The 61,528-nt window shown below is 26.5% G+C and overlaps 3 protein-coding genes across 7 annotated transcripts; all 3 read left to right on the forward strand.

Moving 5' to 3' along the window:
• Window positions 1–15,092: 15,092 nt before the first annotated feature.
• Window positions 15,093–17,854, forward strand: LOC135924042 (piggyBac transposable element-derived protein 3-like). The gene is made up of 4 exons (XM_065459089.1): window positions 15,093–15,270; window positions 15,492–16,277; window positions 16,328–16,982; window positions 17,676–17,854. The coding sequence occupies exons 2-4, from the start codon at window positions 15,504–15,506 to the stop codon at window positions 17,852–17,854; spliced, it is 1,608 nt and encodes a 535-aa protein (XP_065315161.1). The 5' UTR covers window positions 15,093–15,270; window positions 15,492–15,503.
• Window positions 17,855–24,317: 6,463 nt separating this feature from the next.
• Window positions 24,318–33,759, forward strand: LOC135923762 (uncharacterized). 3 transcript variants are annotated; one of them, XM_065458692.1, is made up of 8 exons: window positions 24,318–24,393; window positions 24,637–24,786; window positions 26,397–26,614; window positions 27,126–27,283; window positions 30,358–30,455; window positions 30,715–30,869; window positions 31,823–31,994; window positions 33,195–33,759. In XM_065458692.1, exons 2-8 carry the CDS (start codon window positions 24,649–24,651, stop codon window positions 33,411–33,413), a joined length of 1,158 nt encoding a protein of 385 aa, XP_065314764.1. In that variant the 5' UTR covers window positions 24,318–24,393; window positions 24,637–24,648; the 3' UTR covers window positions 33,414–33,759. The 3 variants fall into 3 exon arrangements, with proteins under 3 accessions (XP_065314764.1, XP_065314762.1, XP_065314763.1); XM_065458690.1 differs by having other exon boundaries at window positions 24,331–24,579; XM_065458691.1 differs by having other exon boundaries at window positions 24,331–24,579; window positions 26,400–26,614.
• Window positions 33,760–44,593: 10,834 nt separating this feature from the next.
• Window positions 44,594–50,840, forward strand: LOC135923988 (uncharacterized). Of its 3 annotated transcripts, none has more exons than XM_065459030.1 (8): window positions 44,594–44,666; window positions 44,904–45,041; window positions 45,907–46,124; window positions 46,824–46,981; window positions 48,352–48,449; window positions 48,716–48,870; window positions 49,401–49,572; window positions 50,412–50,839. In XM_065459030.1, exons 2-8 carry the CDS (start codon window positions 44,907–44,909, stop codon window positions 50,622–50,624), a joined length of 1,149 nt encoding a protein of 382 aa, XP_065315102.1. In that variant the 5' UTR covers window positions 44,594–44,666; window positions 44,904–44,906; the 3' UTR covers window positions 50,625–50,839. The 3 variants fall into 3 exon arrangements, with proteins under 3 accessions (XP_065315102.1, XP_065315101.1, XP_065315103.1); XM_065459029.1 differs by lacking the exon at window positions 44,594–44,666 and adding an exon at window positions 44,716–44,816; XM_065459031.1 differs by lacking the exon at window positions 44,594–44,666 and adding an exon at window positions 45,475–45,552 and having other exon boundaries at window positions 44,922–44,967; window positions 50,412–50,840.
• The last annotated feature ends 10,688 nt before the right edge of the window (window positions 50,841–61,528 follow it).

Raw genomic sequence — 61,528 nt, forward strand, 5'->3', positions numbered from 1 at the left:
AAACCATCCTGCCATTCCACACAACAATATCTTTATCCACCGATAATTAATAACGGCGATGGAAATAATATGACTCAGTATCACTAATTTATTTGCTGACTCTCTCAGATGGGTTTATTTTTTTGTTTTTTATGTTATTTTTTTTATTGTAGAATTCCTCATGGTATTCTAATTGGGATTTAGACAAAACTCATAAGTTGCTTCATCATTTTGAGTATATACACCTACTTTAAAAATATTTATTTTTAAAAAAGCAGAGTTGTTAAAGTAGCGCGCTATAGCGCGCTATCTTTTTTGGTAGCTATAGCTAATAGCCGCTACTTTTTTTAAATTATTTAATTTTTTAGCACGCTACTTTTTTTAAAAGTAGCTAAGTAGCGCGCTACTTCGCTACTTTTAAAAAATATAATGAATATAAGTATAAACATGAAAATTTAAATATAATATCATAATTAATTATAATTTTTATAATTTATTATTTAATTTTGAAATTTAAATATATTTTCAATTTTTAATTTATATTTTCAATCTGTGTTAATAATCTAAAATGGCATCGTCCATGGATATCCAAATCCTTGAAAGTGATTCAGATATGGAAGATTCAAGAAGAAAATGTACTTAATAGCTCTAATAACGTTTTTCCATTCCCTAAATTTGAAAAATTTTTTTAAATAAATATTAAAACAAAATCTGGATTCAAATTCATGTGCTTAAAATGTAAAAAAAATATATCATCAAATCAATCGAGTAGCTATAACCTGAAGAAACACCTAAAGGTAAATTGTTATTTTTACATTATAATATTATTTATTTTATTAGACTGTTCACGCCAATTGCTATAAGGAAATAGAGAAACATATAAAAAATTTTGGTATAGGAGAATCTTCATTCAAAAAGACAAATACTATCCAAATCAAATTAACTGATAATAAAAATGCCAATATTTCACAAAAATTGGCTGATAAAGTTATTGTTGATTTTATTATTGACACAGTTCAGCCAGTGTCTTTGGTTGATAATCCATCATTTACTCTGATGATTAAAACTTTATCCCCTGGCACAACAGTTTTATGTCGCCAGACACTTATGAATAAAATAGCCGACAACTTCAAAGTGATGAAAGATGCTCTAATAGTAGAGTTATCATATATATCTTATGTATGTACCACGGCAGATAGTTGGACACATAACAAAAGGTAAAAACTTATTTATATTTATAAATTGATCTGATTAAATATTTTTAGAGCTTATTTGGGAATCACAGGCCATTGGTTAGACCCTAGGACTTTAAAAAGAAGATCTGTAGCCTTAGCCCTTAAAAGGATTATAGGATGCCAGACATATGACGTACTTGCAAATAAAATTATTGACATCCACAAGTCTTTTAGGATTCATAATAAAGTTTGCAAGATGGTTACTGATAATGGGTCTAACTACCTGAAGGCATTTAGGTTATATCACAAATTTATTTATAATATTTATTTTAAGTTATGATTTTTATCAGAATGGAATGGTTATTATTTAATCTATAAAATATTTAGTATTTTAATATTTCACATTATTTATAGAATTTTTATTAACTAAATACACACATATTTTAGTAATATTATGATTATCATAATTTATATCAAATTATAAATAAGATAGGCTAATGGCGAAGCTGGATAATCTTACTCCAACAAACATAGATTGCTGAGTATCTACCACGAAGACATCCTCAAATAATTTTTTTGAAATTAAAGATGATTTCATAGAAAATCCAATCTTTTTTTTCAATCAAAAAATATTGAGATGAACATTTTTGATAATTTTTCATATATTAAAAATTTATATATAAAATTTTATACCCCCTTGCCCTCAAGTGCTAGTGTCGAGAGATTATTTAGTAAAGCAAAGCTTATACTTTCTGATCGTCGTTCTAGACTTGGGGATGATAATATTGAAATGATATTATTATTAAAATGCAACAAATTAAAATAAATATTTATTTATATTGCTTATTTTTTTATAATCTAAACTAACTATATTTTTATATTTATAAATGTTGATTTTTATATATTATTTATTATACATTTACATTATAAGCAAAAAAAAAATAAAAAAAATTTGTTTCATTTGTTTCTAAATTTTTTTTTTATAAAAAGTAGCTTAAAAGTAGCTAATAGCGCGCTACTTTTTTTGACAAATAGCGAAAGCGGTAGCGCGCTACTTTTTTTGACAAATAGCTATTACGGTAGCGCGCTACTTTTAAAAATAGCGTTTAACAACTCTGTAAAAAAGGAGGAAGTTTGTATGGAAGGAATCAATTATATATGCATCTAATAATAATAGGAACTAAGAATTTTTTTAAGAATCATGTTATATATTTTCATCTAATAATAATAGGAACTAAGAATTATTTTTTAAAAATTATTTTTAAATTTGTAAGCAACTTCTACCCCCCCCCCTTCCTCCTATATATAAACGCTGTATACAGATATTTGAAAAAACTATTTTAAAATATCTTAAATAAAAAGATACATCAATTTAAAAATAAAATAAAAATTAACCAATCAGAAAAAAAACAAATCTAATATTAATATAAAAAATATAAACAGAAAAAAAAAGTAATAATAATAAAATAATAAGCTCCCTGTGTGAGGCAGCAATCACTAATTTTATTAAATGTCAACTTTATTGAACTACAATCTATAGAATCTATATTTATTTCTTTTGATCTCCCCTCTAACAGTTAAATCAATAAGACGAATACGATTAACATGTATAACATCTCGATTTATAGCATTTTCCTTAATAGGCAATCGATGCATCAGCTATAACATTTTCTCTACCAACCTTATAAGTAATGTCGAAATCGTAATGAGACACAGCTATCAAGCTCATCTTGCTAAACGATGAATGGATATTTATGTTTTCCCCATTAATTTTGGGAAAATTTACTGTAGTGGTAGTCCACTGAACTCTAGTTGTAGTCGGATCCCCAGGTTATAGTATACCGGCAGACAATAATCTATTTAATTCACGCGGAAAGTTCTGGGAACAGGAGAATCCTCAAAATAAAATTTCACTGCAAAATCTTGAATTCTAGGTTTATCATCTCTGAATAATCTTATGAATTTTACATATTCTCAGAATTAATCAAAATGGTTCCACGTCAATTCGGAGCGGAAAATTAGGCGCAGCATTAATTCAGCGCGGAGTGGCGCATCAACAATTCAGCGCCTATCTAATACAGTTGCAATTTATTATAAATTTATTAGTATAAAAAAAGGATGATTAAATAGAAGTCATTTTGAATGTTAGTCCTTTTAATTATTTCTTTGTATTTTCTTACAAAAATCTCAATTTTAATTACTATAAGTGTAATATCAATAAAAAAAATAATAATATCAAAAAAATTAACAACCAATATTTATGCCAATTTTTTGTTGGGACAATTTACCACATTATAAGGTATGTTGATTAGTAGCCAATAGTAACCCTGGAGAATTTGCGCATATTAGAATGAAAGAAATAAGGAAAAAGAAAGGTTTGGACCTCTATCTCTAATCTTACATATTATTTTGGCTAAAATCATAATCGACCGTTTTTAAAAATAAGCCCAAATAGGCCCGACGAATTAATGAGCACTTTTTTTATTTATTTATATTATAGGTATTAAAATTATAAATATACTAATTGGAAATAAAATTATAAATTTCCAGTGTCATTAAATATGAGAAATTTGACCTTTCAATTAACATGGATAAATAAGTATAAGTGGTTTATCATGACATTGACTTTAAAAATCAAAAAGAGAAACTAAAAGATTTTGTCCGACTAGATTGATTGATATACGATGTTGTATTTGCAGCACTCGAATTTTATATAGCAAGGAAAAAGATTCAGCAGATGCCGAGAATCTTTTGCAGGCTATTATTAAGCCACAATTTTTAATATCTATTCATTGTGTTAATTTTTTATATCTATTCATTGTGTTAATTTTTTATTTAATTATACTGATTTTGATTTAAGGGAGGTTATGAATAGAGCAAAGGTATTGTTGAAATATTAACAAATATTAGAGAGAATGTGGATAAAAATTTCATGAAATATGAGAAAGTAAAAAAGATTGCTAATATGTTTTGGATATAAATTCATAAACCTAAAGTAGTTTCTAAACAATTCAATTGCTCAAATATTGATGCATCTACTATTGAGGAGGATTTTTATAAAATAAACATTTTCATTCATCTTATTAATACATTTTTATTTAAATTAAAGAAAAGAAAAGATTTATTAGTCATATTTTTATTTTAAAAATCATTTTTTTTCTTTTGCCGGTTGAGTCTAAACTGTTGATTACGCTTGAAATACGAGAGGATATTAGGAAAATCTCAATATAGTAGGCATATGATAAGTTACTTTGTGATGTCTGATTTTCGTAATCATGACAGAATAGAGTATTCTTTGAGACCAAAAAATGCTCTGCAGACCCTTTCCATGTGTAATTGCACTTTAGGTTCCCAATATCAAAACATTATTAATTATTTTAGCTACATTACCAATTAGTACCTGCACTAATGAAGGGTCTTTTTCAACTTTAAAGGTTAAATATATTTAAGAAATACTACCGGTGAAAAATCTTTGAATTAGCCCTATTAAATATTTATAAGGAATTTTTCTAGATAAAATTTGATTCTAGATGAATTAACAAAATCTCAGAGTAAAGTAGACCTCTCTTTATAAATTCAAATTAAAATGTTAGATGACCGATTTGGGTCTTTATTTAAATTTAGCCAAAATAATATGTATACCTTATAATGTGATAAATTGTCCAAATCGGTATAAATATTGGTTGTTAATTTTTTTGATATTATTACATTTTTTATTAATATTACACTTGATAATAGCCATGTTAGGAGGAGGATTTTGGATATAATACAAATGGCATGCATTCTCCCTTAACCTCAAATTTTATAGTTTATAAGTTAAAGACCCTGGGTTTTGACAACAATATTTTAAATAGCCCATTGCAATGGGATGGATATCACCAGGTTTGCCCCCATAATTGATTCGATCGAATCTATGATGCCAGGTCTTTCTTTAAAAGATATTTAGGAAGGTTTTAAAATCATTTAAATGATTCTTTGAGATGAATATAGATTTTATATAAGGTGAGAGGGCAAAAACTATTGCGCCTGTATAAAAATTTGTTAAAAGAATTTATAAATATCCAATTATTTCTTTATTACATAAAATTCATATAAGTCACAAATCATATTTTTTTTATTCCATATTTTCCATAATATATTTGGCCTTTTCTCTAAAAAATTATAGGAAAGGAAGAATGAATACGTATAATATATTCCTTTCATTTGACTGATTAAAGAAAAAATTCTTTCAACGTTGGCTTTATGAGCTGATATAGAAAAAATAAAGCTTGCTATAATAGCAGTTCGCTACATTCATAAAAGATTGGGATATAGAAATTAGACCCATTGTGAAAAGCAGGTTTTGCATATTCAACACATCTAATTTTATTTGTAATAAAGTTGCAAAATTGGTTTAACAACTTTGAATTATTTAAAGAAACATTTTTATTTTTAAAGGTTCTGATTAATGGACAAAATATAAAATTATATGTTTTTATATATTCAATAAATTATCTTTCATTGCATTTGTTTTACTTGTCCATTTTTAACATCGGTTTCAAATATTGCTTTTACTTTTATTGAAAAAATTATCTTTCTGTTATAAATATTTTAATAATTTAAAATGGTTTAACATTTCAATGAGAGATCTTCATGTGGTGGCTTGCCACCCATGGGGTGCCAGGTATAATATATTTTCTAACGTGCCTGGGCCAGGCCATGATTATTGATAATTTAATGGGCTTGGGCCTAAAAATCCTTCATTAAAATTTGAGCTTATTTAAACTATTACTAACTTGAATATATATTGCATTTGTTTTTCTTCTTCAGTATTGCAAACAAATTGATTTCTCAAACACACTGAAATATTATTTATTTTCATTAAAAGCAAAAAATTAAATTTTTGGATTTGGGCTTGGGAAAAATTTTTGAAACTTATGATGGGCCTTGGGCTTGGACTTTTTTATAAACATGAACTGGGCCTGTAAATTATTTTTTAATGCTGATCTTGGCTTACCTTGCTGAATAAATCAAGGCCCATGAAGGTCTCTAATTTCAACTAAATTATTTTACTTCTCAGCTGACTTAATTTGAACCTAATAGAATAGGCAAACCAAGATATGCCTTATTTAAATAATTTGGAAAAAAAAATCGATAATTGATGGATTGTTATTTTAAAATAAAGTACGATTTTAATGCTTCATCCATTTAAAGAAATTGTTGAACACAAGGAAATAAAGAAAACATAGTGAAATGTATTATATGTGGAGGAATAAATCAATGAATAATAATAATAAAAAATGCCTGTTGCGACTATGCCCTAAATTTACATATTTTTTAGGATCTTTTAAGATTACCAAATTAATTTACTGGCTTATATTTGGTCAAGAATGACAGAGAATCATAATTTTCATTTTTTATAAAATATGTTTATGAAGTATATATTTAGTACCATAAAAATATCTGTATTATAAATCATATTTTAAATATATATCTGAATTAAAATAAAAACATGTCACTATATCACTGAATGATAAATAATGTATCACTGATCATAAATAATCATGGTGACAGCGGAGTTCTTCCCTTTTTCTTTGAAGGTGAACATAAACATTAATTATCATAGCAGATTCTTACTTATCAGAGATAAAGAGGATATCTATAAACTTAAATAAAATGTCTTTGTTTCAATATTTTTGTTTGATAAAGATACTAAATAAATAATAATAATAAATTATTTTAAGATTATATAATATAAATATAGTAAAATTTTTTTTATAAAAAGAAAATTAATTAAAAAATTATTTTATAAAATAACTAGTGATATTCACTAATATATTTTAAAAATTAACGATCTTTTCTGAAACTTAAAGGCTAAGCGATCGCAATAAAGCAATACAAGGTTGATAAATAAATAAATATCGTGTTTTTCTTCAATCAAATCTTCAATATGTTGTCATTTGAAGCCCTAGTTTAAAATAAAAGATATATTGTTTGAATATGGAAAAGAAAAAGTTTTCAGGAATATATTAAGTATTACTCGTTTTCTTTTTCAAATAGTATAATAAAAAAATTCTTTTCAAATTATTTGAAGATTGCTATAAAATGTATCCGCTAGATGGCGTCTTACATAACTTTATTGTTTTTTATTGCTAATTTGTATTAATTATCAAAATTATCATTATTATAATATGTATATGATATAGATACCAAAATTCAAGCTTGACTCGATATTTTGATTTTTATAAAACTTTGAAAATATGTAAAATTCAATAGATTTTTCAGAGTTTCACAAACCAAAATCAACAATTTAATATATAAATAAAATAGTGGATTTATTGAAAACTATTCAAACATGTACATGCAAGATTTTTGATTCAATTTTGGTTAAGATTAAAAAATTTTTGAATGGAAAAATTTCGTTACGAAAACATATTTGATTTTTGAATTCAAATCATTTTTAAAGGTTTTTTTTTAACCTAAACTTTGTTTAATAGAAATTTTTTGGTTTTTAAGATATTTCTTGATAAAATCTATTGATTTTTATTTTGATCAAATCTTGATCTTCAAATAAAAAAAATTAATGGTCATCTTAAAAACTGGCTTTAAAAACAATTGGAGAAAATCGTCCAAATAAATTTAAAACACATTTACATTATATTTTTAGTTAAAGTAAACATTGTGAAATGGAAATTGTCATCATCATAGTAAAAATTTATAAAGACTAAAATTCAGAAATTAAAATTACCTAAAGTTAAGAATATTTACTTAATTCCACATATATTTTCGTCAAAATCTAAGACGATTTTGCAAAATAAAGATTTTGATTTTATGATCTGTTTTTGAATTATTAGAAGATATGCGAAATTTTCATTTAGAAATTTAAAATTTATTATGTTTTACATTTTTAGTCGCATTTAGCTGATATTTTGAATAGTATAAAATTAATAATTATTCTTGGTCCTCAGATCTAGATCGGGGGAGGAAGGGGATGGGGCTTAAATTTTGCTAAAAATATGCTTCGACAATGGTATCAAATAAAAGATGAACGAAATTTTTCTTTGAATAGTATAAAAATTAACATCGTTCAGTTTTCCGGAAAGGGAGGTAGGGATTGCCAAAAGAGCTAAAATCTACAAAGTACAACTTGGGATACAAATATTTACAGCAAATTAAGAAACTATTCTTTTATAATTTATTAAAACCAATATTATAAATTTTTATGTTATGCTTTCTGGGAATTATATTCATAATTGAATGACTTGATTTTTACACATTTACTTAATATAAGTTAAAAACCCAATTTCACTATTCTTGGTTTTCACTAAAATTTTAATTTAACATGTTTGCAGTTTATATTTATAAAATAACGATTATGACAATTTTCACGTATCTATGGTCCATATTCACTGAAATCTTGATTCCATGTCAATAATTCAATATATATTATAATTAATTTACTTCAAATTTCAATGAAATTGTAAAAATTTAAATAATAGTTTACAAAATTTGAACTTACTTAATTATTAAGTATAATTTTATATATGTTTGGAATACCTACCATACGAATTTCAGGCAATTTTGCCATGCATCTTTGAAGTCAATATAATTTATATTAGTTTTTGCATAGATTTTTTATATAAATTATATATGAGAGGCTAATAACAAAATTATCTACAATTCCTAAAATTGGTATGCTAAACAAGCTGGAATACATTTTCGATAAGAATATTTTTAAATTTATAAAAAACACGCTCAAAAAATGATTTATAGAAAAATTAACACATTTCTGGGATAAACACATTGCCGCTAACATAATTTTTAGGTTTATGCCTCATGGCATGATTGAAAATATTTTAGTTTTATTTACATTTTATCGTATTACAATTACAATTTTCATTTTTATTTATTTTTGCGTAACTTATAATGATTGATTATTTACTTATTATTTTTATATTGATTTATTTAAACCATATTTAAATTGTTGACAAAAATAGATACACATTTTGAAATGTGATTTATGATACTTATGATTATTTATGATACTAATTAGATGCGATTAATTTTATAGAAAAATATACGATTAAAAATCAAAGAGATTTAATACACAATACTATCATATCGAACCCTCAATTCCATATTAAGTAGCATAAATCCTCAAAAAATGAGATATTATGAATATCGAAAAATGAAGGTTTTTAAGAATATATTAAATTAAGTTATAACATGTAATCTTTTTCAAATAGTATAATAAAGATGTTTTTCAATCTTTTTTGAAGATTGATATAAAAGTATCCGCTAGATGGCGTCTTACATAACTTTATTGTTTTTTTGGATTAATTATTAAAATTATCAAATTCACTTGCCTTGATATTTTGATTTTAAAAAAAACTTTAAGAATATGTAAAAATCAATAGATTTTTTAGAGTTTCGCAAACTTTCCAAAATCCGCAATTTAGGATGTAAATAAAATAGTGGTTGTTGAACAAATATTGTTATTCAATATGCCACATTTCATTGATGTTTGTGTGTAGCTAAGAAGTTATGCCAATTCCAAGACACCAGATTGGGTGATAAGAAAAGAGCACCAACTATCCCGCCAGATTTTTGATGTTATTGGCTAAGAATATTGGCACATATAATCGAAAAAAATCTCATAAAAAGGCTTGATTGTGTGGATAAGCATTTTTAACTTCCCCTTATTTTACGTAAACTTTAAGTATTTTTAATTATTATTTTTAATTTATTTGTTTCACAATCATTTGGGATTAAATTTGAACATGTTTAACATAGTTATGTGTTAAATTTTTGCTGGGTCCATATTGAGATGTGTCGTACACGATATATATTTATCCTCGAATTCGATATGGCAAGTTAATAGAGTTGGAGAGAGGGTGTATCATTAAATTATTTTTCTGGCATCCCATTCCTTTAGGCCCTAGCATAACTTCCTTTTAGGACTTTTCTAAATAAAGGAGAGCTCTATATTGATGCTGTGTGCAATTTTATTTTAAGTCCTCTACCTTATAACACCTCAATGCTTAAATCTACTTCTTCCCCCTAATCCAAATCAAGCCCAAGCACCAAATCTTATAACTACCCTCGCTCCCTTAATGTCCCGTACTATAAATAATCATGTGATCACAAATATAACAAAAGCATTTTTGAATTTAAATTATTTTCAAAGGTTTTTTAATAAAAAATTTATCTAATAGATAATATTTATTTTAATGAAATCTTGATTCTCAAAATAAGTTAAAAAAAATTAATTATGGTCAACTTAATTTAAAATAAAATTGGAGAAAATCATCAAAATAAATATTAATAACATATATTTATATATTTTTAGTTAGAGTGTTGTAAATTTGACAATTGTCATAATCGCAATAATCATTTATGTACCCTAATATTATATCACTGAGAATAGAAATTTGAGCTGCTTAGATCATTTTTTCTTTATTACTCAGAATAGTAATAATATTTACTTAATTTAATTAGAAATCTTGATTTTATCATCATTTTTTTTTATTGAATTATTTGAAGATATACAAAATTATCGTTCAGAAATTTATTATTTTTTATGTTTTTCTTTAAGTGCATTTAGCACACATTTATTATTTTAACTTACTTTATATATGATATTTTGAGCCTTATATAATTAATCTTTCAAGGTTTCTAGATCAGTGGGGAGAGGTTAAAATTTTGCTAAATAATTATCTAGATAATGGTATCAAATGTATAAAAGAAAGATTTTTTTAGCAGTATTAAAATTAATCATGCATCAAGATCTCTGTGTTTAAATCGGGAGGCAGACGGAGGGAGCTAAAAACACTTTTTTAAGTATCTTACTGAAAACAAATAAGTATTTGAATTATATTAACATTAACACTCTAGGCATAAGGTATTCAAATTTGAGATTTTTAGATGGAATAAAAATAATTCATATCCCTGGTCTTTGGTGTTTCAATGAATCTGGATCTAACTAGAAAGGCTCTAATTAAGGTAATCAAAGAAGTTTTTACAAGTGGTATAACCCAATCTATATTTTTACACAAATCGGAAATACCGTTGTAGTTATAACGGATTTTGTCCGTTCTAGCTATATTTAAATAGAGATTGAAGACTGATAAATGTTGGACATTTGTGTTTCTGTAGGTGGCTGGCGATGAATGCACAAATTGATATCGATAGTGAGGATTTAATATTAATATGCATGTTTGGCTTGATGCCAATCTTTTAAACTTTATGTTTTAGTAGTTACTAAGAATAATTTTATTTTGGTCTGGAATATCACTAGTTGCCTTACTCTTAAAATATTAGGCTTGCTGGTAATGAATATTGAATTTGGGGAATCTTAAAAAAAATCCTAATTTAAAAAAAGGCTTGTGAGCCGAGAGACAAATGCATTTTAAAATTTCTATGCTTAGAATCATAAGTGTTACATGGAATTATATTGATTTCACAATAATCAGTTTTACTTTGGTTAAAAGAGGCCAAGACAGTAGAATCTTTTATTTCATAGCCTTTTTTACAGGGGAGACCGGGGTAAAACGATTAAAAGGGCAACAATGTTAATACCAATAAAATTTTAACCCTTGAGTGTAAAGACCTTAAATTTTATCTAATTTATTATTCATGTAACCTTCTTGGTTTGACATATTTAGCTAAAAAACAGCTTTTTACCCAAATATTATTAAAATCTCCCTAAAGTTTATTTTTCTTTTAGCAAAATATATTAAGTCTCCTAATTTAAAATTTTATGTACATATATCTTAAAGTCGTAGCTATAAAATAAAATTTATCGGAAGTATATGGCTTCTAGAAGTCACGTAATAACGATATACACATAGTATATTACCTTGGGGTAAAGTTGTTATGAAGAAAACTGTTAAAATGTTCTGTTTAAATAAAGCTGTAAAAAGATAATTTTTAAATATAAACGTTTACACCTTATAAAAATATACTTCTTAAAATATATCTCGATAATGGTATCAAATGAAAGATAATATGGAAAAAATTTTGAGTGCTATTAAAAATAATCTCTCCCTCCCTTTTATAAAAAGCAGCTCAAATGAAAACCAGCAAAAAAGGCTGGCCTCGGATCTAGGTTATTGTGTGATTGGGGAAAGAACATTTCGCAAAAAGTAAAATTAATTACAAAGCAAAGACATGAAAAATTATTTATAGCTTTTTGATTTCATCAAAAAAATATTAAAAATTTTTGGATCGCAAAATGATAGTTTAAACGTACTAACATAACACAAATGATGGTGTATTTTATTCAAATTTTGTTTAATAAAAAATATATTTAACGGTGGAACATAAAATTTCGATAAAGTAAATTTTATATTTAGAAAGTAAAATACTTTTCGCAAAATATATCAAGGTTTGTATCCGTTAACCCAAAAAATAGAAATATAATAATATTTTATATATAATGTTGTTAAAAAAGAATTTTTATACCTGCAAAACTTATAATCGCTGACATAAAAAAATGTATATTAAATTGCTGGAGGAGTGCTTAATCGTGAGACACTCGATATTAATTGTTATCCAACTCGTCCTTGGTTCAAAATGAATATTTTGTATAATGGTTAGAATGTTGATTTTTATAAATTGAAATTCGAATATTAATAATAACATTTTAATATTCCTATATTTTATTAGCAATGAACAATATCCTTGTGCAACCTGATTGAAGATTTGGTGGGCGCGGGCCGTGATATTACGCATAACAGCCTGGGTCACGGCATGAGTATGAGTAAATTTTAAATTATTAAGCATGATATGGCGTGATGTGCTTCCTCAAGATTTTAATTTTTTTAGAAGTTATTCTATCTAAAAATCTTAAACATGCAATAATAAATATAAACTAAATGCACTTAAAAATGAATAGTAAATTTCTAGACAATAATTTCATATTTAATAATTCAATAAAAGAAATTATGATAAAATCGAAATCTTTATTTTGCAAAATCGCCTTAGATTTTAAGATAAATATTTGTAAAATTAAATAAATATTCTTAGTAATTTTAATTCTGGGTAATTGAGAAAAAAATAATCTAAGCGTTCAATTTACTATTCTAAAAGAAATAATATTAGTCTTTACAAATGATTAATGATGATGACAAATGTTCAGGTTCAAATGTTTACTCTAATAAAAAATATATGGAAATGTGTTTTAAATATTTATTTTATTAACCATTTTCATCAATTTGTTTTTATAAGTAAGTTTTAACATTAATTTTTATAAACTTATTTGAAGATCAAAATTTGATAAAAATAAAATAATAATAGATTTTATCATGAAATATTTTTTGCAAACAAAAAAAAATATTTATAAGACAAAAATTTTTGTTAAAAAACCTTTAAAAATTATTTAAATTAAAAAATTAAAAATGTTTTTATAATGAAATGGGTTTTTTATTCAAAAAAGATTTTCCATTCACTAAGGATACTCATAAAATATTTTTAATCTATATCAAAATTGTATTAAAAATCTTGCATGGTAATGCTTAAATAAGTTTTCAATAAATCCACTATTTTTATAATATCCTAAATTGTTGATTTGAATAGTTTGTAAATTTTGAAAAATCAACTGAATTTAACATATTATTAATTTTTAAAAATTAAAATATCAAGTCAAGCCTGAATTTTGATATCTATATGATATATGTAAAAATAACATAAATAAACTATAAATTTATGTAAGACGCCATCTAGTGAATACATTTTATAACAATCTTTAAACATTTTTGAAAAGCATTTTTAACATACTATTTGAAAAAGATAATGTTGAATACTTAATATATTCATAAAAATTTCTCTTTTTCATATTCATAATAACTCACTTTTGAGGGTAATTAAAAAAAACATTATTGTATTTTAACAAAATTTAGAAAAAACTTATTTTCAAAAACTAATTATAAAAATAAAGTATTTTCAAAATTAATGGAGTCATCACGTAATCTTTGGCTTGATTTCAAATAACGATATTTATCAAGTAATTTTTGGCTTCAATATCATGTTATAGTTTTTGAAATTATACTTGATCACATGTGATTGTGAAGAAATGGTAAATTTGGTACAAAAAGAAAATAAAATTTATTTTATGTTTTCTTTTTATTATAAACAAATTATTAAATTACAATTTTGGGGAATTAAACAAATTATGCCAATAAAAGGGGAAAAAAAATTTATCAATAAAAATAACTACCCCAGTCATGCGAATCACCAGGCTACATTGTTATTCTTTCCATAAAATTAGTTACAATTTAAAGGCAACTTCTATTTTTTTCTTTTTCTTCTGCCGCACAAATCACAATACAATAAATATAAGGGTTAGAAAAATTTTTTTTTTCACCAAATGTTATCGACTAGTAAACTCCCCTCTTTTTTTTGTTATCTCGATCAAAAATATTCACTTTTTTATATATGTTATGATGCACCATGATAAAAAAAATCATTCACCAAATTGATACTGTGTTAGTACCGAGAACAAAAACATACCATAAAAAAAAAACTTTTCTATTCATTAAAAAAAATGACTTTATCGACACTATCATCTGGCAGACAAAAAAAATTTTCCTATTCTTTACATGTTCATACCAAACAATTTTTAACCCTTGTCTGAATTGAACCATAAAAACTTGTCTATATTGAACCATAAAAACTTGTCTATAATAAACCATACTAAACCGATCTATATTGAACCATTAAAAAAACTGACCCATACTAAACTGGTATACACTGAACCCCGAATAGCAACCATTTGCCCTTCATTACTTTGAATATTGTCATATACATATCAGAATTAACGGTCGACTTCTCTTCCTTTACGGTTAAATCAATCCCTTCTATTTCACAAATTTTATTTCGAGCATTATTAGCCATACTTTTGTTTCCAGCCTCCTTTAACCCTTTCGGTCGCGGTAGTGCAAATATAAAACCACCTTTTAACCTTTATATCTTCTAAAGGAGTTGATCATATAAAATGAAACCACCACGAATATATATTAAAAGATATTCTTTTTCATATGTTTGTGGAGGAGTTATTTTTTAATTTTTTTTTTCGCGCCTTTATTTCAAAATACGTTTTTTACGGTGATTTTTCTTAAAATTCCAATTTTAATTATAAGTAAGTATATTTATCAAATATTTTTAAATATATATATTCCTCACTATTTTATCTATCTTTCTAATATTTATTTTTGCTCAAATAAATAATATTTATATATTATTTTGATCTTTTTAATGTGGTATATTAAACTAACCACTGCCACTTAACAACAATATTTTTAATATTTATTTTTTTAAATAATTGATAAATTTTGCCAACTCATTTCGCAATAATTTTAGCTTGTTATATATATGGATGATTATCTGGACATTCCATCTGAAGGTTCTTCGTTAGACAACTCATCCACTGATTCCGAAGATGATTATGAATCGGATACACGTTACCAAATTGATAGTGATGATTATGAATCGGATACACCTTATCAAATTGAAATTGATGACAATTCTGAACAAGATGCGTATGATCAATCTGCTACAAACCATAATAATCCTATCTGGTCCAAGAAATATTCTTCACAACCAGCATTAGAATTTGATAAAATATCAGGTCCAATATCATCTTTAAAAACGGACCCATTGTATCCATCAGATATATATAAGAAATTTATTAATGATTCTCTAATAAATACAATTACATTCAATACCAATTTATATGCCCAACAAAAAAATATTAAATATCAACCAACTAATCCTACAGAAATAAGAAAATTTTTATGTCTTCATATACTCTTTGGAATTAAAACTATGGCAAATTACAAAGATTATTGGAGTTCTAAACCAGAATTCCATGACAATTTTGTTTCATCCATAATGAAAGTAAAACGTTTTATTTGGCTTATGGCCCACATCCATATAAATGACAATATCTTAGAACCATCGAGAAATGATGAAAATTATGATAAATTATACAAAATAAGACCATTCATTGATAATATCCGTTCCTCTTGCTTGAAATATTTTCTTCCCTCGGAATATCAAGCAATTGACGAAGGAATGATTAGGTTCAAAGGCCGTATAGGATTTAGGCAATACATGCCTAAGAAACCCACGAAACGCGGTTTCAAGGTAATGTGTAAATTTTGTCATTATTTATTTCGGCTAAACTATATTTTTAGGTTTGGATGAGATGCGATAATTCAGGATATATGAATGATTTTAATATCTATGTTGGGAAAAATAAAGAGGTTGAAAGTAATCTTGGTTATAATGTTGTAACAAAGTTTTGTGAAGGACTTCAAAATCATAAAATATTTTTCGATAATTATTTTACGAGTTATACTCTAATGGCCGATTTAAAAAAGAAAGGTATATATGCTAGCGGAACACTAAACAAAAATAGGAGATACTTGCCCATAAAGAATATGGAAACAAAATTAAAAAGAGGTGAGTTTGACTGGAGAAGTGACAAAAATAATATAAGTATAATTAAATGGCGAGATAATCGTGACGTATTTATAATGTCCAATTATATTGATCCGAGATCAGTGGATACTGTGAAGAGAAAAAATAAAAAAGGGGAAGTTTTTGACGTAAAATGTCCAATAATGATAAAGATGTATAATAAATATATGGGGTCTGTTGACCATTTCGACCATTTAAAGTCTTTATATGAAATTTCGCGAAAGTGGCGAAAATGGTGGCTACCAATATTCTTTTGGCTGATAGATGCGGCGATTATCAATTCATTCATAATATACAATATTCTTACAGATAATAAACTCTCATCGAAAGAATTCCTAAGACAAATAATTGCTAGCGAATTGGCATACTGTAAAAATGTTAATAGGGATGATAATATTCATAATGATAATAATTATATATCAATGCAAAGAAAAAATAATAAACCTTATATCCTTCCAGAAATTAGACTAAAAAATTCAGCTCATCAACCTCAGGCAGGAACCTCACGAAGGTGTACCTTCTGTAGTACAAAGTTAAATCCCAGAAGAACAAGGTGGTCGTGCAAATCATGCAACGTACCACTCTGTCTAAATAAAAATAGAAATTGTTTTGAAAGTTTCCATAAGGTGTCAATGATATGAATTTAAAACCACCAGGGAGAGCCGCCATTTTGAATTTAAAAAACTTTTTTTGTGTGTTTTATATTATATTATATTAGAATCAATAAAAAAATTAGTAAATATCGTGTTGCATCATATTAATTTTATGAGGGAACCTAAAGGGTTAAGGCCGAACTATTCTGTATTGCAAAAATATTCCAATAATTATTGAAAGGACCCAGCTTGACAATCCAATCCCAGCCCATAAAGGTCTCCAAATCCTTTTTCACTACCCATAAACCTAGGAAAAATGTTGTATAATTATGAATGACTCCCAACTTGGTTTTTCCCCAAACCACTATTTTAGACCTTTCAAATTGCCTGACACACATAGATTCATTTCCAAGTTTACCCCCAGGCCTATAATTATAATATTTTTTTTTAGTCATTATTGAAATGCTAGCACCGGTGTCGAACAACATGTCGACGTCTCACGAGTCAACTCTTACGGTAACTCTCGGACAAGGACAAGGTTCAACTAATCTCACAGTCGATCAATATTTATTTCATTCGAAACATCAGTTTCACGAGAATTTACATTTGAACATAAATTCAACTCGGAATTTAGCGGTTCTTTCATAATATTCCTAATTTTTTTTGCAATATCACTGGGATATTTTTACCATTTGAAAGTATTAACATCCCTTTTATGGGAATATTTAACAATACCCTTAGGATATTTTTCCCATTTAAAATGATTACAACCTTTACTATTTTTAATTTCATCATCATGATTAAAAAAATTTCCATCACGGCTTTCATGAGAATCATCTCTCATTTCAGCATGGTTATACAATTTATTAATATTTCGACCTCTCGGTCTCCTACCCACTATGTGATTACACCTGCATATAGTCAATTTTTGGTACAGTTTAGGCTACATGTCCCGGTTTGTTACATTTAAAACACAAACGGTTATAATAATTTGATTGTAGCCCCTCAAATTCGTGTTAGTACCAGAAATCTTTCAACATTAGAATTTTCTAGTATCGGTTTCCTTAAAGGAGAACCTTAACGAAAATTGTTTTCTTTGACAACACAGGTCTCTAACTTGTGGCCCTTATAACCACAGCGGGTAATTTTTAAATCTTCAATGATTTTCTTATTCCCGGAGAAATCATTTTTTCCTTCGCAAATATTTTTCCCATTTGACCCCGTCTGACCACATATCTGGCCTTTTATTAGCATTACTATTCGAATTAATCAATTTATTTATATCCTGATATATAATCTTAATTACCTATTTTATTTCTTTAAATTCTTGGAGGATAATTACATATCTCTCCCCAATTTCCAAACGATCATCGTTATTACATGTTAACGTTTCTACCATTCCTGGTCTGCCGGTCTTGATTTCATTTAAAACCACATTTAAATTACTTTCCAAGATCTAATTTTTTTTCCAACAATCAGCTGACACCGGAGTGTCTTTTTTCAAATTACCGTATACCTTGGTTACAACCAAGGTACATTTTCCGAATAAAAATCTTACAATAATTGATAACCCATATATTATGACCAATAATAATATTGTCACTAATGAATTATTTAAATCAAATTTATCGATACTTTTATACAACATTTGGTACATAATACTCGGATACTCTTAAAATTTATTAAACAGGCTAGGCTCAACATCAAAATTAAGCATAAAGCCCATCGCTTTATATGAAAATTTATATTACTTTAAATTGCCGTGTTAAAAACAATAATTTCAGAATATTAAAAAAAAATTTGCTTTTACTTTATACAACCTAATCAATCTAAAATTTTATCCTACCAAATTTTAAAACTAATTAATCAAAAATATTTGTGAATTAAAATATTTTAAAAAATTTTGTTTTTTTTTTACCTTTTATTACCAAATAACTCCTGGATCTCGTATCCTAAGACTAACAAAATTTAGAAAAAACTTATAATTATAAAAGTAAAGTACTTTCAAAATTTATAGAAGTACGTCCAAAAACTCAAAATAATCTTTATATCTTTATTAAAATAAAATTTTAGCACTAATATATAAAAACCTTTGAATCACAGAAGAAAAATCTTTTTTTTTGAAAAGTTAAGAGAAAAATAATAATTCAATTCATTTTTGAAAAAAACGAAGAATTAATTCATACAAAAAAAATGTTAAAAATTTATTCACAAAAAAATGATTGACATTTTAATAATTTTATATAAACAAAAAAAATATATTACGAACTAGGACATATTTATTTTTCAACCTTATTATAAATGTCAAAATTTATGAATGACAAAATTAAAAAATTTCATATATTTTTGAGATACAATGTGGAAGCAAAATTTTGAGGAAAAAATCTTTGAAGATTAATTTTTTACGAAAATTTTTTCGCTAAAATAAATTTGAGCTTGCTCAAAGAAGATTTTTGAGCAAATTAAAAAAAAAATTTTGTTAAAAAATCTTCTATGATTATGATAAAAAAATTTTTGTAATTTTTTAATATACTAAAATCTTTAGTAAGAAAATCTTTATTATAATAAAACATTTTTGATCCTAAAATTTTTTGTTCAAATATTTTGTGATTTTTTAAAAATAAAATTTTTGAGATATATGCTTTTATTTTATTTTTTGATCTTGGAAAAATATTATTTTTTATAAGTTGTAAATGTGATAATTTAACGATTACATATTTTTTAATATTTGGTGTTTTGTCATAATTAATGTTTTATATTTAATGTAAATTATATTAGTGGCATGCTCATCTCAAAACCTTTAATAATTTTTTAATTAAAATAAGCTAGTTGGGCATGTTTCAAGATGGTTTCAGTGTTTGTAAAGGATATAAAGGTGACAATTGTCATAATCGTTATTCTTGAACTTTTTTGAGTTTTTTTTAAGTAAATAAGTAAAAATTATGTTAAATTAAAATTTCAGTAGAGGAACCATAGAAAAGTGACAATTGTCATAATCGTTAATTATCAACATTTTTAAATTTTTTTAAAGCAAATAAGTAAAAATATGTTTTGTAAACATGTTAAATTAAAATTTCAGTGAAGATGTACCATAGAGAAGTGACAATTGTCATATTCGTTAATTATCAACATTTTTAAATTTTTTTAAAGCAAATTGTAAACATGTCATAGTGAAACGAGTGTTAAAAATCAACTAACAATAAAAGGGGATAAATATAATAAAATTTTATTTTAATTTAATACATATTGAAATTAAATATGGACAAGCAATTAATTAACAAGATTAATCGTTTTTAAATTAATAAAAAGAAATTATGTTGTAAATATAAATTTGTAATAAAAAATGGAAATTTTTTTTTGATCTTCTTTGAGAATGTTCAAGTAAGATTTTTGTGTAAATTTTATCTAAAATTCTAAATCATTTTTTGTAAAAAGTCTTTTTGATATTTGAAAATATTTTAGAATTTCTTAAATGTAATCTATTTTGAAATTTTGCACCAATTTATTTCGATAAAAATATGATAATAACTATAAATTTTTATAATAACTTCGATAAAATAATTAATACATAAAAAATATAATTATAATTTATCAAAATATTCTTTTGTTCCACGAATTTGATGATGGTACCTATTTAGTAATTAAAAGAGTTAATATTATAATTATTAATACAAATCAATTAAAAGGATTACCAATCAGTTGCCCGCGATAACCCAACTCCAAATAATTTTGCATGTGATTGTAAAAGTTAGTAAAATCATAAGGAATAAATTCATGTAAGAGCTGAATAATATTCCCAATAATTTCATCTCTTGAATTAGGGCGGGGATTTATTGCTCGATATTTATTTTTCAAGACTACAAAAAAATTTTCGATGGGATTTAGCTGAGGTGAATATGGTGGTAGATATTCAATCCTATCTTTATATGCATCAATAAGATGGCTTTTATGGATAGATGCATTATCCATTACAATAATTGCATCTGGTGGTAAGACACTGATAAGCTCTGTCATAAAATCACGGAATAACAACCCATTATAAGCTCCTTCGATTATTTTATAATGGATTACCCCTCCAATTCAAATTGTACAAAGTATGCTTACATTTTTACCCTTAGAGGATGGAATTTTTATTACTGGACGGACATTGTATGGTTCCCAGGCGTAGATTGGTACAACGTGCAAGTTTATTCCAGTTTCATCTAAGAAATATAATTTTTCTCTTGGGGTATTTAAGATCTTTACACAATAGATTTGACGAATATTGATTGCACCAGGAGTATTTCTTCTATCAAGCTCCTTGCCAGCTCTTTTTTTTTGACCAACCTATATTTTTTATATGTTTGCTAATTGTTATTTTCGTTCTTGGACTACCAGGAGGTAAATTTTCTATTATCTGCTGGATAGTAAGAGTATTATTATCCATCAATAAATTTATGATGAGTCTTTCAATTATGGAAGTATTTTTTTTTTACTTCCTCTTTTTTGAATATTATATTCTTTTAAAGGTTCTCCATTTATATCTGGGAATGTGTCCCGTCTAAATTTATGAACTGATACTGTAGACATTTCGAAGTATTTTGCAATGTCTTTAATTTTCATCTGTTCTCTTTCTGGCATTGATAACATTTTACTAACTATATCTATTTTTTCTTTATTCCAATATTTGTGTATTCTTTTTGGTCTTTGAATTCTCGACGAAGATTGGGAGTTTTCATTTAAATTGGAAAAATTAATATTACTATTGGATAATAAAGATTCTATATTAAACATTTTTTTTTATTATTTAAGAAAAATTTAAAAAATTAATAAATATTTTTTTTACTTATTTAAGAAAAATTTAAAAAATTAATAAAAGTCTAACACATTTTTTTATTTTTTATTAAATTTCCAACACAACGATTAATCTTGTTAATTAATTACTTGTCCATTTTAATTTCAATATGTATTAAATTGAAATAAAACTTTATTATATTTATCCCCTTTTATTATTAGTTGATTTTATGGTACATCTTCACTGAAATTTTAATTTAGCATGTTTACAAAACATATTTTTACTTATTTGCTTTAAAAAAATTTAAAAATGTTGATAATTAACGATTATGACAATTGTCACTTTTCTATGGTACATCTTCACTGAAATTTTAATTTAACATGTTTTCAAAACATATTTTTATTTATTTGCTTTAAAAAAATTTAAAAATGTTGATAATTAACAATTATGACAATTGTCACTTTTCTATGGTACATCTTCACTGAAATTTTAATTTAACATATTTACAAAACATATTTTTACTTATTTACTTAAAAAAAACTCAAAAAAGTTCAAAAATAACGATTATGACAATTGTCACCTTTATAGCCTTTACAATCACTGAAACCATCTTGAAACATGCTCAACTAGCTTATTAAAATTAAAAAATTTTTAAAGGTTCTTAAATGAGTATGTCACTTTTATACTTTACATTAAATATAAAACATTAATTATGACAAAACACCAAATATTAAAAAATATGTAACGTTAAATTCTCACATTTATTACAACTTATGAAAAATAATATTTTTCTAAAATCAAAAAATAAATTAAAAGCATATATATCAAAGATTTTATTTTTGAAAAATCACAAAATATTTGAACAAAAAATTTTAGGATCAAAAATGTTTTATTATAAATAATAAAATATCACTAAAGATTTTATTATATTATAAAATTACAAAAATTATTTCTCAAAATCATTGAAGATTTTATTACAAAAAAAACATTTTTTATTTTGCTAAAAAACCTTCTTTGAGCAAGCTCAAAATTTTTTTTAGCGAAAAAATCTTTGCATTTTTTATCTTCAAAAGAGCTATGATCTGTGAAGATTTTTGAATTTTGAGCAAATGTTAAGTTCGCATAATTTCAAACACATTTTAGACTATTTTTATTTGATAACCATGTTGTGATATTTTACTATGCACCCCCCCCCCTCCAAGCCCGCAGGACACTAGAGCGATAAGCAATAGTGTAATCAATTGATCTTTGTATTAACTTTCATTTGATATCCATATTGACATTATATATATAATTAATCCGCCTCTTACCCCCCCCCCCCCAACGATTATCCTGGTGACATTAAACGTTGATTATCAATGTGATCAATTTGTCTTTTTTATTAGCTTTCATTTGCCCATGACAAGTATTATGTTTAAAAAATATACCCCCTCCCTCTTATCACCACCTACTCTGATGACATATATTGTCGTGTTTCCATATAATCAATTTAACTTTTTATTATGACATGATATTCTTACTGTTGTTAAACGACTTGTTTTGAGCCGATTTTTAAAAACGGCTAACTCAATATTTTATCCAGAAAAATATTATTCTAGCCTGAAGATTTTGCTCATAGAGGAGCAAAGATTTAAACATATATTATCAAAATCTCGAGGCTTAAGCAAAATATTTCTAGCTAAAATATTGAGATAGCCCTTTAAAAAATCGGCTCAAAACGAGCCGTTTAACAACACTAGATATTATGTTAATAAATGTACTCCCCCCTATCTACCGCCTATGACTTGAACCAGAGAGCATAGAAATAAAACTAAACAAGCGCATAAATTAATTTAACTCAAAAAATTCACTCGTTAATTTAATTTTAAAAAATAAAATAAATTAATAGCAAAAGTCTTAGCCATATAGTATTTCTTATGAGAAATTCAAAAAATAAATTCCGAGAGAATCAAAATTTTACTTGAAAAATCGTCTTTGATTTAAAAAAAAATATCTGTGAAATTCAGTATAAATTATTTACTCTAAGTAATTTTGTAATTTGTAAAATTGGCTAAAATTTTGACAATAATAAACTACGTATAATAAATAGAAAATATTTAAACATATTTTTCCATAATCGAGATTCCTTCAAAAACGATCAAATGAGGGTTAAGGGAGGCCCCAAATATACTTCTATAGCCCCTTCCCATCCCATTTGCTAAATCCTAGTTTTATAACTATGTGATGGTCACATAATGTGACCATCTGTTATGTCAAAATTTGATTTAAGTATACTGTCACATTATCTACTTATTTGATAGAGAAGGTACATCAATCATATGATTTTATCAAAACTTACTGAATTTAAATCGCATTTTTTTAAAAACTATCATTTTCATAAACTTTCTCATATTCAGACATCATACTAACATAAGTTTTGCACATTTTAGTACAATTATTATGCTTCTATGCCCTTTTTCAAAAATATGCGGATATAATTTATTTATTAATTAAATATTCTTTTAATAATTAAATTAATATTGCATCTTTAACCCTTGTTTCTTATCACGTCATTACTTCGAAACCTTTGCTCACACTTATGAGAAATGTAACTATAAAAGTTTAAATTTTAATATTTTTATACAATAATTAATGTTTTTTGTAATATTTTGAAAAGATATTTACGATCATGGGTGATGTCTTGGATGAAATTGAAAAGCTGTTTACCCATTTTGACTCTGTGGAATCAAACAATAAGATAAATCCATATGAACTTTGCCATAATATAAAATATCTGGAAGATGATGTACAAAAATCAACTAACAAGGTAGATTTTTAAAAGATAAATATTTTGATTTTTATGGATAATATACCAACAAATATTTTCTTTTACCCCCCCCCCCTCACCCCCACCCACCTTCCAGTTTTCATATTAGACCCACAGAATGGTCATGAATTAAAATAGCCAACATCTTTATAATTTTATATATATACTATCAATTTTTAAAATGATATAGCAGTCATTATGATCTATAATTTTGAACAGTCATTTTTTAATAATATAACCTGTTCACCCACCTGTCCATGTTTTTTAATTTACCTACCCCGAGTTTTAAAAAATTTAATTTCATAACTTTGTAAGTTAAAATAAAATAAATAAAGCACAAAATTATTATCAATAAATATAACATAAATGTCTGTGCTCATTTTTCTTAAATAATATTTCAAATTCAATTGCCTGTCCATTGTTTAAAAAATATCTACAACCTATATTCTCATCCATTGCTATTTAAACTAACCCTCTCATAGTATGATTGGGGTAAATCTTTGCTTTTGGTTTTATTTTTATTAAAAAAATGAATTTATATAAACTAAAAGATTGACACAGTTTTCTTATTCCATATCTCCTAGTTTTTTTAATAAAATAATATTTATTATTTATTCCATAGCCATATTATATCATATTTTTTTGTTTATTAAATTGATTATATATAAACCTTTCGAATCTAAATCAAGTTCACCAGTATCTGGGTTTTAGATAACATTAAGTAGAAATGCATGATATTTTGATTCCTTTGTGTATCACTCATATTCCTATAATTTATTTTAAATTATCATTCCATTTTTATATATTTTAAATAGGATGTTAATATTCAGCAGGCTTGTTAATCTTTAAATGGATCAAAATCACAATCTTTTCACAATAGGGATCGAAATCCAAAATAACCTATTTTTTTAAAAAAGGATCTCGATCCTTTTCTTATTTTATAAATTTATAAAGAAAATTTATGTTTGATGCAAAATTAAAATATAAAAATATAAATATAGTGCAAATTTATTGCAATAGAATAATATATTTATTTATAATCAAAATTAATCTTTAAATATTGAAAAATAATTTCATATATCCACATCTTTCTTTAATTAAACTGTAATAAGTCAATGAAGTTGCCCAATTCAATCAAAAACAATTATAAGAATTATCAGATTTTATTTAATCAAGAATAGACTTGCAGATTACAAATTACAAAAAAAGTTAAATTGAAAAAGTATTAATTATCAAACTTTTTTGTATTTCCTAACCCTAACCCTACTTTTTATACTCTGCTTGGATTTTTTTTTAAAATTATCATTTCTAAATAGTTTGATTATAATGTAAATTAGTTCAAAGAGAAATTTAATATGATACACCAATGAATGCTTTAATAATGTATAGGATTTTTTCAACTGGTTAGTTGTTATAATTTATAAAAAAATTTACATGGCCCCCCAGCACAAGTTTCTGCTTTTTTAGAGCCAGTTCAGGAGCTATTTTTTTAAAACTGTTTTTACATTTGATTCCCAAAATAAATAATCAAATGTTTTTTTAAAAAAGTGAAAGGGAAAAAAATCCTGAAATATACTATAAATGCATATTTCCTATTTTTTATTTTAAAGCAGCCAGAATCTCCTACCTCTGACAAAGACTTAGAGGACATAGCAAAACTTTGTTCAAAGTTCGATTCTAAGCTAAATCTCAAGTCCAGCAAGAACGAGCTGAAATATTGGTTTGTTATCATGTCCCATAGTTATAAATTGAAAGGAGCAGCCTTGATTTCTAGACTACAAGATTATGCTCTATCGGAGTCGAAATTCACAATTTTTGACCCAACCATGTAATAATAAATATTTTACTCAATAGATTTGATTAAATTTATAAAAAGATGGAAGATTTTATTGTATAATATTACATTACAAAGTACAGCCCAATATGGACCGATTTGACCGAACTTGTGTTGGTCAGGGACGGAAACCTCAGCCCCGGTAATTGCGTCTTTATTTTAACACTTTAATCCGGGCTGGGCTTGGATCCTGACAAAGGTTAAAATTATATTGTTTTCTTTTGAAGAATAGCACCAAAAATATTTATTTGCCCATTGGTGCTTATAATTTTTTTTGTGTTTTCTGAAATATTCTTCTTCAACAGTTCAATTAATAAAATCCTGAATGACTTGTTTTTAAAATAAGATTTTGGGTAGTGCACTCAGTACCTTGCAAAAAATAATTACTATGGATCATAAATTTAATAAATTTTTTCGCGGATCTGGCACAGGCTGAGTAGCTTTGGAAAGGTTTCTAATAAACACTATGCTTAGCTATTTTTTAAAAAAATGTTTATATAATTAGATCATACCTATCTACTTTTGAAACTTCTATCGTTATCAAAGAAATCGAAAATTACAGTTGTGACATGAACATAAATTATCAGATGTTTCTAATTATCTTACCCGACGACAAGTTATCCATGTTTAGCACTTTAAAAAATACTACGTCTAACACACTAAGTTAATTATTAGTTATTTATATTTTTATGATTAAAAATAGGGATGTACCGATATTTTTTATCGGATCGGGCCGATATTTCACCTATTATAAAATATCGGTTATCGGCCAATATTATAAAATTTGCCGATCCGATCTGATATAAAATGGCGTTCTTAACAAAAATAAAATGTTATAAATTTTTTTTAAAAAGTTGTATCTAAAATCATTTATTTTTATAAATAAAATCGAAATCCATATTTTTTTAATAATAATTAATTAATTAATAAACATTCTGCAATATTGTTATTTTTTTGCGCATTCTGTTTATAAAAGTGTGCCATAATCTCTTCAGAATCTGTTTTTAGTGAAGCTGGTGATATTGACAGTAGTGATCTGCATCGGGCCTAATTTTTCAAGCTCGGCCCGGCCCGAATTTTTTTTAAAAAAGTTTTGCCGGCCCGGCCCGAACCCGAAATTTATTTTTAAAAAATTTACTGGCCCGGCCAGGCCCGAATTTATTTAAATATAGAAATTAATTTTTATAATTACTTAAAATAAAAGACATAGGTTATATAGCGTTTAGTTTCAATAAATTAAATCAAAAATTTTTATTTTACATAAAAATTTTTATATAAAATTGATAAATTTAGATATATTTAATAAAATTTCCAAAGTCCGACCCGGCCCGGCCCGAAATTTTTTAAAAATATTAGGCCCGGCCCGAACCCGATTATTTTAAATAGAATTAGGCCCGAGCCCGTTCGGGCCGGGTACCGGCCGGGCCTAACTTTGCAGATAATTGACAGTTACCATCGCCGCAGCCTGATTTCTGATATTATGGAAATTTTGATATTTCTAAAAAGAAATCTTCAATATATTAATTAAATATTATTTTAAATATTTTATTTAAATTTCATAATATATTTGTTTATTACTTATTATGTATGTAAGATTAATTTTGTTACTTTTTATATAAAAGTGATTTATAATAAAAATATTTTATATACTATTAGGCAATAGAATTTAATATAAACTATAACTGATCATTATAATATATTTAAATGACATAAGTTATGGTATAATTAAATTATAGATGTTATACTAATAAAAAGTAGTATATTACAAATTAAAACCATTGGTATCTTTACAGAATACAAAATTAGATATGATATCGGATCGGTTATCTGCCGATATCAGTTTAATATCTGGAATATCGGATCGGCCTCCAAAAAGTGGTATCGGTACACCCCTAATTAAAAATATATCTTTCTATTTTAAATATTCTCCTTTAATAAAGGGCATAAATAAAAGGTTTCCGCATCATTATCTACCCACCGGAAAGTTAAGGTCTTAAATATGTAAATCTTTAATTTTTTTATTACTGTTTTTGAGTTTGGACGTACTCTTAAGTGTTCCATTCAAGAAACCCTTATAGATATTATAAAAAGTGATTACTACTTTTTCTAAAAGAAAAGAATTACATAATTTTTAATGGTTAAATTGATAATATAATTAGTAGATTTTAAAAATATTTCGGTTTTCACTGGGTTGGGCCTAAAAAATTTTTAAAAATTCGGGCTGGCCGGGTTAGGCTTAAATTTTAAAATACTATATCATTAAATTATGTGAAATAATAGATTGATTGATATTTATTAGTCGGGCTGGGCGGCCAATTAATTTTTATTTCTGGTCGAGTTTTTTTTGGAGACAAACATACAAAAAATTTATGCTAGAGCAGGCTGTTCTGTACAAATTTTTTTTTTAATTTTCAGGCCGGGCTTGAATAAATAGGAATTTGACTTGTGAAGAAGGTAATATATTATTTACTAAATGTTAACATTTAAATATCATAAATGGAGGGATTTATTTTAAGAGGGAATTACTGGAGCTATTTTTTAAAACAATTATATATAGTATATTGCCAATTTTTTCCCCAAGGGAGGAATGCCACTGCATGGGCCTAAAAAATAATTGCAATATTTCCAAAAATAATTGCCAGTATATTTATTTTATCCTTATTTCACGTCAATCAACTTACAACGAGAATAGGTGGGGTAGTTATTGTGCCAGGTTATTATAATTTTCGATTTCCTATGGGACAAATATATTTTTTTCTAAAACCAATCTTATGAGCAATGTTAGCGTTTTAAAAGGCAATAAAGATAGTGAGGAGGGGGGGGGGGGGGGTAGAATGTCCGATATGGGACGTAAAAATATCTTAAAAATTATTTTAACACTTTTTAAATTAGAGCTAAACTATAAATTTTTATATAAAAATTAAAACAAATAATGAAAAATTTCAAAAAATAATATTGGTAAGGCCATTTCTAGAAGTTTTTGATTCATGCAGCCATTTTTTTTTCTTATTTCCAATCTTTTGTATAATAATAATAATTTTTTTTTTAATCTGTTGGTCGGAAATCTTCCTAATGTCATTTAATCGTTATTAAAAAAATCAACATGCCTCAAAAACCGCTTTGAAAAAAAATGTTCTGCCTGGAAAATGGCCTAATATATTTAAGATTTTCCCATAAGGATTGTAGTTATAATTTGAGGGTCGGTTGCGGACCGAACCGGCTCTTGGAGATTTTTTACGGTTCAGTTGGTAAAATATATTTTGTACAAAGTTGTTGTCTAATCATCAAGTTTAAAATCATTTTCGAAACTTGGCCCTGACTTAAGCCCCGTAAAAAAATTTGCACATTTTGTCTGGCCCGGATTAAATACCTCTTGGTCTGCGGGCTTTGGACTGGGCGGTACCTATCCCAAAAATCGGTTTTTTATCCCGAAATGGGTAATATATTTAAAAAATAATGGCACAGCTACCCCAAGTTATAGAGATACCGGATATTAGATCCGTTGAATATCTTGTCTCTTCCAAGAGGAGAACCGGATATTTACCAGTTCTTAGAGAGAAAGAAAGAAATATATGTTTTCTCTACACTTAAAATCAGGGGTCCTGAGCAAAAACATTTTTTGCGTTTCCTGTTCCGTCATGTTGGTTATGTTTTCTAGCTTAAAAATTTATCGATTAGAAATATGAAAAGAATTATATATATACACTTTAAAGAAAATTTTTTTAAACTTTCAACAGTACTCTCTCAAATAGTGTTGGAATCAACAGTGAATACTAATTTCCCACTTCATAATATAGTTCCCGCTCTCATTAATAAATCTAGAATTGAGGCATATGTGAGTAAAAGTATTATCACTATATTCTCTTTTATATGTATAATGACAATATTTATCCTTCATTTTTTTTTGAACTCTATGGCTCGCTTTAATTCGTCGAGTTTAATATTTTATGCTCTATTTTAGCTATTTATTATATTTTTTTTTGCTATTTTTCTTTCTTTTTTAACAAAGAAAAATAAAACATTGGTCAATATATATTATAATTATATGAAATAAATTTTATTTATTTTTTATCCTAAAATTTATTTATTTCAAGAGTAATTGTTTATCGGATCTAAAAATTCTTTACCCGCGCCAACTTTTAAATTTCTGTGATGGCGATTCCAAATCGGGCGTTATAACCACCCCTCATACCCCAAAATATTTATGTCGCAGTGGTACGGGTGAAGTTCGCGGAAATCTACTTTTAAAGTAAGATATATTCATATTTATATAATTATACCCTAAGCATTTTTTTTTCAGATATAGTTTATGCTAATGTGTTAAGTAGGATTCATAGTGGGACCCGATCCTACGCCATTTAACAGCTGATCGATTTTTTAAATCTGTTTAATGAGATAAAAAAATTTTTATTAATATTTTGGTAATAATAATTCTAAATATTATTGATTTTAATAATGGAAAATTGATCTCAAACGATTTTTTTTTGAAATCTCTCTGATGCTAAATCCTATCGTATCGGTACCCATACGAATCCAGCCTTAATTTTAATGATAAATAGAGGATACACGATATGTATTTAAATGCTAGGTATTGTTAGTTGTTACCACATTACTATGCGTGACAAAGATGTTTTTTGATTATACATTTTAAGTTTTGGTTTTAGCTTTACGTTTATACTAGAATGATTATTTATTTATTTTTAAAAAATTACGATTTAAGTAAAATTGATTTTGAAAGATATATATTTTACCAAACTGTAAAAAAATAAGATAAAGAGAATGTTCTTGATAAAAAGTGATTTAAAATTATAATTATACTTTAGTTTTAATAAAAGTTAACATGAAATCCTAAGTTCCAAGGGTTTGTACTGGTTAGAATCATTACTAAATAACCGAAAATAAATACTAAAAATAACAATTCCACCAAATACTTAAAACAAACTAAAGTAGGGTATCCTAGCTTAAAGACTGTTTAGTCTAGGCTAAAAAGCAGTTAAGTATCTAAATTAAATCAAAGGAAACGACCTTAAGGTGAGAAAAGTTAGGAAGTAGGAATTATTTTTATTTATTTTAAATTACAGCAAAATTTAGTAAAATCTCTTTCACTGAGTGTTTTTCTTTTACTACCGATTTTCTAGGGATTTTCGGTCACTTTATTATGGCATAAATATAATTTTTATCTTATGGTTTTTTCAAAAATAGAAATTCTCCCGTTCGCCTAAACTACGAAAAATCTTCTTTCCTCAATTGGCCTACCTATTATGCCGGCGATGAAGTTAAATTTTCTATCAAATTCAACCGTGCCAAAACACAGTTTGCTGTATACAATATCCATTTTTCCGTTGAAAATTTCAAGAACTCTATAAGATATGAAGTTTTTTTTTGTTTAAATTTAATTTGTTTTTTTAAAAAATATTTTATATGAAATATTTTACGTCATATTGATTTATTCTGAAAACTATAAATCCTCATAAAATTTCAAATTATTGACCATGATTTTTAACTAACCCTCCCCCCACCAGTTAGTACGAATTCGCGGTGAAGTAATTATACTTGAATAACATGTCATTTTTCAATTATTATTTTATATAACATTCGTTTACCAAACTATTTTGTTATTATATTTTTGTGTTATTATTACATACTTTATTTTCATCATATTCTATCAGGTGAATTAAAATATATTTATCCAATATCTATTTAATTAAATAGCCTCAAATTTTCAATATTTAAAATCGTTTGCCAAATCTTAAATTGATGGAAGACTTATCAAAACGACTTTCCCAGTTTAAGTATTTTTGGCTCTTAAATTCCTAGATATCCCACTTCCTCGGCTAGCAGTGAAAGCGCGCTTTCAGTAGCTGGTAGAGCCTTTTAAGATAGGAGAACTTGTTTAAAGCCTGTCAACTCCTCATTATTTATATATTACAATTATTCACTATCCGATACTATTGATAATGATATTGATATATATCATTATATCATGCGCATTATTTTTATATAATCGCAGTAATTTTTAAATTTGATTGTATTTCAACTTTTTAAATATTTAAACTGAACTAAAGGTATATGTTTCCAATATGCAACTTAATATAAATATTATTATGGAGATCAAATAAACTTTTATTTAAGGTAACACACTTATTTTTTAATTGTTTTTTGTATAAAATTCACACTCAAATTTTTTTAAATTTAGTCGGTCGGGTTGGAAAAAAATTTTGAGCTGAGGGATATATATATATTTATTAATTAAGAAAAGATAGAGTTGATTTTTTTTTCATAATGCTAATTTAATAAACATTTACTTAATATAAATGAATGTCGGTCTAAGGTCTTGCCATTGTAAACCGGTTTATCCGATTCCACTTTCAAAACCCGGTTGAGTTAGCAGTTAGGTTTTAACATTATTAACATGGTTCTAACCTTAAAGGGGGTTTATTTCTAACAAACGATGAATAAGAAAATAAAATAAGAAAAATGAGGTCAACTTTGATTCTTTTATTTCTGGAAATAAGAATTTTATTTTATTATTTTTCATACTTATTAATATTTAATTTTTTTTTAAAATGTAAAGGGTACCATTCAAAATTACAAACCTCGAAAACACGGTGGAATTTTTACAGTTACCACACCTGGAAGATATTGCTACAAGCCTGTGGCTTTCAAGATGAACGAATTTATTTTACCCGTGGAGGAAAATGATTTTTTTGTCGGTTCTCGCGCTCTATATCAATTTTCTATTATTCCTATGCAACAAAATTATTTGAGAGCTATAAGAATATGCAAAAATTAATAAATATATATGGTATTATACATATCAATAAACGCGCATCATTTTTATGTGAACTTAGCATAATATTCATTTTTAAAAAAATCATTATGTCATTATTTTCCCAATTTGAATAAGCAGGATATGTTATCAAAAAATAAATCACTATTTATTTGAGGAGGGGCGAGGGTGCTATGTGACCAAAACATTTTATATATAATACTATTTTATAAATCATTGATAAATGCAAGTACAAATAGTATAATGTAATATTATATAATTTTTAAAAGAAATATAGTTTATCACAAATCGAACTTTATTTACTTCAAATTTATTGTTATTTTCATTTTCAACATAATAGTTTTTTTTTCCAGCGTAATTTAAATTCTGTATTATATCTTTAAATTTTTTTTAAAATTTAATACATTTTTATACGTCTTTTGTTTAAATTTATTTAAGAAAACTAGTAGATAATCTTATAAGTAAAGTGCACACGTTAAATTTGTTATTATGAAATCTTAAATTATATGAGCAAATTCGTGATTGATGAAGCTAAGACGAGATTTATATAACATCCAAAGGAAAAATTTAATAAGGACATCAATGCAAAGTTTTAAATCATTTTAAATCAATAAATACCCTTAAACCATTCAAAGGAGTGTATAAGAGTTTTAAAAATGTTTAAACCTCGTTTTAAATGCAAACGAAAGTTTTATTCGCATAATCCTGTTTAATGATTAATGGTGACCAGATTTTGTAGGACATTCAATTGGTCAATTAATTTTTTAAAAATTAAATCTGGCCCTTATTATACCAGCATGGTTATCATCTATGAGGTGTATTTAAATATACAAGTTAAAATGAAGGACAAAAACACGAGACACCATCATGCTACTTATTACTTTTAAATTTGTTATAATCTATTACATATGACTACTAATCAGTCACATAGTAAATTTTCTGACATATTTTACCGCGTAAATTATTTTGGCGCGAAAATTTAAATTGTATCTTATAAGTAACATTCTTTTTATATAATCAATTTTTTAAATAGAAATTCTTATATTTATTTAAAGTACGAGTATTTAATGTCAGCTGTTCCCTATATTTCAAAATTGACATTTTTTATAATTTTTAATTACATTTTTTCAATATTAAACTTTGATATTATTTTTCAAAAAAATATGAACCAGATAACTAAAATATTCCTATATTCTTTTCCGTTTTTATATTTAAAAAAAATTAATTAAAAATTTTTTAATCGATAATATATGTACGTTACATATAAGACACTAAAATGATTTATTCATCTGAAATTCTTCTGATGATATCTTTTTAGATGATGACCACGATAATGAGGATGATAATTCAACATTTTCAGATAATTTTACTATTATAAATAGACGAAGAGATATATTATGGAGGGAAAAAATTTTAAATATCCCTAAGTCTACTTTATCCAGCGAGATACTGGCTTTACATACTCCCTATCAATGTTCATCATATTTTTTGAATGATAATTTCCTAGATTTAGTAGTTCTCGAATCAACCAAATATGCAACAATAAAAAATATTAACAAACCTATAAATATTTCTATAATGGAGTTAAGGAAATTCATTGGGATTAATATTCTCATGTCGATTGTCCAATTACCGTCCATAAGAGACTATTGGAAAGATGTAATTGGCAATGATCTTATAAAAAAGACTATGACTATCACTAAATTTGAAAGCATTCGATCCATTCTTCATTTTAATGACAATAATAATTCTATAGCAAAAGGTCAACCAGGCCATAATATGCTTATAAAAGTAGTCTCAATTGTGAAACACTTTCAAGATAGGTTTCATACAATTCCTAAAGAGGAATGCTTATCAATCGATGAGCAAATTTGCTCAACCAAAGCTCGTATACATTTAAAACAATATATGCCAATGAAACCTCACAAATGGGGCTTTTTCATTCTATGCGGTGTATCAGGATTTGCCTATGATTTTGAACTATATTCTGGGCAGGAAAATGATTCTGAAAAAAGACCAACAACAGAACCAGATTTAGGAGCGTCCAGCAATATTGTTGTGCGTCTAAGCCGAACAATACCTAGAAATCAAAATTTTAAGCTATATTTTGATAATTACTACACCTCAATAAACCTTTTGATATATTTGGCAAAAAGAGGCATAATAAATCTATTATATTTAATTTTTCAAGTATATTTATAGGTATATACAGTCTTGGTACTATAAGGAGGAATAGGATCCCAAATTGTAAGCTTCCTACAGAGATCAAAATGAAAAAAGAGATCAGAGGGTCATCCTTTGAATACATGGCATATATTGAAGGGGTAGATATAACATCCTTAGTATGGAAAGATAATAAAACGGTAACCTTTTTGTCAACATTGTACGGGAAATATCCCCAAAGTCATATTGAACGATGTGAGCGCAAAACCAAGAAAAGACTAAACATAGCTTGTCCCATGCTTGTCAAACAATATAACAAACATATGGGAGGGGTTGATTTGTTAGACAGCAATATTGGAAGATACCATAATACAACCAGATCCAAAAAGTGGTATATAAGAGTCTTCCAACACCTTATTGATATGGCAGTTGTAAATTCCTGGTTATTATATCGGCGTATTCAAGGCGAGAAAGCCAAATCAGATGACAATACTGTTTTTTCTCTATCGGAATTTCGCCAAGAAGTAGCCACAACAATGTGTCAAGTTGAAGCTAAAATAGAATTAAAACGCGGACGTCCTTCTTCTATGATCGAAAATCGAATAGAAGGTGATTATTTATTTATTATTGTATTAAATTTTTATTTAGATAAAAAAAGAAGGGGGCCTACATTTTTCGTACCGTCTACAGATATTCGCACGGACCAAATTAGACATTTCCCAGAGTGGACGAATAATCGTCAAAGGTTCAAAAATCCACTATGTAAAGGTGTTACACATGTAAAATGCTCGAAATGTCAATGTGCACTATGTTTCCATGCAAATAAAAACTGTTTTATTTTATTTCATACCAATATATAAAATACAATAAACTGCTTGTTAAATACAATTTGTGACTTATATATAACATACATTATTATGATCAAAATAAAAAAAATTTTTTTGATCAATTATCGATTATTATGTCAAAGGGAAGACATGAGATTTTTTTCTAACTTATTGCAAACATCATGTGGTAAAGTGATAAATATATTTTAAACAGTAATTTCCATAGTCTAAACTAAAAGTGGACACGGGATTGGAAATTACACATGGCATGATAGGTCACAGCGTAAATGTGAATAAATTTCGAATTACTAAGAATGACGTGCTCCTAAGAAATTATTAATAGGCGTGAACATTCCGGTAAATCATGGTAATTTTTAAAATTGATTTTTATCAGGGATCCAAACCAAAACAAATATCGGTTCAGGTTCGGATAAAAATAACGGTTCAGGTTCGGTTCGTAAAAAATATATATCGGTTGCAGTGGCGTAGCTACGGGGGGGGGTTTTCGGGTTTGGACCCCCCCCCCCCCAGAGCAATTAATTTTTTTTTTAGAATATTCGTTTAAAAGACTCAAAAGTGACTTTATATCAAATAAATACCATGAATATTTATATTTTTCTGGTTTTGATGTTTGTGGAAGGATATTATTACTTTTAATTTTAAATATATATATAAATTATTCTGTATATTATTTTAAAGTCATTGATAATAATCTATTAATTTTAATAATATATTATTGATGCATTTTTAAAAAAATATTTATTATAAATTATCCAAGATATGGTTCGATAATAATAATATGAAATAAAAAAGTGCATAATCTACCCCCCCCCCCCCCTCAGAGCAATTTTTTTAGATTATTCGTTCAAAAGACTCAAAAGTGACTTTATATCAAATAAATACCATGAATATTTATATTTTTCTGGTTTTGATGTTTGTGGAAGGATATTATTACTTTTATATATATATAAATTATTCTGTATATTATTTTAAAGTCATTGATAATAATCTAATAAATTATAATAATATATTATTTATGCATATTTAAAAAAATATTTATTATAAATTATCCAAGATATGGTTCGAAAATAATAATATGAAATAAAAAAGTGCATAATCTACCCCCCCCCCCCCCCTCAGAGCAATTTTTTTAGATTATTCGTTCAAAAGACTCAAAAGTGACTTTATATCAAATAAATACCATGAATATTTATATTTTTCTGGTTTTGATGTTTGTGGAAGGATATTATTACTTATATATATATATAAATTATTCTGTATATTATTTTAAAGTCATTGATAATAATCTAATAAAATATAATAATATATTATTTATGCATATTTAAAAAAATATTTATTATAATTTATCGAAGATATGGTTCGAAAATAATAATATGAAAATAGTGCATAATCTACTTTCTCTGCTTTTATTTCTAATAATATATATTTGGTTTATATTTTGTAGCATTTTTATAAATGAAATTATTAAAGAGATTAAATTTATGACTAAAAAGTAAAGATTGTTATTTCCTATTTACGAACTTTAAGATTGAAGGAAATGGACATTAGAAAATATTTACTAAGTAACCAAAAAAATTTACCAGCTAATATCTCATGCAATTTATGCCCTGTTGAAAATGATAAGCATGATATAAATACACGAGGTTAAAAAATATTTAATCCAGTGTACTAATTAATATCTTATGCATTATAGGCTCTATTGAAAATAATAAGGATGATGTAAATACACCAGGTCAAAATAACATTTAATATAAAAGATATTTAAAATTAATAGCTAACTATTTTTATTTTAGAATTTAAAATTAAACACCTAGTCATAGTTTTAACTAAATTAAAATTGCCAGTACAAACCACTTTGGGTAATTTATTATTTTAAATAATTTTGGCTAACCAAAATATTTTGACATTTATAAGATATACCCAAACGTAGGAGGGAAGAAAATGATCTTGATACACTCATTTATATACCCAAAGACCATATAAAATCACTACCTAGTACAAGTAATATAATCTATTAAGATTTAAATATTTTTTATTATAGATTTAGATATATCAAGTATTACATTTAATAAAAATGATGATAGTCAACAAAATGAACATACCAAATCACTAATTAATATAGAAAATCAAAATTTTAATGATGAACTTGATATCATAAGCAACAATTTACCACCCACATCAGGTATTTTATAATGACCTTATTTAAATGAATCACTAATTAATATAGAAAATCAAAATTTTAATGATGAACTTGATACCATAAGCAACAATTTACCACCCACATCAGGTATTTTATAATGACCTTATTTAAATGAATCACCAATTAATATAGAAAATCAGAATTTTAATGATGAACTTGATACCATAAGCAACAATTTACCACTCACCTCAGGTATTTTATGAACTTATATGACCTTATTTAAATGTATTCATTTAAATTTTAGAAATACCTAGATACTCTATAAAAAATTATGATAAAAATAAGCTAAATACACTTGATCACTTCAAATCTCTACCTAGTAAAAGTAATGTTAACTATTACCTTTAAATATTTATATCATAATTTTAGGTATATCAAGTATCACATTGAAGAAGAATGATAGTAGTCAACAAAATATTATAGGCTGTATCAATTTAGAATTTAAAGGTTATCTAATATGTTGTTTTATTTTAATTTATTTTTATAGGAATATCTCAATTAATATTCACACCAAGGGGTAAAAAAAATAGTGATAACAAACAAAAAAATACACTAAGTCACAACAAATCACTATCTAATAAATGTAATGTAATCAATTACTTATTAATATTTACATTAAAATTTTAGATATATAAAAAATCTAGGGAGAATTTAAATGGAAATGAAGTTCCACTCATGTCAGGTATTAGTCTTATTTAAATTATATTTATTTAAAATCTTAGCAATTCCCACATACTCCAGAAAACTAAAGGATAATAGACAACCAATTATACTAGATCATTTAGAACCATCACCTACTACAAGTGATATAGTCTATTACTTTATACTTATAATAATCAAAAGTTGGTTCCAAAGCTAACATGTCATCTATGATTATTAGCCTAGGTTTCTCAATATTAATTTTAAACATCTATCATATATTGGTAAAAAAATATTGCCAACACAATTTTGATTTTTTCACTTTGAAGGATATCGACTTAAATTTACAGTTTAAAAAAAAACATTTATTTTTTAATCTATAGTTTTAATGTGTTTACTAATTATAAAATATATCATTTATAATTAAGGCAATATAATATTTATAATTAAAGCAATTTATATGTGTAATACTAATATTTATAATTAAGGCAATATAATATTTATAATTAAAGCAATATAATATTTATAATTAAAGCAATATAATATTTATAATTAAAGCAATATAATATTTATAATTAAATCAATATAATATTTATATTTTAAATAATCGCTTTTTATTTGTAAATAACTTCTAAAAGTATAATAAAATGAAACGTATATCAATAAAATTGTGTCAATGTGTTATTTTAATTAAAATTAGTGGCTCAATTTTAGCCGATATGGCTAACTCAATATATTAGCCAGAAAATTTTGCTCATGGAGATACAAGTTTTATATTATTCGAGAAATCTCTAGGCTTGAACAATATTTTTTGGCAAAAATATTGAGTTAGCTGTTTATAAAAATCAGCTCAAGTCGAGCCGTTTAACAACACTAATTAAAATAATTAATAATTCTAGGACTTTTATATTATAAGAAAAACCAATATAATTTTTAAGATAAACCCGGCCGAAGGCCGGGCAAAAGGGCCGAAGGCCCGTAAAAGGGGGTCTGGAGGGCGAAGCCCCCCAGGCTTTTATATATGGACCCCCTCTAAGGAAAATTCCTAGCTACGCCACTGATCGGTTGGGTTCGAACCTCTAAAAACCGGTTTGAACATTTTTATATTCAAATCTACATTCGAATTATGTATAAATTAATATTTTTTTTATTCCATCATTAAAATTATACATAAAATCTTCAATCAATTGCAGATTATTAAATAATATAAATAAATATCAATGAATAATTTTAATATGAACAATATTTTACTTTATTTACTAAAAAAAAATTTATTAGGCCGCACAATTAATATATTTTCAAGATTCGCCTCACTCAAATTACATCTATAAAGAGATTATAAATTTAATTGTTGAAAAACATCTTTCCACACTAACTTGTTTAGCAGCCAATATGATATCAAACAATTTACATAATTCTGGGCATCGATTACTATGATTTCTCCAATAGTTTAAAATATTCATACTTTTATTTAACCTAGGTTCTTAGGAAAATTAACTATAATATTTCTTTGATTATATTTTGCCAAATACTTAAGGATTATTCTGCAACATATATTTAAAGAATTAATTTTAATTTTGCCCACATCTACTAATATAGGATCAAAATTTTTTTTAAAACCTTAACTTCGATTAATTTGAATGGTCTGCCATTAAAAGTGACCAACTCAGTGCAAGCATCAATTATTATTATTTTTATTTAGTTTAACTGATATTGAGTGTTCTATTAATACTTCTTCTATCGTCTGTTGCTTTATGACATCTTAAACTTTTTTATTTCATTAGGCTTTTGTTGTGATATTTAGGTTATTTCTTTTTATGTGACGCCCAAAATTTATAATGGCCTTTCATATTTATTTGACAATCAGTAATATTACATTTTGAATGTCATTTATAATACTAAATGTAAATAATTTATATATTGGATTTAATTTCTATAGGATATTTAAAAAATGCTGTAAAATGGCAATATACTAAAGTTTATAAAAATTATGACTGACACTTATCAATCAAATGATTGATAATAATTTTTTAAAACAATTCGAATATAATTAAAATTTTTGCAATATACTAGTAATAACATACATATTATTTTATGCATAAAATCATGAGGCTCGAACCAGTTCAGAGGCATTTTTACGATTCGGTTCAGGTTCGGCTATAAATTTTTACAGCAGTTTAGGTTCGGTTTAGCGATTAAAAATACCGGTATTAGCGGTTTAACGGCTTGGTTCAGGTTCGATTTCGATCCCTGTTTTTTATGAATATAAATTTTATATTTTACAATTATATTATACTAGTAGAAAGCCCGTCAAAAATGACTGGGGAATGAGATTTTTATTCATTTTTTACGATAGATGTCATGCCAGGTTCAAGCTCACAATATTAGGAAGCATCAAAGATCTTATAATTTTAAAACCCTTGATAATTTGTAAAAGATATTCCCAAGTCAGGTGCAAGCTAATATTAATTTTGAGGTTTCAAGCCCAGTCCTACCCATTATAATTTTGAAAATTTTTTCCCGCCTCGAAGATAAAATTTTTAATATCATCTGAACGGGAAATATCTGATTTACCAATTAGTCTAATATGGAAAAAAAACATGTAAATTCCGTATTAAGGGAAACTGGGAAAGCCTGGGCAACCACTTAATAGAGAATCATGACAAATAAAATAAAAATAACCGACTCTTATACTTTTTTGTAATATGATCAATTAAAATTATATCTAAAAAATATGTTGTTTATTATATAGGGTTATTGTTGTTTTTCAGATAATTTGAATGTATGTCTTGCATTTCTTAAATTATTTGTCAAAGAATTTGATAAGGGATATATTTTTTTATGTTAAGTAAAAAAAAATGCTGTCTATTTAAATTACAAAAATGCCATTAAACACTAATGAAACTTATATGCAAATTATTTATATATTTTTTAAGATATTTTTTTTTATTGACATATAAATTTAGGATAATTTTTTTAAAAAATAATGAGGATTATTTATTATTTATTTGATAAAATTAAGAGCAAATCCTTGTTGACATTTTAATTTCTGATGGAAAAAGCGACAAAATAAATCTGGGCGGTCATCTAGAGAAAAAATAATTAATGAATAATTTTATATCATTTAGGGTTGTAGATGAAAGTGATGACGGATTAAAAAAGCAGTGTACCAAACACATTATGTCCTGATAAAAATGATATGCCTATGCCTTGGGATACTGGTAAAAGAAGAACGCAAAACGATATTTCTGTCAATGTCAGCATTGGTATCCTCCTCTAAAATAGAATCATGAAGGAATATGTTAACTCAACCATAAAACGGTCGTAAGTATTGTTATAAAGGCCGCGACAGAACTACTGCAGATATTTCCATTAATAGAGTTGATGAAATTGGCCGTACTGTACATTCAAGTTTGAACACGCAAAACAATATTTCTGTCAATGTCAGCATTGGTATCCCCTTCTAAAATAGAATCATGAACGACAATGTTAACTCAACCATAAAACGGTCGTAAGTATTGTTTTAAAGGCCACGACAGAACTACTGCTTATTTTTCCATTAATAAAGTTGATGAAATTAGCCGTACTGTACATTCAAGTTTGAACATTCCTCTAAATATTCATGAAAGTTTCTCAGAGAATCGGATAAAGTAATATTTATATTAACTCCTAGTGAAGTGAATGATAGTACAAAATTAAATGTTTATATTTGTTAAAAAATAGGCGAAGGAATAGGGATTGAGGTAGTGGTGATAGTATAATTTGGAGAACTGGGTGAAAATAAAATAAACATAGATATAAAACATAAGATAAAAAAAACAAAATAAACCTCCAGATGAGTTCATTTCAAGCGTAGTTCTTTATTATTTTGTCTACCAGTAACTCTAGAACGGGTAAGGCGTTTGTTTAATCGTCATTATTTTCTTTGTTTATCTTTAATAATAGATTCATCATGTTTTGTAGCAATGTGAGGGATTAGGGTTAGCCTAGACAAATAAAGAAATCGAGCAAAAATATAAATAAACTATTGTTGAAATTAAACAAACATTAAAATAATGTAAAACCAGTAGATGGGTCAATATTAGATGCATATTTCTAGTAGTTGGAGGGCTATCATCAAAAAAAAATTTTGGGGGACTTATCAAGCCTATTCTGATGTTCTAAAAGAAATAACATGATGAATGTAATGTTATTAAGATTAAGGTTAATTAATTGTAAGGTAAATAAAAAATAAGATTAAAAAAGGGGGGAAAAAGAAGGTATAAATTATTATATTATAAAAATAATAAAAATTAAATTTAAGGAATTGATAAGGTTTTGAGAAATAGTGGTTAATAGATAATAGATATAGAAAGAAAAGAATGAGATTATAAAATTTAGTGATAAATAAATTCATTAAGGGAGGGGAAAAAAATAAAGAAAGAGTTATTTATAAGGATTGGAGATTATAAATAGGTTAGGATAAGATTATTTAAATATTTGAATATACTTGGTTATCTTCTTAATTATTGGTTATGAAAGAAAAATATGAGTAAAAAAATTTGTAATGTAAGTACTGACAAAAATTGTGAGTATGTTCAAAATAAATATACAAGTTGAGTATCTTTTAGAGATTTCATTAATGTGTATTGATAATATGAGATGAAAAGTGATAAGGTAATCTAAAAAATAAAGTAAGGATTGAATGAAATAAAAAGTTTCATTCATATTTAAAAAGTTGAAGGAATATTGTTTTTATCTATTCAAAGCCGATTTTTCAAATCTCTCAATCCATGTTAGGTATGTGTACACCATCAATTCTCGAAATTCCATTAATCTGTTTGTTAAAATAAATAAATAAAATCAACAAATAAAAAAAATAAAAATAAATACGTACCGATGACATGACGTAGCGATGACATGACTTCACGATGACGTAGTGAGGACATCGGAAAATTATAATATAGATTATTTCTATATTAATTGGAGAATTCTTAAATTCTTCTGATAAAGCGTCAACATCTACCAATGAAGTTGTGAGGATAAACTAAAAATATTTATTTATTATGGATGGAGTGAACCTAATGACCCAGTGGCATCACTAAGAGAGCGGCGCAGGGGTTCGAGCTTCCTGAAAAATTTGAATTTTTTTATACCACTAAAAAAGTTACTTTTAGATAATGTTAGCTAAAAAAGATAATTTTGAAAATTTTTGTTTTGAGCTCCTTAAGATTGAAAAGCTGGACGCCTCTGAATTTACTATCTATTATATCAATTTTTACTAAATATACCTGTCACATTCTTAATTTGATTGGTATGTCAATCTTACTATTTTTTATAAAAACTCATATAAATTCAAATAACCCAAATTTTTTTTCATAAGAGTTTTCATTTTTATAACTTTCTCATATGCAGTTATTATATTAGGTTTTCCTAAGTTTCGCGCTTTTTTATTTTTCATAATATGCTGTTTTAAAAATTGCAGTTATATTTGTCATACTTATATTTACTAATTTTTATTAAACATATGTTCGAATATTTACAAATAAAAAAATATCAATATTCAAATTTTAAACAGTAATTATATATGAATTGTTGAATAACTAAAGTTTTATTCTTCAAAAAAATTATATATTTTATGCATAATTTTGATAAACTTATAAGATCATGAGTGATTTGGATGAAATCGAAGAGCTGTTCAACCATTTTGACTCCTTGGAATCAAACAGTAAGATCAATCCATATGAACTCTGCCATGATACAAAATATTTGAAAGATAATGTAGAAAAATCAACTAAGGAGGTAGGATTTTTAAAAGATACTTATTATTGTTATGGGTAATTTTCAAAAAAAAATTTATGATTACATTTTGTGTAATAAATTGATAAATTTTAAAATTCTTTTAAAACAAGACTAATATTTTTTATAGTACAGTATTTTTTTTACAATTAAAAAAAAATTTTAATTTTTGTATATTTAAATAAATCCAGTACATGTGGATAAGTAATAATTATTGCTATTTTAAGTGGGCTTTTTTAGACAAATAAAAAAAAATTCATTTAGGATTGAGCTGGCCAGTGGCCAGAACTAATTTTTTTTAAAAAATTTATTTAGGATTGAGCTGGCCAGTGGTCAGAACAAATTTTTTAAAAAAATTTTGGACTGGGCATGAAAAATGCCCAATTCAGATCACTAATGCAAATATCTTTTTGTTATAGTCAAATATAAAAAAAAGGTTAATAGATAAAATATGAAGAATGAGATATGGGATTGCAGTTTTTATTATGGATTGTGTCATTCAGCAAATCTAAAAGTTATAAAATGATTTTTATAAATGTTGTATCTAAATATTAATTAAAACTTATATGTTGCTAAAGTTTTCTGTGGTACTGTTCATAGGTATAACAATTTTATTTAATTTATTTTTCAAATTCTCTTTTTCTGAAAACTCAAAATGTAATGCTTAAATAGCATATTACAAACAAAAAATCAAGTATACATTTTAAAAAAATAAAAAGATTGAATCGGTGTTTTTGAAGATATCTGATATTTTTCAAAACCCAAAATATGGGCCTTGATCCGATATTTAATATCTGAACAGACCTAAATAAAAATCCTTTAATATTATTTAAATGCATGTTTTTTTTTATAAAATAAATTTTCAAAGCCGCTGGAATCTCCAACCATTGATAAAGGCGTAGACGACATAGCAGAACTTTGTTTGAAGTTAGATTCTAAGCTAAATCTCAAGCCAAGCAAGAACGAGCTGAAACATTGGTTTGTTATCATGTCCCATAGTTTTAAATCGAAAGGAGCCACTTTTATTTCAAGACTTCAAAATCATGCCCTATTGGAGTCGAAATTCAAAATTTTTGACCCGACCATGTATAATAATATTTTACTCAATATCAATAGATATTGTAAGATTAGAATAGAATAGATAGGTAGGATGGGTAGATTAATTCGATTAGATTGATAGATGAATTAGATAGATAGATTCGATTGATTAAAAAGTGGGAGATTTATTGTATATTACATTACAAATTAGAGCCAAACACGGACCGGGGAAATCTTTCAGTGTCGGTGGGATTATTGTTAAACGGTTGGATTTGAGCCGATTTTAAATAACGGCTAACTATATTTTAGCCGGAATTAATTACTCTAGATTTCTCTAATAGGTGTCCAAACCTTTATGCCACATATGGGTAAAATCTTTTACGTATTTTTTTTCTCAGGATAAAATATTGAGTTAGCCATTTTTTAAAAATCAACTCGAATCGAGTCCTTTAGCAACACTCCTTGATTTTGACATCTTCCTGACCGGGCTTGCATCTCGACAAAGTTTTAATTTATTTAAACAAAAAAAAAATTTATTTTCCTTCGGCGTTTATAATTTTTATGTTTTCTGAAATATCGCACTTTTTCGACTGAATAATACTATGATTGGATTGGTTGGATTAAAGATTCATAAATTTTTATCTCGGATTGGGTACGACCGACCTGAGAAAATAATAGGTCAGATGCTAGGTTTTTCTAACACAAACTAGACATATCTATTTAAAAAAAGATAATTATATAATTTAGATCACATATTCCAACCTTCGAAACTTCTATCGTTGTCAAAGAAATTGAAAAATACAGCGGCGACTTGGCCATACCTTATCAGATGTTTCTTATTTTCTTACCCTACGGCAATGTATCCTTGTTTAGCACCTTAAAAAATAGTTCGTCTGCCACATTAAGTTAGAATATGAATTATTTTTAATAGATTTAAAATATATTTCTTAACGTAAATAAATATTATATTTTCCTTTAAAGGATGGCCTAATTCATTTTAACGTTATCTCTCCACTGGACAAATAAGGGCTCACATAGTTAAGCTTTTTAGTTTTATTACTATTTTTGAGTTTGGGTATGCTCTAAATAAATTATTTTTAATGAATTATCCCATTCAAGAAAAAACAAGCTTTTTTTACAAAAAAGTTATATTACTTATAATGGTTAAATTGACTTGGGACGAAATCGATTGTAAAATTAATAATATGATTAATAGCAATATGCCTATATATATAAAATGAAATGTTTTATGAGTTGTCGAGGGGGAAGGGGGAAGAAGCAATTTCTTATTAACTGATAAGACTGGAATATCAAAAATGAAGGGAATTGATTCTATATTTATTTAAAAATATCTAGAAAGTAAAATAAAGCTAATCATTTGCCTGTATTATATATATATCTCCAACAGTTTCCCCAGAGAGAGAAAATGCGCAAGTCTCAAAAAAAATAATGCGATATTTGTAAAAGGATATCCTGTATATTTATTTTACCCTTGTTGCACATCTCTAAGGCAATGATTTAATTTATGATTGGAATCAACGTAAACGAGGTTAAATGGGTAACTTATTCCGCCATTCTTATTATTATAATTTACTCCTCTGTGGGACAAATATTTTTCTGAAACCGCTTTTTCGACAAAGTTAGGGTTAGAATGGCCATAGAGATATTATGGGTTATCCGTGCTTACAAATTATTTAAGATTCAAAAATAAATCTTAAAAAAGGTTAATTAATTTTATTAATAAATAAAGTTTTTAAATTTCAGCTGGTCCTGTTATGAAAACAACTTGCTTAATCACCAACTTTTAAAACTTTGGTCCGGTCTGACCCGTAAAAATATTTTGCGCAATGTTCGGTGCGCTCCGAATACCTTATGGCCCTCGGACTTCGAGTCAACTTACGCTAACCTCTAGTAATAATATTTCAAAAACGCATCCCTAAGGGTAATATATTAAGAATAATGACTCAATAAGTAACCCACTTAACCATAATGTATGATTAAATTGATGGTAAAATACTTGTTATTTTACATTTATAAGAGATACGGGATATTAGTTCACCCTGGTGTCTCGTCGTTTCCAAGATAGGAACCTAACTTTAACCGGTTCTTATATATTCTCTTTAAACAAGGGATCCAAAGCAAAGGCATTTTTGCGTTCTTCTTACGTATAGTTGATTATTGTCCCTCAAGCTTAACGTTGATCAGTTAGAAAGAAAGAAGAAAAATAATCAGATTATATATACTATTTTTTTTTAATATATAATAATTTCAACAGTACCTTCTCAAATAATATTGGAATCGACGGCGGATGATACTTTACCACTTCATAATATAGTTCCCGCTATCATTAATAAATCTAGAGTAGAGATATATGTAAATAAAAGTATCAAAAATATATTATAATGATGGCAATATTTACCCTTTATTTTTTTTTGAACTTTTTATACCTCGCTTTAATTCATCGAGTTTATATGTCACCTAAGTAATGGACGTTATTTTATTTAATTTTTTTTTGCTATTTTTCTTTTTTTAAACAAAGAAAAATAAAACCATTAGCCAATATAAATTATAATTCTTATATATTTAAATGAAAATAATTTTTAATTTTTTTTAAATCCATAAAATTCATTTATTTTAAGAGCAATTGTTTAGCGGATCTTAAAATTCTTTACCCGCGCGAGCCTTTGGATTTCTGCGATGGCGATTCCAAATCGGGTATTATAACCAGCCCTCATATCCCAAAATATTTATGTCGCAGTGGTACGGGTGAAGTTCGCGGAAATCTTCTTTTAGAGTTCAATATTTTATTACTTGCTATCATGTTTTAACATAATTAATTTTTCACAAAAAATATATTTAGATATCATTTGTACTGATTTGTGAATTAAAAAGATATATAACATACATGATAATTAGCATAAGAAAGAAAGTATTGAAGCTTTGTTTACCTCAACATTTGCTAGGCCAGTGTATTTCAATATTTATAAATAATACCTACTGTCATGTTTTTTTGATTATGTGTACTATATTTTGATTTTAGCTTTACGTTTATAAGAGGATTATTTATTTTAATATATAAATTTAGCTTTTGATAATTAATTTTGAGATATATATATGTGATGTATTGGAATATGGAATTCGAATCTTTCCATTTTAAATCATTTACCGAGAGCCTTTTTAATTTGAGAAATGTGATTTGACTTGAATATATTCCACTAGAGTAACCCACACTATGAATTTCTATTGGTCATTTCACTTTATTTAAAAAAAAAGTTGGTATTTAATCATTTTGTTTTTACTTATGTGCATATTCTGTCGCCTTAGAAATTCGCCCGTTCATCTAAACTACGAAGACTCTTCTTTCCCCAATTGGCCTACATATTTTGCCGGCGATAAAGTTCAATTTACTATTAAATTCAACGGTGCTAAAACACATTTTGCAGTATGCAATATTCTATTTTCCAAAGAAAGTTTCAAGAACTCTATTAGATATAAAGTTTGCTTATTTATATTTTATACGAAACATTTTATATCATTATCTTGATTTATTCTGAGAATTATAAACCTTCACAATTATTTACTTCGATTTTTAAGGTAGAAGAAAAGAATATATTTTTTTTATTTTTCTATGTTATATTTTATAGAGGAGAATAAATTGACTAAAATAAATTTTAAATTTATACACCAAAAAACATATTTTTAAATTAAAAGAAATAAAGATATTCTTAACTTGATCATGATCATAAATATAATAAAACTACCCACCTTTTTTTTATTAGGAAAAATATCAAGTTAAAATAATTTTCAATATCAAGTTTTTCAACATCAAAAAACATTTGCAGAAAACAAGACCCCTAGAAAATTATTATACATGCATATATTTATTTTGTAGTGGTCATGTGTTTTCCCGGCTGTTATTTTTTCAGCGCATTTATTTTTATAATTTAAAAATCTGATTTACTGAAAATGTAATTCAGCATGTTTGAAATACATATCATGGATTGTTAAAAAGCCCTATTCAGTTTTTTTTAAAACGACCCGATTAAGATTTTAGCCAAAATAACATTATATAAACCTCGAAATTTGTCAAAAATAATTGTGTTATGTTTTAAATTTTAACAAATAATAATTATTTGAAAACTAATAGGGGAGGAGAAAATGAAATTTAAAAATGTTTATAATTTTTTAAAGAAGGTAGGTGCGTTTTTATTTTAAATTTTAAATCGATGATTAAGATAATAAAAAGAATTTTCTGGAAATAAAAATATTGTTTCATTTTCTTATTTTTTTTATCTATATCATTGAATATAATTATTCTTTTTTTTATAATGTAAGGGTACTGTTCAAAAATTCAGTTCTCTAAAACACAGTGGCATTTTTAAAGTTATCACACCTGGAGAATATTGCAACTGCCATGTGGCATTCAAGCTGAATGAATTTATTTTACCCGTGGAAGAAAATGATCTTCAGACCTATTCTCACAATGTATTCCAATTTTCTATCGTCCCCACACCAAAAGGTTATGAGAGAGCTATAAGAATAACATGAACTTATTAATAAATAGTTAGTTATATACGTATCGACAAATGCGAATTAATTTTGTGTAAACTAACATGATATAAAATCATTATTATATTATCTTTTTCAATCACCATAATAATTTTTTTTTAAATCAGTGCGCCATTATTTTAAGGATAAAAATACACTTATGTTATCAAAAAGTAAATTACCATGATTTTACCATTATGTGACCAAAATATTTTATATATATACTACTATTTTATAAACCATTGAAATACATTGTTATAATTGTATGTTTAGTGGAATAAAGTATCATAATTGGTTTTATAGTATAACCTAATATAATTGTCATATTATATAATTATAAAAATTTTAAATAAGAAATGTAGATATCAAATGAACATATTATATGCACAGTTTTTAAATCGAAATGTATAATTTTTTTGATATGATTTACAGTTTTTAAATTATTTTTATAAAATTTTTATTGTGAATAATTTTATTTAAAAAACGGTTTCAATTTAAAAATATAATACATTGTAAACGATATCAAAATAAAATATATTAAAAAAAACAAAATAAGAATATATTAAAAATTATATGAAAAAAAAATATATATAAATTTTATATAATAAACATTAAAAATGAACCTTTTTAAAGAAAAGTGGTACAAGTGAATTTTTTGTAAAATAGGGAAATCTGTTGACGAAGATAAAATTCTTCATTGGGGTCGCTTGTAATGTTATGGTTTTGATAAAATTAAAGGTTTCATTTCCGAACATGCCTAAGGTGTTGGTAACTATTGTCTTTGTGAGGACAGCATATTTGTTTTTATTATGGACTTCTACTTCTGGTTTTTCGATGGCAGACAATGAGAGATTAGTCTGCGCTACAAAATTTATACAAAAATAGAACTTTATTTCTATTTTAGCTAAATATTAGCACGTCTATCTTCACATAAAAATAAGTTGCAATTTTTTCTACTATTGCTAAATAAATTTATTGTTAATCTTCTTTTTTGACCGTTTTTATCCAGAGCAGTTTAAATTGAAGTATTATATTTTTAAAAAGAATTTTAATTAGTATTTAATTTTATAGATAAAATATATAGGACACGTTACATTTGATATTATGAAATCTTGAATTATATGAGCAAATTCGTACTATATGTAACATGTAAAATAAAATTTTAATTTCGGGCATCAATGCATAAATTCAATCATATGAAGTAATAAATGCTCATAAACCATTCAAACGAATGCATATGAATTTTAAAAAAGATCCAAACAAATTATGAAAAAAGCTTCATAGCACAAAATTCCGCTAGAATCTAGAAATTCAGGATATTCCTGTTTAATGATGAATAGTAACCAGGTTTTGTGGGACTTTTCTTGGTCAATTAATGTTTTTTTTTAACTTGAAATATAAAAAATTGGATGCTAGCATATGGTTTTAGGTGTTTTAAATATAAAGGATAAACAAACGAGGCACCTTATTCGTGTCACATATTTCTTTTAAATTTGTTTTAATAACAAAAAATATTAGCATGGAAGAAGTTATAGATACGAAAATAAAAGTTCCACTTTCTAAGCCTTTAGGAGTCTTTTTATCTATGGGGTATTTCTATGATACCTCTTTAAGGTATTTTTTAAAAGAAATCGAGCTCCTGTGCGTACTCCACTCCCCTAGTGACCCTACCCTTTATCCAATTAGGATTGATATAATAAAATACAATTTCTAAACAAAAAAAATACTAAATCGATAAAATTTAAATTCTTTAAAAAATTTCTCGATATTTTTCAGTGAGATATTTAAATTTTTCAGGTAACTTGAACTCCCGTGGGCAAAGTCAGCTGTAGTTGGCTAAGAATGAAAGAAAAAGAAGCACTTAACAATTAAATTCTTATAATTTATTATTTTTTTCAATTTTAAATAAATTTAATTTTTTTTAAATTTTCTTATATTTTATAAAATCTTATTTAAAACACATATATATTATTTTTGATAATTAATATAAGTTTTCTTAACCACAATAAAAATAGGTATATAATAATAAAATTTGAATTAAAAAAAATGATAAACACTAAAAATATTAATACAATTATATATAAAAATATATAATAATACTATTAAAAAAAAAGAACGGAGATGGTGTGACGCAGGGAAACAAAAATGAAAAAGGGACGTAAGCGTTGTCTATGATAGCTCTTTGGCTAGAAGGCTACCATAGAAACTGATATAATTAGCTTTGTGAATCGCTATGGATAATCGTTGACGAAGAAAAAAACCCTCTCGGGGTTCTTCTGAGAGTTTGCTGATTTGTGATCCTAATTTTTTGAAAAATGCTAAGGCGAGTTTGCCGAAGGTGCCAAGAGTGGTTGATATGATTGGGATGAAGCAATGATCGTTTATTATTTCTGTGTATTTAGAAATTTTAAGTTGTTCCTTCTGGTCAAGGATGTTGATGGCGTGGTTGGATGGGGCCAAGGGGTCAATACAGGAATAGTCCCATACCAAAAGTTGGCCTCTCCTCCATGGGATTTGAGAGATCCCATCAGGACGTTTACCGTCAGATCTAAAAAGACCCTGTGGTTCTAACGTGGAAGGAATTTGGGCGGATTTCAGAGCATGTTGGATGATTGTATTACATTGCTTGTGTCTGATGAATCGTCCATTGCAGGAGCGACAATGTAAACTATGTCTACCCTTCGAGTCAACTGGCGAGTTGCACCCTGAGCAGATGTGGGGGTGAGTGATGGAACAATTTAGACGAATGCCGATGGCATGGGTAAATTCATTGTTGGATAGTTGAAGCTGAAGATTGGTAGATGGGATGGCCTCAAGAAACTCATGTCCCGTACCAATGAACAAGGAAGAGAATAGGGTGCGGTCGGTAGATTGCATGCTAGATAAGAGAGTTTCAACGCAGCGAGCAACCACTGGTGCATCCCAGTCTTTCTGTTTATGGGTTGTGGGGGGATGAGAATCAGCATTGATCCTTGTTTTCCAAATATCCATAGCCACGATTAAGGAAAGGTCTTCTTTAGAATTATGGGCGGAGGTTATTGGCTTTGTCAAGAGACTACTCGATATGAAAGTAGTTGTTGCTAAGTCAAGTGGAGATCTGATGCCGAGACCACCAAATTTGGTTGGAAGAGTTGCTTGGGCCCAAGCAGTTTCGTTGAATCTGATATTTACTATTTTTTCGGTTAAGTCCTTTATTCCTTTTTCGTAAGTTTGGAGAGGAATAGGATATTTAAAAATTGGTGTTGACCGAAGTGCGTAAAGAATCCTTGGTATAAAAAAAAATTTTTTTAGCAAAAAAAAGGACTTGTGTGATGGAAGAAGTGTAAAGATGTCCTCCAGTTTAAGGAGTATGTCAAGTGAGGAATGAAGAAAGGTGCTTATTGCCTCGTGTCCTCCAACAGGCGATCCTAGATGTGTTAATTCAACGCTTGATGTGAATTTGAAATCGTGAGTGTTGGGAGCATTAGAATTTAAAAGTGAGAATTCAGATTTGCTCTGGTTAAGCGAAAGTCCAATGGCTGTGCCCATTTCTTTAATTATGGTGACTGCTTTGGCAATTTCACTACTGGGACCACTCAAGATTCCATCATCAATATACCAAGCGTGGAGCGATAGAGTACATGAAGAGTTTATTGATTTTATCATGTCATTGATTCCAAGACTAAAGAGAAGGGATCCGAGAGGGTCACCTTGTTGGATACCCTCAACAGAAAGTATCTTTTCTTTGTTGAATTGTAAGATTGTTGGTGATTGGTAGCAAGAGAAAAGAAATTTGGTATAAGCTGGGAAATGGATGCAAGTTGAATGTAGGAACGTGTTGCGCGAAAGAGTGTTGTAGGCGTTAGAGAAGTCAATTTTTACTAGGGATTCGTTTTTTGGGTTATTTTTAAGGTGAATTCTTGTTAAGTGCACAGCAGCTTCACACCCACCAGGTATCCCTACACCAAGTTGATAGGGGCTTAGAATGTGTGCGGCATCGTGTTTGATTCTAGATGCGATTAATTTAGCGACCAATCTACGGTAAGTTGAACCAATGGCGATGGGCCGAATGTCCTTGTTTGGTTTTTGGAGTGCGATGAGTCTGGCAATTATTTTATAAAAAAGTCGATTTTTCATAATTTTCTGATTTATGACAAAAAATTTTATTCTATTAGCTGGCGTCTTGAAAAATGATTTGTGATAAGAAAATATTTTTTAAATGAATAAGAAAAAGATTAATTTTTAGTTCAAATTTTTAATTTTGCAATGTATTCTGATGGAAAAAAATATTGGCTGGCGTCACTTGACTCAAAAATACAAATATAGTCATTTGTTTGATATAATAATAGTACAAGAAAAAAAGTGTGATAAGGAGAAATTTAAAAAATTATTAAATCTCTGACAACTAATATTTTCATTCTTAAATAAAAAAAATTTTTTAAACTAATAATACCCAGTCGTTGTGCATTTTTTCCACAAATTTTTATTAAAAACCATGCACATGTGTAATCTGGGAAAATGCTTATATGTGGCTAAATGTATATGCAGTTCATGGCAAGGCCTGATATGGAATAGGGTTAATCTAAGCATAAAAGTAGAATATGGTAAACATTTAATCTTATAACACCGAGCTCTCTGCATTCAATAAAATCTAAAAGATACTTAGGGTGGTTAGCAGTGCACAACATCTATTTAGTATTTATTTGTTTTTTAACGAAACTATGCGATTCAGGTTAAGGCATGATATCAAGTTTGTGGACTGCGTTAGCGGCTTACAACTACGCAACAAAGATAAGGGTTAGTGGTAATATAAGTTGAGGAAGTCTAGTTAAATATATGTGCTTAGATTATTACGACAGAAAAACTTGTTTTCCATTTTTACGGAAACGATGAACGATGATTGATTGAAAGGATCGCTGGATATGGGGTAGATTTGATATATAAAATATTTATTAACGAAATATGGTTATATGGTATGAAGGGATTTTATGTTTAATAATATGGATTTTTTATCAGATAATCATAAATTTATCATTTTTTAATATTCTAACACGTGTAAAATAATTTAGAAAATGTTTAAATTAAATTAAATTGGAGTATTTTTGTCTGGTGTCTTTTTATCCAGGGGCGTTTCTGTCGGGTTATTTTGTCCAGTGTCATTCAATAATTTTATTTCTATCATTTCTTTTTAACGCCTGTTTCTTATTTTCTTTTTGATATTTTGACTCGAGTAGGTAGGTAAGAATTGGGTTTGAGAGAAAATGGATAAATTATATAATGGTTTAAATAAATTTGGTCACATGCTAAAGATTACCGTGTGTGTTTAATATAATATGATTACGGCAAAAAAACATTTTTACGGAAAATGAACTTTAAAGGAAATAAGTTATTAATTAAAGGGGTCGCCTATAGGAAAGTGTCAATATATAAAAAATGTTTAAAATTTAGTCATATATTATGAGTAGGTGTATGTTTAATGTGCTAGGAATTACTACAAGATTATCATAAATTTATCACTTCTAATATACGAAAAATTGTAGAATAAATTAAATTAAGATATTTTTGTCTGGTTTGCCCGACTATGATTGCCATATTAATAGTACCCCACATCTGGAGTTAAAATCTTATCTAGTCCAAGAAGTTGGTTTTATTATAAAAAATGTAAAATAATAATTTTTACGGGCATATTAAGCCAACAAGAACAACCATTAATAACCTTTAGCATACGGCCAAATTTCGTTATATTTTAAAATACTAATTTAACCGTAGAAAATTTTAAATAATTGATAATTTCTAGAATCGAACCCAGGTTGATAAGACTCACCAGCAGTCATTAAATAAAAAACAATTTTTTATGTATATATTTATTAATCATTTACTAAAGGACAAATAATTATTTTTAAAAAGAGTTTTCTTTTGTTATTTCAAACTGTAAATATTCAAGATGGTAATAGGTCATAAGAGTATAGGGTATAGAGACCCGGATAAAAGTGATCTAAATACACTTTTATAAATCTGTATCATATATTTTAGAGGTATACTTATTTATATTTAATACATTTAGTTATAATTTTTTTTTATATTTTATTTAAAAAAATAGTATTTTGAAGTTTCTTTCATTACAAAAACAAACAAGACAAATTTTATTTTAAGCAATGGATAATGTGACAACATGCTAAATTTTAAAATTAATTTAGACTTCAGGCGATTTCATTGATTTACGGGGTGATGTCTAGAGTGCTCTGGAGCAAATTTCGCTATGTTATTTAACTTATTCCATATTCAAAGCAAATATATACTTTTGGAAAAAAAATCTTATTATAAATTACGATTAGATATGTTCGTAAATCAAAAAAAATTTTTTATATTTTTTTTTAAAAAGGAAAAAATTTTAGTTCTATTTTTAGTTCGATCTTGGCTTAATTTTAAAAGAATACTTATTTATGACATAACGAAGATACTTTCAATTATAGGAGATACATTTATAATCTAGAGACAAATATTTTTTAGGTTCACAATTACAATGTAAGTGCATATTTTATAAAAAACCTTTATTAAAAATTTGAATTTTAAAACAATGATTTACATTATGTATCATTTTACATAACAAAATAAATTTGTAATATATTTAATTTGTATAAAATAAAAAAACATCATTGTAACAAAACTTTATTTGAGTTGAATAATTCGTATGGCCCTTATATAACAACTTACAGACACGAGGCTAAATTCATACTTGAAAGAGTTTATGGAGATATCGCTTTCTTCCTTCGAAGCAAAGAATTCATTTAACTTAAACGCTATTAATTGATTGAAATAAGCTCCAGGCGTTTCAACTAAAAACATACCTTGGTGTTTTGGATATTTGAAACTTTTGACGATTCCCTATTAATTTAAGTGAATATAGATTTGAAAAAAAAGGATTATTATTTAAAAAAATTTCTATTTATCATAACATAATAAAAGTTACTGTATATCTACCTATATGTGAACCACTTTTAAAAAAAAGGCTAACTCAATGTAAAATATTGCCCCTCGAAATTTCGCTACAAGATATTCAAACCTTTTTGCCATCTATGAGAAAAATCTTCAGATTTGCGTAATATTTTTGGATAAAAACTGAGTGTTTTTTTTTAAAAAAATCTGCTCAAATGGAGAGATTTTGATTGTAAATAGAATTTAAATCTTGAAAACCCCGGGTGGCAAAATAAATTAAATTTAAAAGTCTTATATAATAATTAATCCACGTTTTTACATAATATAATACAAATAAAACGTATCAAAATAAAATATTAACTCGATATCTTTTCTCTCCTGAAACTTTGAAATTGTCATCGGAAAAATCGAATTTATAAATGGCGAAATGAGTTTTGGCGTGATTAAATTTAATGTTAAATAGCACTTTGTCACCAGGATAATAAGTTGGCCAATTGTTAAACGAACATTTCTCGTATTTTAAGCGAACCGGAGAATTTCTATAAAATGTATATTTAGACAAGCGATATCATAATCATTATTATTTATTTTTTTTAAAAACACTCTTTCTTTCTAAGGATGCCTCCTAGAGAATGATTCATCGCCACAAAATAATGCTCGACTTTTCTACTAGGACACCCCTAACCCTATCCAAATATATATATTTATAAACTTTATACGACAAAGTCGCTTTCTTTAACATAACCGACCCGAAATAAGAATAAACGATTAAGAAAATCAAAGGGTGCTGCAATTACAATAAAATTAAAAATGAACCTAGTTTATAAATATAAGTATTTTTACATAGTATTTCTCAATTTAAAAAATAGCAAACTTCAAAATCAAAACACCATGGACTTCGGCAGTCCCATTTGGACAACTATGCTTGGGAATATGAGATTCTTTTATGACACCAGATTTAGTATCGCCATCCTTAAAATCCAAGATTTCGTTAGGATACTGAACTTTTAGATCAGCTAAACAATTATTCTTTCAAATAAAGTGTAAAGGAATTTATAGAAGGTGTAAAAAAAAATATTCTCTGAGGAACAAACTTAAATCTTGAAATTTTATACTTATCATCCTATCTAACACTTACCTAAATAATAACAAAAACTAGCGATTCTAATGCTAATGCTGTGTGTAAAGAGAAATAATTTTATTTCTTGATAAGGTTAGGTGGGTATCAAAAAGACCTAGTTTTTATATTTAACCTATAAAAACAAAGAACAGGGGTTAAATATAATATCTTTATTAATCACACTATATTGAAAGGTTATAATTATTTTATTTTCATGATCGGGCGGCCAATTTAACGCTTGACTAAAAAATACTATTTGTAAAAGGAATTATTAGATTACTGTTATCGTGCATAAAAGTTTCTTATTCAGTACTACTCTGACATTTGTATTCCTTTACTGGGTATAATATCATCCAATTGGTAGTACTAGTTCTGCCCTTCTCATCTTACAAGTTCTGTCTGATCCTTCAATCCCACCATACCCTTACATAAAATATCACCAAAAATAGCCTCGGCATGTAAATAACAAGAAGTCACCTAATCCATTTTTCTGACATTATAAGTCATAAGGTGATAAGGGATTATGCCCTACAGTTAGAGACGGATAAACAAAAATATCTGCCAAATTTCGTTGAAATATATCTAAATTTGTGAATTATTAGCAATGAACCGTTTAACACTACTGAAGGGGGTTAATTAATTCGCAATTTTTTCTTGCAAATTTAAAAAAAAAAATTCCTTAATTTAATATTTTATTATTAATATTATAATTACATATGGTTCAACTCTCGATTTATCCATAATTCCAGGCACAATGTTTCGCAATAGAAAGTTACTGAGTATAGTCTTCTCTAATATGCATTGGGATGGTACTTGTTATTAATATCAGGAACAAAAAAGGATATATGTATATAAGAAGTTTTTTTTTATTTAAAAAAAGCTTTAAAAATGGGGAAATATATTATTAAATAGTAAGTTTTAAGGGAGCTATTTTATAACTCAGGGGCTATAAAAAAAACTGCATGTCTTAATTTCGTTCCCATTAATTCTGAAATCACAAATAAATAATTACGAATATTTTGAGTCCGTCCTGCAGGTTCGGCTCGTAAAATTTAATAAATTAGAATTTATATAAGGGCTGCTCATTTAAAGAATTTTAAATTAGATTTTAGCCAAAATAATATTACTCTAGCCTTGAAATTTCGTTAAATAGATATCCAAACCTTTTTGGCGATCTATGAGCAAAAATATTTAAGATTGCGTAAATTTTTTAGCTACAATATTGGGTTATCGGTTTTTAAGATCGAGCTCTTTTAACCGCTAGAAAAATTAATAAAATCCAGAAATGGGCCTAAAAAAATTTTTTTTAAACAGAACTCAGGCTGGAAAAAATATTTGACATTTGAGAATTGAAACAATTTATACAAAACAAAAAGCACTCTATTTATAAAAATTCGAGCCGAACTTTTTGGCCCGGCTAAAAAAAATTTGGAGGTCTCTGACAAAAAATTTAATTCATGTATTTTTTAAATAATAATAATAGAAAGAGAATATCTTTAATAAAATATTATTTTACTTAAAAGAGTGGATGATGTATTTTTCAAAATACTAAATAGTGACAATTTGTCGTTAGGTATGATAGACAAGAACATTTGATAATTCTTATCGCCTTCTTTACTGTAATCCTCAATTTCATCCAGTATTTCTGAAGTCTCATAATTTTTCATGAACGATCTATAAATATACAAAATAAGATTATATATGAGATGCGTATATTGAGAATTTTGTAACATTTTGGGATCCATTATTATAAAATTTTCGGTGGACTTGGCATAATTTTGAATTTTAGATATAAATGTTAAGCCATTCGTTTTGAATCTTTCTGACATTATTACAAACCAGAACTTTAACTCGTTTCTGGTTGGCGGCTTAACGTTCGCTTTCGATTCTAATAATGAACATAATTCTGTCAATCCATTTTCGCAGTTTTTATGAGAAATTCCATTAGTCATCGGTGTCTTTTCCTATAACATTCGATAAAAAGCGAATTCAAAATTTTATAAATATAATATTTTTATGTTTTTTAATTACTTCAGCTAGTAATTCTTTATCAGGGCCACTTAATTTTTCACTCATAATTTATTGTTATAGTTTTCGGAAGGTTTTTAAAAAAAATTGGACAAAAATAAAATTGTGATTTAAACAAATTTATAAAAAACTTCTTTATATTATTTTTTATTAAATTAATATAATATTTATATTCCTTAAAATAAAAAATATCAATGGCTCCAGTTTCGTAATTTAATGGACTATAAGTTTGGCAATTAATCTACGTCATGAGAAGTTAAATTTTAATATTTTCTGCTTCAAAATTTTACAAAATAGAATTTATTTGCAATTTTTATGTCATGTCTTTTTGGGAGAATAGGTTGTGGGTGATTTATTATGGCTCCTATTTTTTATATTAAATAAATGAAAATGGCAAAGCACAAGAGAAAAATTTCATTTGCAAATGCAAAAGAAAAACAATAATGAAAACTAAGAAGAAAATTCACTCCCCCCATAGATCAAAACTCAAAACATGAGAATTTCATCTGGTTCCGATTTCAGCTGATCCATCTTGACAAATAGATTAGAAATCAAAATGCAAGGCTTTCGATAAAATCTCAAAAGTAGTTTAAACCAGGACTACCCTACCACCAGTGTTTTCTATCATTATTGCATAATCTCGTGACTATCGGTCATAAGTCACATGTTTTTAGGAAATAAATTTTTCACATATGTAATGTAATGCGCTAATGTTATTTACAGTTTAAGATTACAAAAGAAAATTCGTAACTTTGAAGGAGAATATCACTCGATCAATCAAACAAATTCAATTTAAGATAATATATAAAGATACATAATTTTAATAAAATTTTTATCTACT

Source organism: Gordionus sp. m RMFG-2023, chromosome 2 (genome assembly GCF_954871325.1).
Source record: "Gordionus sp. m RMFG-2023 chromosome 2, tfGorSpeb1-WG-v2, whole genome shotgun sequence".
Classification (NCBI taxonomy): Eukaryota; Metazoa; Nematomorpha; class Gordioida; order Chordodea; family Parachordodidae; genus Gordionus; species Gordionus sp. m RMFG-2023.

Coding starts and splice junctions, on each gene's coding strand:
- LOC135923762 (XM_065458690.1), top strand. CDS start 24,559: ATGAGAAATGTAACTATAAAA. Junction 24,580..24,636: donor TGAGAAATGTAACTATAAAA/GTTTAAATTTTA, acceptor TATTTTGAAAAG/ATATTTACGATCATGGGTGA. Junction 24,787..26,396: donor TACAAAAATCAACTAACAAG/GTAGATTTTTAA, acceptor TTTATTTTAAAG/CAGCCAGAATCTCCTACCTC.
- LOC135924042 (XM_065459089.1), top strand. CDS start 15,504: ATGGATGATTATCTGGACATTCCATCTGAAGGTTCTTCGTTAGACAAC. Junction 16,278..16,327: donor CCACGAAACGCGGTTTCAAG/GTAATGTGTAAA, acceptor CTATATTTTTAG/GTTTGGATGAGATGCGATAA. Junction 16,983..17,675: donor TGCTAGCGAATTGGCATACT/GTAAAAATGTTA, acceptor TTGAAATGCTAG/CACCGGTGTCGAACAACATG.
- LOC135923988 (XM_065459030.1), top strand. CDS start 44,907: ATGAGTGATTTGGATGAAATCGAAGAGCTGTTCAACCATTTTGACTCC. Junction 46,125..46,823: donor AAAATTTTTGACCCGACCAT/GTATAATAATAT, acceptor TATATAATTTAG/ATCACATATTCCAACCTTCG. Junction 48,871..49,400: donor CGCGGAAATCTTCTTTTAGA/GTTCAATATTTT, acceptor CTGTCGCCTTAG/AAATTCGCCCGTTCATCTAA.